General features: G+C 46.3%; 1 protein-coding gene across 1 annotated transcript; it reads left to right on the top strand.

Annotated features, from left to right (window-relative positions):
- The first annotated feature begins 7,072 nt into the window (after positions 1-7,072).
- On the top strand, positions 7,073-59,375 carry MUC4 (mucin 4, cell surface associated). The gene is made up of 25 exons (XM_019448700.2): positions 7,073-7,250; positions 24,628-36,291; positions 36,634-36,783; positions 38,038-38,171; positions 39,057-39,221; positions 39,476-39,631; positions 40,594-40,724; positions 42,332-42,420; positions 44,362-44,541; positions 44,714-44,839; positions 45,590-45,709; positions 46,090-46,298; positions 46,722-46,812; positions 47,240-47,407; positions 47,931-48,032; positions 48,430-48,660; positions 49,970-50,107; positions 51,532-51,713; positions 52,077-52,236; positions 53,012-53,191; positions 53,631-53,704; positions 55,030-55,094; positions 55,178-55,416; positions 57,332-57,494; positions 58,809-59,375. Exons 1-25 carry the CDS (start codon positions 7,169-7,171, stop codon positions 59,002-59,004), a joined length of 15,195 nt encoding a protein of 5,064 aa, XP_019304245.2. The 5' UTR covers positions 7,073-7,168; the 3' UTR covers positions 59,005-59,375.
- Positions 59,376-67,592: the final 8,217 nt, after the last annotated feature.

Below are 67,592 nucleotides of genomic sequence, written 5' to 3'. Positions count from 1 at the left end.
GGGAGTGAGGGATGGCCTCTGCATGGACATAAGGAGGCAAGGCTAGAAACGCTGCCTGTCCAGCCTCCCACCCCTGGAAAGTTTGATCAAGGGATCAAGAACAGCCATTTCCTTTGACCATCCAGACTGGCTTGGGAGCTCAGCGGTGACAGTGACAGAGGTGGGGGGGGGGGGAGGGGGGTGCGGCGTTTGGGGTTGCCAGGGCCAGCCCAGGATGAAGTGGCCTTCCCTGCTGGACTTCCCTGTAGAAGTCATCCCATACACTTACCCTTCCCAAACTTTCTTCAGAGATTATACTAGCTTGGATAAGTGCCCCCCAAAATTCATACCACCAAGAACTTCACTGTGACCTTATCTGGAGATAGAGTCTTTGCAGATATAATTAGTTACATTAAACAGAGGTCATACTGGCTTAGTGTGGGCACTACTCCAATGACTCATGTGCTTATAAGAAGAGTGAAGGCATCCTTAAGGGACTCCACCTGTTTCTTAACCCACCTGCAGAGTCCTTAATCCACCTGTTATTTTTAGGTCGCCTGAGTAATTATCTCATTCCGTTGGGTTCACCTCCACCATTAGACTGTCAGCCTTAGAGACTTAAGGGACCCCACGTCTTGTAGACATAGCTAATTCATGTTCATTGACTTCTTGCTCTAGAAGGAAGGTCAGAGCAGTCTACAAAGACATACAAGGCCTGATTCTCACCTAAGGAAATGAGCCTAAACATGCAAGGAGCTTCAGGCACAAAGACTCTCCACCCTGCATTACCTGTAATAAGTACAACTATAAATAAGCCGTGTCCAACATAATCAAATAAGATATGGTAGTGGTCCACTCAAATGAGTTTTATGAAAAATATGTGAATGAAGTGTTTATAATAATGGGAGAAAATGCCTGGGTTTAAGGTTAGTGGTAAAGTAGGAATCCAAATTTTATCTGTGATATGATAGATTAAAACTACGTGTATGAGGAAGAAGTGAGAAAACTGTCAATGTATTAAGAGAGGTTTTTCTTGGCGGTGAAACACTGATGATGTTTTTCTTCTCTCTACTTTTAAATATTTTCCATATTTGCTATAATGGGCATGTATTGCTTTTACAATGGGGAAAAAAATACTGACTAGTAAGCTTTATTTTAAAAGACAATTTTGGGCCTGGCCTGGACTCTCGGTCAGAAGGCTGAGTTGGAGATGTCTGTCGGCTGTCCTGTCTGAGAGGACAATCTGTCATTGTTCAGTTCCCATAATGACAACACGTCCTGAGTGTTTCCTGGGAACACAGGTCTACCCTAAGGGCAGGGATTCTGGTTGGGGTGCCAGGAAAGTGTGAGGACAACCAGGACAACGAATAAATGCAGGAGGCAAGACAGCAAAGCAGAAAGAGCACTGGAGACCTGGGGCCAAGGCCCACATCAGCCACTCACTGACTTCGTGAACTCGGACACTCCCTTCTCTCTAGGTCTGCACCTCTTCCCTGGTAGAATGAGGAGTGTGACTACATGGGATTTCCCAAGTCTCTTCCAGTTCTAAAGTTATGTTGAGTTATTTTTTTATTTCAGAATGTCGAAAGGGAAACCTAACTGTAGGCTGCAGAGAGCAAATTTGGGCCCCTGGGGGTTTGACTTAGCACTGTGCCTAACTTCCTGGACTTAGTGTTCTGCTCTTTAAATTTGAGTGAATGGACACAGGGCTGTGGCCGGGTGCGATCTCTGTGCCCCAGTCCCCTCACCTGCAGATAGAATAGGGCAATGACCGTGCCTACTTCATGAAATTGCTGTGGAGATGAAATGCGTTAGTACGAGCCGACCTCCTAGAACACAACATCACTATTATGATTATTATTATTTTAAATGCTTATTTATTTTGAGGGAGAAAGACAGTACAAGTGGGGGGGGGGGAGAGAGAACGAGAATTCCAAGCAGGCTCCACTTTCAATACAGAGTCCAATGAGGGGCTCAGTCTCATGAACCATGAAATCATGACCCGAGCTGAAATGAAGAGTCAGACGCTTAACTGACTGAGCTACCTAGGTGTCCCAGAACATCACTGTTATCAAAGCATGAGCCAGGGTGCCTCGGTGGCTCATTTGGTTAGGCGTCTGACTTCGGCTCAGGTCATGATTTCACTGTTTGTGGGTTCAAGCCCTGCATCAGGCTCTATGCTGACAGCTCAGAGCCTGGAGCCTGCTTCAGATTCTGTCTCTCTCTCTCTCTCTCTGCCCCTCCGCTGCTCACATTCTGTTTTTCTCTCTCTCAAAAATAAACATGAAAAAATTTTTAAAAAAAATTTTAAAGTGTGAGCCTTTCGAAGATTGTTTGTGTCACTGGGATGGTAGCCACCCTGGAAACAGGGGCAGAACTCTGAGCCACCTGCCCCTGCTCATCTCAGTAGATGGCAAGACTTTCCTTCTCTCACCATTACTCATTTAGATGGGTTGGAACTGCAAATGTTTCATGCCTTTTGCTTTTTCTGCTTTGTTACAGTTTGTAGCTTTGCTTGGAAAAGAGAATCTATTGAGTCAATGTGTTTATCTTCTTTATTTCTGATTAGTTTCTCTTTCTAGTTAAAACATACAGAAAATTTTAGGCTCATAGTACATCAGGGGGATGTTTAGATCTAAAATAAACTCGTCAAAATGAAGAAACAGGAAGGACTCATTTAATACATGCACTTTTTCCTTTAGAGATTCTAAATTTTCTTTTAGACTAAGAGCACCATTCCTTTTAATTAGTATAGGTCATCTTATTTCTGGTGACATTTTAGGTTTGGACATGTTCTAAAAGCAGAATACGTTAGTAAGATGTTTTAAACAACTGAATGGTTCTTATCAAGTCATCAGCCTAAAGCTGACATCTAAACACTCTAAAACATAAACACTCTAAAAATGACCATCTTTACTATGTTCCATCAGAAGTTGGCCTCATATTTACAATGTATTTTCCCTAAAATACAACAAAAAATTGGCTGAGAAATTTCTGCTTACGTTGTGAATCCTATTTCTCTACTGGCTTCTATTTTTTTTAGGAGTTGCCTTTTTACATCAAGTGTTTTGACAAACACAAATTAAGGACTGTGTGGCAAATATATAAATAAATCAGAGTAAATGGATAAACTTAGATTTCTGGGCCTCAAGTCGGTACTTCCCCTGGGCCTCTGCCTGCACACTCAGGATGGCTCCTCCTTCACAGAGACACCAGGCGAGAAGATGCTGCTTGTGTAGGCATTATACCCATCCCCCATCCCCCCACCCCCTAGCCCCCACCCCCAAAAGTAAAATGAGAAGGGAAATGAGCTAATTGGCGTGAAAATACTCGGCACTTTTAAAGAAATGGACTGAGAAACCCAATCTTGGGAGAATGACAGGGGCCTTTATGTGGCCCAAAAGGCCACAGCCCTTGCTTTCACCAGGGTCTGGGAGCCAAGGCCCTTGGGAGCAGAGCTGCCCTTTGTCACCTTGGTGAACCCAACACCTGTTAGAGCTGTCCTGAGTTGGTGGGGGCTGGGGTGAGGGGGAATAGCCAGGACCTTGCACCACTGCCTTGGCTTGAAAACCAAGAAGGAGCTAGCAGCTGGAGGCTGCCAACTAACCACGCCCCTTGCAGCTGGACCACAGTCCTTCCTTAAAGGCACATCTCCATGTCTGCCTGGGGGAATTAACAGCCGGTTCAGCACAAAGTAAGCACTCAGCACATGTTCAATCCCTTCTTTTCCTCTGGAGGCAGGCTGACCACAGACTGCAGCTTTGTGTTCTGTGGTCTGGGCCAAGCGGTCAGGAGAGCATTCTCCAATTTCCCTTGATCACCCAACCTGAACCAGGACTCAGCAATGATGGAGCATGTGTTCATCTCCCTGAGGCTGGGTTCTCTCCCACATGAGATAGGGGGTTGATATGCACCTCACAGGGTTATGGGGACATACATGGGGCCCAGCACTCTAGTTATAAGTCTTTACGTTCAGGACTTAATAAATCAGATTAATAAATGTCTGCCTTCCTGCACCATCTCAGTCTAGGTACCTTAAATCTGATGAGAAATAAGTTTATTAGCAGCATGAGGGTCTATTGGGGCACAAATTATAAGGATGTAAGCAATTTTAGCCACCACCCCCCCCCCAAAACCCAAAAAACTAGGACCTCCTGCTTCTGCTCCAGTTAGCTTAGAAGAGAAATCTCTCTTTAGGATCTTGACTTCACTGCCCAGAACCCAGGCTGAGTCTGTTCAAGCCAAGTCTGTAACTTTCTTTCATGTGAAAAGGTCATAACCTTGTCCTTGCTCCAATTTACTTATACCCCAAGTCCAGACTGAGCTCTCTTGGTGCTCCCCACAAAATATCAGCTTAAAGTCGGTTTCAGGTTCCTGCCCATGAATAAACCCTGCAGTCTTCTGGCCTAGGAGATCTCTACCTGACAAAACAGAGAGAACCCACTCATTGCCTCCCCTCTTACTCACCCCTTTGAGTCCCCATCAGATGCCTTGGGAGGGGAAAAGGAAGGAGAAAAGACAGAGAAGCATTTGTTACAGAGACCCAGAAACATCCCAGCTCTGGAATATGGGCGAATTAAGAAGGAGCCAGGCTAAAAGGGTAACCGAGAGGGGACCTGAGGCAGGCAGGGAAAAGATGAATGAGATTTGCATATGCCAATGTCTAAACCCCACTGGGACACAGCAAAGACCCTGAAATGCAGATGGGCCTGGAAATTCTTTTCCACACTCCTCCTTGTCACCTGGCTGCCCTTATCAGTTTCTAGCCTTAGGGATGATGTTAGGATGAAATGAGGGGTCACATGCCCTTTCCGGGTGTCTTAACATTTCTAAAGCATTTTAATATGTATGAGCTCACAATCTTTGAGGTGAGTGTTATTTGACAGAGATACTTTGCTTGACCACATCTTAGGCTCTGGAACCTTCTTCTAGGCCCATCTATGTACTTCCTTGTAAAATCCAGTTTTAGCAAGAACCCTGCGAGTTCAGTTCAACAACAGTGCTCCATACTCAATATCTGGTCGCCTCAATGTCCTATCTGGTCCCTCATCTCCCACCATCCCCCAGGTGATGTTTGATCACCCTGGCCTGTCTTTGGCAAGAGTCCAGTTAGGCTGGTTTAGCCAGAATCCCACTTACCACTGGTGTTTTCTCTTAGTAGTTTCCCATCCACTGACCACCCCCCCCAACAGCCTTCCCCCCCGCCTCCTTAACTATAAATTCCCATTTGTCCACGTTGTATCCGGAGTTGAGCTTGGTTCTATCCTGAAGTCCTTCCCCCTACTGCAAGGGTCTTGAATAAAATCTGGTTTTACCACTTTAATTACTGTCCAGCTTTGGTTTTCCCTTGACGTATTATGCCTGTTTTATAGATAAGGAAAACAAGGTTCAGGGAGGCTATGACTTACCTTGGGTGGCAGATTCAAGCCCAGGTGTCCTAATGCCCAGTGGAATCTTGGCCATCACAGTGGCCTCTGAAAAACACTATGCCTCTGGTCTTCCTTGCATTGGAAAGTGGGAGGTTATCTGTGACGTCAGGTCAACAGTATGTCCAACTCTTACTTTGGTCTAACCTGGAAAGTTTTTTTCTACTCTGTAGATGGACACTATAGTCCAGACAGTGTCACCAAACAAAACACACAGCAGGTTAATAGAGAAAACTCATGGCAGAAATATTATTAAGAAGGCCAAGTTGGGTCTTGGTGTCCATGTAAATTCTCTTTAGTGATATCCCCCTCCTATTCTGTCTAGGTACTCTATGCCTGAAATGTCCGTTTACCTTTATGGGTTTCCTGCTCCCAGGAGAGAATGGGATCAATTCATCCAAACAGAGGTACAGGGACTGGTGGGGACACCATGCTACTTTTCTGCAGTATCTACATTCTAACTGGAAGATCTGGCCTTTGTGCTCTGGCTGTAATTGGATTTTAGCTTCAGCGAGCAAGAAGCCAACAGGTGGTGGGGCCTTCATGGTCCTCTGAAGTGGCATCACAGTGTCAGCCATTTACTCCTCTTTGGATATGGCTCGCTCTGCCTGGGAATGTGGAAATGCTAAATTCCTCATCCTGGGCTGTGCAGTGTCTGAGAGCCTGAGCTCCTTGCTTTGGGACCAATCGCTCCACAGATTCCCACACTCAGGAAACCAAGTCTTGAGGAACCAGAAGCAGGGGTTTGTGCTGTGGCAAAGGATGGAGGAATATCTCCACTGTTTTCCTTTGTGGAGCTACACCAACTACCTTCCCTTCAGAACTTTGCCCAACACACCCTGTCTGGGGTTCCTGTCCCTTCTTGGTTGTAAGCAAGTCACAATAAGTAAAAACGGGGTGCCCTGAGCCTTAAGATCTCCAGAAAAATCTCAGTTTCTTGTGGGATCACTATTACTTCTCCCCTGGTTCTATCCTCAACCACCCATCCCAGATCCCTCAAGCCACTTTCCCAGGTTGCCTTGAGTTCTCTGGACACTGGCTCTGTGCTCCCTCTTCTAGAAAGAAGAAACCCACCATTTGGTGAGAGTCTACCATGTGCCTGGTGCTGAGCAGATATTCTGAGCCCAACACCTCTTTCCAAAATTTACATACAGGGTATTTCTGATTCCTACCTCTCACCCTACAATGTCCCCCCCACTTCCTGTGTTTCTTAGGGTCTCCTCAAATCTCATCCTCCAATTCATACAGCCCTAAACTCACTCCTTCTTGGCCCCTTTGTTCCCCATTCTCCTCTGCCATTTCTTCTGAAAGGCTCCCTCCCACCGACGCAGTCCAAAGCTTTGGCTGGACAAGGCAGCCCTTGAGAGGGAGAGGACGGTCCAGGATCCCAGGCAGGAGGGTGGCCCACTCATTCCCAGTGTGCCCTGGTTTCAATCCCCCACATCCTCCTCCCATCCCTCCCCCTAATTGGCTCAGGCTGACCAGGGACAGAGCAATAGGTATATCAGCGTTTTCTTTTTTTCCTGGTGGGGGAAAGAGGTGGAGATTGAGGAAAGAAAAGACGGGGCAAGGATGATTGGCATCGGGCCCCGCCTTCTTTTGTCCTCCTCCCTTGGTACTCTGGCCCCTCAGGGAAATACACCTGTTTCAGACCAGCAGCTGGTACAGACAAGTTCACCTCTGTTCCTTACCTGTTCCTCATACCCACTGCTTCTGTGCTGAAGAGCTTCCCTGGGGGAACCTGAGGGACTCTTTCTGGAGCCATGAGGGGAGCCCAGTGGAGGAGGGTTCCCTGGGTGTTCCTGAGCTGTTTATGTTCCCGTCTCCTTTGGCCAATGGTCCTGGGTAAGTGATGCACCTGGGGCAGCATTCTGGGGCAGAGAATGGCTGACTTCAGGGAGCCGGGGCTGGGGGAAGGAGAAAGAGGGAAGGAGGGAGAGAGAAGGGAGAGAAGTGATGAGACAAGAGGAGGAGAGAAGTGGGGAGAACACTAGAGAAACAGAGAAAAGAGGAGGTAGAGACAGTGAGAAGCAGAGAGGTGCTTAGCGGGCAGGAGTGGCCTGGTTTTGGGAAACCCACTGGGGGAAATATGGCTTTATTTTGTGGGGAGAGAGACAGGTAGGCGGAACTGTAGAAAGAGAGAGAGAGAGAGGGAGAGTTGAGGAGAGAGGCTGACACAGAGAAAACAGGAAAGCCGGGTGACAGAACGTGAAGGAAAACTGACATAAATATGCAGAGTCTGAGGAAAAGACAGTGAGAAGCAGATGAATGAGACAGAGAGAGAGAGAGAGAGAGAGAGAGAGAGAGAGAGGAAAACCAGAGGCAGACCTGAAAGGAAAGGGACGAGGAAAAAAAGAGGCAGACTGACTTAGAAATAGGCGGGACCAGAGAGCAGCTGAGGTGTGGGGCAGTTGGCTTCTTGCCTCTGACCTGAGGTTGAAAAACCTCCTCTTGGGATAATGCCTTCAGGGCAGGACTCATAGGCCTGGTGTTAGCATTGGCCTCCTCCACACTCCACTTCCTTTCTATGAATGGGGTGGAAGCAAGGCCTGTTGGAGAAGTTCACCCTGTATCCTGTAGTCTTCCTCCAAGCTGCTCCTGGCTCCAGGACCAGGTTTTATTCTGAATTTCTAGATGTCTGAGGCTTCTGAGAGGCTCTGGGGCTCAGAAGAGGATGAGGGGTCAAAAGCCCAGACCAAAGAAATAGTCACAGCTCTCTCCCCTCCTCAATAGGCCTGGGTAAGCTTTCACCCAAGGGATCGTTTCTTGGGAGTGGGCCAGAAAGAGTATATTCTATTACAGATATTAAGAGAGATAGTACTGGTGAAGTGGAATACTCTGCTTTCCTTGATATGTTTAAGGGCTTGGCTAAGAGCAAATGAAACAACTACCACTTCCCCAACCAACCCTCCCACCTTACCCCCCTTTACCTCTGCCCAAAGTACTCATCACATCATAAGGAAATGGAGGCTGGAAGGAGCCTGCAGTGGCCAGCCACTTAGGAGTAGAAGAGAGGGATATGGAAGGGGTGTCCATGGGGGTTAATGACCATAGGCAATGGGGAGAAGGTGGCTTGGATTTAGGGGCCCTGGGGCCCAGTGTTGGCTTTGCCATTAACTGATCTGGTTCCTATGTGTAGGTCCTATTGTCCTCTCTCTCTCCAGGCCTTGGTTCCCCTATGTAAAAAATCAGGTGGTGAATGGCATGACCTCTGAATTCCCAAGTTCTTAAGTTTTGATATTCTGTGATGTAAAGTCAACAGAAAAAGTGTTCAGTCCCAGCTCTGTACTTGGGCTTTTGGCCCCTCATCCTCTTCTGAGTCTTAGGGTCCTCCAGCTCAGGAGGAACTAGGAAATCCATGAAGAAGAGCTCAGAGGACAAGAACTGAGGTGGGAGGAAAAAGCCTTGGGGATCCATGGGGTATGAACAAGAGAAGGAGTAAAGGACCATGAAGGTGAGGACCTGAAAGAAAGGATGCCTTGGAGTGCTGGGGCCTGTATGTTGTTAAGGGGACAAGATGGAGCAGAGCCCACAAAGAAGGTGGGCATGGGGTGGGAAGAGATGCGTCAAGCATCTGGCTGAGCATTTAGAGGATGTGAGGGAAAAAACAGTCTCCATTGGACAGGTAGTTGCCACCCGCCCCCCCCCCTCCTTATGTGCTCCAAGAAGCTTCTGGGAAAGTAGAAAGTGGTCTCCCATTCCCTTGGATTGCTGAGGGTGACATATGGGTGAACTGCCTAACAGAAACTAGGACCTGTTTCCACACTTGCTGCCAGTACCCTCACCCAGGCCTGGCTCATCCCTGGAATAGGTGTCAGAGCCTCTCCACCAGAAAGAAAAACACTGTGGTTTCCACAAAGATGCTACAGTGGAAATGGCTTCTTGAAGGAAAAGCCCAGCTGTCAAATGTGAAAGGGGAAAAGGAGGGTGGACAGAGGTGGGCTGGACAGGGAGTCAATGGAAACTCAATGGCTACTAGTGGCTCCCAGCAAGAGTGACTCTGAGGAAGCCTGGCGACCCTGATTCCACAGTCTATAGCAAGGAAACTGGGTCAAAATAAAACTCAGTTGCTGGGGCACCTGGGTAGCTCAGTCAGTTAAGCCTCAAATTTCAGCTCAGGTCATGATGTCACAGTTCATGAGCTTGAGCCACACATTGGGCTCTGTGCTGACAGTACATACCCTGCTTGGGATTCTCTCTCCCCACCCCACCCTCTCTGCCCCTCCCCCATGTGCACACAGGTCTCTCTCTCTCTCTCTCTCAAAAACAAATAAATAAACTTAAAAAAAAAACCCAGTTGCCAATACTATCAGTGGCCCAGTAACTGAGGGGCTGCTGCCCTGCCCTGTGCCCCCATGGGAAGGTTACTGGGCTGCCACAAGTGTAGGACAGAGGAGATTGCTGTCACAGAGGACCCCAGAGAGAAGGGTCTCCTGCTCTCCCTCTCTCAGAGAATCTTCAGTCTATCTGTCAGTCTGGGAGAGTCCTACCCAACTTGCCACCAAAGGCACAGGACATCTGCCCCACCCCAGGAAACTCTCACTGTGCTTGGAGACACTGAAAAGGAGAGAACCCCTGAATAACAGGTCCTAATAAGAAAACAGATCAAATTTAGGCAAGTGGCTTAGCAAAATGTACAGCAAAGAGCAGGAACTTCAAATCAGAAGACACTGAGTGAATGTTGCCACTTAACCAGCCTAAGGACACATGAGAAAAGTCCCTTTAGGTTGGTGTCTTTAATGGCAAAATGAGTTAAAATGGGAAAGGACTATTTCATAAGGTTGTGGTGAGGATAAAATGAGGTAGTATATGGTATAAAGTAGAAGAGCCATAAAATCTTGTTTGAGAGAAGGGCTGCTGCTACCTTTTAGAGCTGGGGAGATTGGGGGTAAGGAGGGTGAATCCAGGAATGGAAAGGACACTTCTGTTGGCTCAGGCATTTCCATTCACCCAAGGAGCCTCTAAAAGGCCATCCCTGTCCTTCCTATGGGCTTGCAAGGGCTGGCTCGGCTTATTTAGAATGTGGCTTATCATGTGAACTGACCCTGAATGCCAGCTCTGCCATTGGGCACAGCCTCCACTAGAGCTGACACCACTGCTTCTCGGTTCCTTGCCCAGCAATGTTCTCCTGGTCCTTGATTTCTGGGCTCAGCTCTGGAGGCTGAGGTTGTCCAGGAAGTGTTTGACATGCAAGTGATTTAGGTCTTCATTCCTGAGAGAGGCCAAGAAGCAGTTGGCTTTTTATGTGTTCAAACAAGTGCTTTGCTGTCTATTCCCTGGTTTCATGGTACTGCTAAATGCTTCAGGGAGGCATGTAACTCAGCTCTCTGAGCCACTTCATCAAAGGCCAGGACTGAAAACTTTATAGGAGGTCTCCTAGTTCCAAACTTCCTCCTCAAATGTTCATCTTTCCTTCTACTAGGCTGAATTCATGGCAAGCAGACACTTAGTCATCATTGTTATGCCCATTCCCCAGCACAGAATGGATGAGTTGAGTTGAAATGAATTCAATTTGTTGGCACTTTGCAGAGGTCCAAATACTCAACATCTTGCTTGAGACTCTGAAGAGGCTCCAGGAGCTGGATGTCTGTGCTTGTGCATGAAGCCTCTACAGTCATGGCCATGGCCATACAGAGGGCACTGGCTTGTGCTGTAGGCAGCTCAGTGTGCATTTTTAAGATATCTATTCTCTACATGAATGCCCCCAGTGAAAATAGCAGTTTGAGTTCCAAAGTCCTGTTGGTGATGAGCTTTGGGAACTTCAAAGAAGGAAAAAGTTTGGAGTTATTCATTCACTTGTCAAACTTTTACTCATGCCACGTGCTCTGGACACAAAGATGAATTAACTCATGCATAGTTCCTGCCTCCAAAGCTTTTTAAAGGTCACACAACCAGTAAGTTGGGCAGCTGGGACTAGAATCCAAATTTCTGAACTCTTCGTTCACTGTGTTTGCATTGTACAACACAAACTTTTACAAACAAATCTCCAAACCAGCCCAGCCCACCAATGAGGATGAACAGAAACACAACCCCTATGAAGATAGTCATTCATTCATTCATCCATTCATCCGTTCATCCATCCATCCATCCATTCATTCATTTGTTCATACATTTGTTAATTAAACAACTATTTTAGGAGTGCCCAACATTGTTCTAGGGCAGCATTGTGTGTACATAGTGAGGGATGGAACAGACAGGGCCCAGCCTCCTGGAGCTAAGATCTAGTATGCAGAAAGACATAAAATAAGTATAGAAAAATTCCCAATAACAAATGTGGTGTTATGTTGAACAAATGTTTTGATGAGAGTAAAATAGACAGACTTCATTTAGATTAGTAAGTTCAGGAAGGTCTCTCTGACCAAGTGCTGCCCTTTGAGCTGAGATGAGAAGACTGAGTAGTAAGTAGTAAGTCAGGTGGAGTAGGAGAGGGAAGAAGCACAAGCCAGGCAGCAGAAGACATGCAGAGGCAGGAAAAAGCTTGACTTGGAAGGACCTGAAAGAGGCAGGTGCTATATCATGAAGGGCTTTGTAAGCCTTGGAATGGATTATGGGTTTTAAGGAACTAAAATGGGTAGACAGTGAGGGGTTTAGGTAGAGAAGTGACATAGTCATATTCAAACTTTGGAATGACTACTCTGGATACAGTAGGGGAAAATGGATTGGAAGTGGACAAGGGTGAAATGGGAGACCAGTTCACTGCTGACTGCAGGAGTCCAGGCAGAAGTTGTTCTGGCTTGCCTGGTGGTAGCAGCGGATATCTGGGAAGGGAACAGGCAGTTGTGAAAACAGCATCAAGTCACAAGGACTGCTGCCTTCATCAGGATCTGAGAACTTTGCAATCATCAAGGTAACAGACAGAGCAAAGTGCCATTTATTGAGCTTAGGTACTGAGCTAAGCATTTCACATGTATCACACACATTGGTATTACAATTATCTACCATCACCCCACTTTTATAGATAAGGACCTCAAACCTCAGAGAAGTCAAGTAACTTGCCCATATCACACAGGGAATGTTGATCAGTTTGACTCTAGAACATGCTTTTGGCCACCCTATGGCCTTGTCAGATTCTGCCATTAATTGTCCATGTCAGGCTCAGAAAGGTCCTAGTTAGGTGGTTCCAGAAGCACCATGTCTGTCAAGAATCACAGATAAAACAACCAAGCAAACACCAAATCACAGTAGTTACTACAATCTTGTTTTCTCAGTTCATTTCTTTCTTCCCTGAGTCAAAGACCAGCTAACCTGTGTTCTGAGGGAACTGGGGTGTTGAAAAAGTCACTGACATCATTATAGCTTCTTCAAGCATCTCTTTCCTATTCCTTCTCAGTAAACGGAGCCACCTCCTTTGAGTTGGTCTGAAATATTTAGGTCAATAACACCATGGGGAAAAAAATTAGAATCTGACCTTCACAGTTGCCTCCAAGGCAAGAAATTTATCCCTCCTTTCCAACTACACCTACTTAAGTCACGCCCCAAACAATGCCAAGGTGTTTCTTCACCTTGGATACCGTCACAGGTCATTTGACCAAACTTCTGCCAGCATCTGTGTAGTGGCACCAAGGTTGCCCTAGTGAAAACCCCAGAAGCTCCAGAACCAAGCAAAGAGATGTCAAGACCCAGCTTTGAACAGATGTTCACAAGCACAGTTCCAACTTTCTTCTTCCCCACCCCTTCCTCTCCTCAGAAGTTCTATCTCTAGGCTCCACCATCTTGGTTTTGGATTTCATCTCTCCCTGGCTCCCATCTGAGGCAGGCACAACCTCATAGCCTAGGGTTGACCTCAGAAGTTTAGCTACAGTGGCCTGAAGTCTGATACAGTGGTGGTCACACCTCCCAGGCTGCAACCATGGTGTTGGCCTCCTCCTGGCCCCAGGACCACTGTGACAGTGACAGGAGAAAAAGTGCAGCCTCACCCTCTCTCAGAAATCTCAGTTGGAGCAACCAAAGACCAGGGGACAGAGACACCTGAATTCATTTATTCAACAGATGTCCATGAAGTAATCCCTGTATGCCAGCCACATTCTAGGTGCTGAAAATATCATGAGATCAGTAACCCTAAGGACATTCTGAGTTAGCGTCTTTCCTCATCTTGAATTCTAGGAACAATGGAGGAAACATACCCAACAGACAGAATGCTGGTCACAGTTTCTGTTTCCTCTAAGATAAAAATAGAAACAGAAACCATAGCCACAACCTCCATTGTCACCTATTTCAGTTGCTACAGCCATGGCTCTAACAGCCATTGTATATATCATCTCACACTAACACAAGGTCCCTGAGGGGCAGCTCTTGGAGCTCTCCAGCTCCCAAACCCTGACCACAGAGAGACAGAAGCCTGAAATCACCCACAGTCCAGGAACAGCTCAGAAATTTCATTATTTGGTTACCAAGAATTTCCAAGGGAATGACAGTCTTCAACCCTGAGAAACACAGACCCAGATGTGTGTGAGCAACAGTTTCCATGACCTGGTTCTTCCTCTGAGGCTGCACAAGTTACCATGATGAGGGTGAGAGCTGTGCTGGTTCTGAGGCTGACACACACACAAATGGCCCTTGGCTCCCTACATGGGGTGGCAAGGCAGGGGGTCCTGCCTCCCTCTGCCGATCTCTTTATACTTTTCAGGGCACCTGCCACCCATCCATGAGTTCATTTTCTCTTCAAGGCTATCCTCACAGTTGGATGCTTCCTTAGCTCTAGACTGCCCCAGGCACAGCCTGGCAAAGAGCCCCACCAATCAGGAAATAACAGCAGAAAAGTGAAACTTTGGGGGTAATATGGCTCATGGGTTCCTCACCTCCAATTTCAGGAATGACTCAAGACAAACAGACTAAAAATAAACCTACACTAATAAACAAACACTAAGAATAAACCTCTGCTCACAACACAGGCTCGTAAGACATAAGCTTTGTTTCCCTTAAAGGAGTGATTCATCGCACTGTGGGAATGTTATCTTCTACCAGGATCACCACTACGGCCACCACTCCTTCCCCTAAGTCAACAACACACCCATCGCCTCCTCATACCTGTGGAGTCACTAGAGGGCCACACAGGAGAAACAATGTCTATCAATACCATCAACCTCTGCCATCCCTGAAGCCCTGAGAGGACTCAGAAAACTGCTAGACACCTCTCCTAGACACAGTTTAATAACTGTCTTGCTGAGAGCTCTCTCATTATAGTAGTAGCCAAGAAACCCATGGAGGGTTCCAGGACTCAGAGAAATGCCCCACCTCAGTGCCAGCCCTGGTGCCCTCACTAGTCCTTGATACAGGCTCCTCCTCTGAGATAACTTCTTTTAAACTATCTGTTTTAGGCAATATCACACATGTGTCTTCTGACAGTAGTTTCATCACCCCAAGGGGTCAACAACCATCATAACTCACTGTGACATCCTCATGGAAAAGGAGACACCAGGAAAATTGGCGGAAATAGCCCGGAGTCATATCATTTGCCCCTGAAAATGTGCCAAACTGTCCCCAGGGCTCAGACCACTCAGCTTGTGGGAGACCAAGAACTCAGGGCAGGTTAGTCACCTTTTCTCCATCCCTCTACTTCATCTCTCCTGAGGAAGGGTTAGAAGAGCCCAAACTGTGGAGAGACTATACCCTCAGTGACCTCTCACAGCTAAACAATAGCTCACAATTTCCAAGTCTTGATGCTTACCTTTGAGCCTCTGCCCTGTCATTTACAAGGCATGCAATGTTGAGCAAGCTACTCAGGCTCTCCAAATCTCAGTTTCCCCATCTGTGAAATGGGAGCACTATTAACTAAGAGAAGCTATAAAACACTATGCAAATATGTGGTATCAACATTTGCATTATTTATAGAGTCAAAATGTACCTAGTGAGAGCAGTACAAAAGAAATCCCTATTCCCAACTGTATGGATCAATTAACCACAAGTCAGTTGACACTCAAGAACTCAAAGAGGAGACAATGTCTCCCACAGAAACGCCTTGGTAATGGGTATTCCTTACAGAAACCACGCTGCAGTATAGACAGGCCTACAGACAAAACAATTAAACACTCTTCTCAGCCACAACCAGAGGAAGGTCAGTCAGAATCAAATGGCCTCTCTCTAAGGATACATGCTTCAGGACTCTGATTTCCTTATCACAGTTGTGACAGGATGACAGGAACAATTCCAGTCACCAGTCTCTGTGGCCCTGATAAGACAACCAGACCCATGCCCTTAGGATCCAAGCAGCTACCTTCCAAGGAAGGGCAGTACAGGCATTTTCTAAAGAGGTCCCTGCTAAGGAGGTGATGAGAGACTCTCCTTTATGGTTCTTATTGCTGAATGTCAAGCTGGCAGTGGGTCAAGGTGGGGTGTGGAGCAATCAGGAGGAGCAGTTAGAGGCTGCGGCATTTGTCAGGGTAATAAGGATAACACAACAAAGTGAACAAGAGACCATGGTGGGAGAAATAATTTGGAGGAATAATAGTTGGTACCAAACTATGACGCTGGAGACAAGGAAGAGGAAAGAATCAAAGATGACTCAGGTATTTCTGTCCTGAGCATCTGGGGGACGTGATGTTACAATTAACATAAGGAAGGAAGATGGAAGAAACAGTTTGAGGAAAAGTTTGGCTTGGTCGTGTTGCATTTGACAGGCCGACAGGAAATCATTGGAAAGGCGAATCTGGAAAAATGGGTGTGAAGTCAGGGTAGAATCACAGATTTGTAAGGTGTAAAAATAGATGTAGTCTAGCCAGAAAGAAAGTGTATAAAGAAAGGGAAGGGCTGGAGATGACACTCAGAAAGCTGACTTCATCTGGGGGCTGGGAAGAGAAGAGAAATGGCCCAGGGAGCAGAAAGAATGGGGAGAGTGCTGGACGAGCAGAATTGTTCAGCTTCCAGGAGGGCAATGGGTGCGAATAGTAAGGGGACACTGGCTGAGGAGAAGATTGAGGTGGATGCTCAATAAACACTTGTCGACCAGATGAATGGACGGTGCCAGACTTTACAGAGACTAACGAGGACTGAAAAGAAAATTGTTTTTGGTGATTACCAAAACAGGAGTTGTTTTTTTGTTTTTTGTTTTTTGTTTTTTTGGGTTTTTTTTGGGTAACTTTTCAGGAAAGTGTTTTTGCTGAGATGACTGAGGTGGAGGGCCGAGTGTAAGGAGAAGATAGGTGATAAAAAAGAGGTAGAGAGTGTAGAACCATCTTTCAGGATGCCTGTGGGTGAAACAAAAGATAGGGATAAGGAGGACACAAGATGGATGAAAGACTTATTTTACATCAAGAGAGACATAGATCTCTCTCGGATGAAAGACTTATTTTACATCAAGAGAGACATGTCTCTCTTGATGTAAAATAAGTCTTTCATCCATCTTGTGGATTGTTTGTCAATGTGTTTGTCAACAGAAGAGAAGGAGACTCTCAGAGAAGCGATGGACTAAGCTACCTGAGGAGAGAGGTAGGGAGCAGAAAGGGCACTGGGTGTGTCTCTGTGTGTCTCTGTGTGTGTATCCTTTTGGTAGAGATTGAGCTAGTCTTCTGGGGTGAGATGAGGGACCGGGTGAGGGCAAAGATGTTTCCTGGTGGAGAGGGTTCTGGGACATAGGAGATCAAGTTAGATGGTCTTTTCGGTGAAGTAGAAGATGGACTGTCATAGAGAAAGGAGGGAGAGGAGAGGGAAAATCTGTTTCTCTCAAATATCAGCTCTTCGCACTCAAATCCCTAGCTCTCAGCCCTGCAAATATGCTATGTATTTGGGCAGGGCGAGAAAGACAGGCTTCGGCTGTCTAATAATCTGATGGGAGCTGAAGAGCCGGGCTTGCATGCTGGTAAAAAACGAGGTCTGTTAATTCCAGCAAAACTTGAGCACCAAGAATAAGGCTGAAAATATTCTTGAGAACCAAGCTTGATCAAGAATCCAAATTCCCAGTGCCTTACAACTTCAGTAAGGTGGTTTTAGCTTACAAAAAAAATCTTAAGAGCAGATGCTATCATTTTCTTTCAAGGTCCTCAAAATGTGGTCCATTGATCACCGGTATCAAAATCACCCTGGGCATAGGTTAAACGCAGATTCCTGGACCCCACCCAATGCATAGGGATCAGATTCTGGTGGTGGGCCCCAGAGGTTCCCCCAGGGATTTGGATGCATCCTATCTTTTGAGAACCACTTTATTTTTTTAATGTTTTATTTATTTTTGAGAGAGTGCAAGTGGGGGAGGGGGAGAGAGAGAGAGGGACAGAGGACCTGAAGTGGGCTCTGTGTTGACAGCAGAGACCTCAGTGTGGGGCTTGAACTCAAAAACTGTGAGATCATGACCCAAGCTGAAGTCAGTGGCTCAATCAACCGAGCCACCCAGGAGCCCCTTGAGAACCACTTTCTTACCAAAAAGAGTTCTTCTACGGCTCTCCCCGCTACCAGGATTTCTTGCACAAGAATAACCCACTCAAGTTTAGTAGATTGGGTTATTTGCAAACTGTTTTCCTAAGTTGCTGACTAATCTGTTAAAGGAGTGGTTTAAGATTTTTTGTTTAAATGGTGGAGAAAGAAAAATAGAGTACTGTAGTTTTTATGCAACTAACGCTAATCTCTTCCTTCTAAGACAAGCCCAACAGATTTAGAGATTTGTTAAGACTGTGCCTACTCCCCTACAGGATAAAACTGAGTTCCTAGCATGAAGAGACTCACTTGCTTTCCTATTTACTGGAGCAGGAGATTCTAATCAACGCAGCCCAGGACTGGAAAGTCTTTTAAACAAAGATTAAAAGGAGGACATAGTCCTGTTTGACAAGATTTAAAATTGATACTACCAAGTACAGATTTTTTCCAAAGGGAGAGAATATTGGGAATCAGGTACTGTTTCATATACTGCTAATGGAACTGTAAATTAGCATGACTTCCCTGCCAAGAAATTGGGCAGGATGTATTAATGACACAAAAGTTTCTATAATAGCATTAACCCGGGCACCTGGGTGGTTCATTTGGTTAAACCTCTGACTCTTGACTTCAGCTCAGGTCAGGCTCTGACCTGACAGCACAGAGCCTGTTTAGGTTTCTCTCTCTCTCTCTCTCTCTCTCTCTCTCTCTCTCTCTTTCTCTCTCTCTCTTTCCACCCCCCCTCCTCCTTGCAGGCACACATGTGTTCTCTCCCTCAAATAAATAAACATTAAAAAAATAACAGCATTAACCAGTAAGTCCACTTACAGAAATCTATGTTAAGGAAATGAGCTGAAATAATGAAAACAAAACAAAATATTATACACAAAGATAGTCATCAAAGCTTTATTCATAATATCGACACATTGGAAAGCCTACCTGTTCAATAGTAAGTTAGTTAATTAGGGGCTGTCTCTATGATGGAATATTATTTAATGTATAAAGGCAACATCCAATGTCCTATAAGGGCATGGACACACACACACACACACACACTATCACACATACATAATAGCAACACATGGAACAGGCATTAAGTAAGGTTTATTAGGGAAAAATTTACAAGCATAGAACCAGTAGAGTGTACAGGATCCTTGAGTTCTCATTATCTCAAGACGGGTGGCTAGAGCTAAGCCCACTGAAGTGAGTGCTCCAGGAGGACTGCCCCTGTGCCACAGCCATTTACAGGGAAATGAGAATGGTGATAATGATGTTTTCGTTGAGGGTGGCTCAGTCTGTTAAGCATTAGACTCTTGATTTCAGCTCAGGCCATGATACCCAGGTCATGAGACCGAGCCCCACGTTGGTCTCTGTGCTGGGCATGCAACCTGCTTGAGACTCTCTCTTTCTCTCTCTCTAAAAAAAAAAAAAGAAGTTTTCAGTTGAGGGAATGGCTTTGTTGGGAAAAGGGGCCTCTAGAGCTCAGCAAGGACAGTTAATATACAACACCCAAGACCTTGCCGTTGGGCTTAGCTGGCCCAGTCCTCCTGGGCCAACACAGCTTGCTGTGCCTCCAAATGGGAGAAGAGAAAGAACTACCACCCCAGATTTGTCTCTCCTCAGGCTGTGTTTACAAAGAATAAATACACAAAGAGATGCTCATAATATTAGGTAAAGTTTTAAAAAACGGATGCAAAGTTATATATACTGGGTAAGTTAAACTATATATATTTTTAAAGCATAGAAAAGAATGCTGGAAGGACACATAATAATATGGTTGTCTGGATAATGAGATTATGGAGTTTGATCTTTCAATTATCTGTATTTTTGCAATTTTAAAATAATGAGTAGATCTTCCTCAACATATTTCGATGAAGTGGTACAACTTTGTCCACAAAGATAAAGCACATTTTTTGTTAGATTTAGTCTTAGGTATTTTATATTTGTCACTATCATAAACACTATTATTTAAAAAATATTTTCTTTCGTTGATGTATGGGAATACAGTTATTTTCACATTTTTTATTGTATATGTAGAGCCTTGCTAAGAATTTAAAATTTGGGGGACTTTATACATAAACAATTATATAATCTGCAAATGATCACAGTGTGTTTCTTCCTTTTCATACCAAAAACAACTTCTCTATACCTTCATATTCTTGTTTATTTTTATTTTTTGTCTTATTGCACTGGCTAGACCTCCAGCATAATGTCAAGTGGAAGTAGTTGTCACTGTCATCCTGGTCTCATTCCAAATTTTAAAGAAAATGTTTCTGATATTTTAAGTATGACATTTATTAATGTTTTTTATTGACATTGTTTGACAGGTTATGAGAGTTACCTTTTATTTTTAGTTTGCTAGGAGTTTTAACAGGAATGAGTGTTGAATTTTTTCATATGCTTTTCCTGCATCTGTTGTGATGATTGTGTTTTCCTTTCCATTCTGTTTATACGGTGATTTACATTAATAAAGTTTTATATTCTTGTATTTCTGGCTTAAACTCAGCTTAATCATGATGAATTTTTGACACAAATCCAATATTGTATTTGGCTTACTAATATTTTTGTTAGGACATTTCTATCTATATTATTATTGAGATTTATTGACCTATAGTTTTCCTTTCTTATACTATCTTTGGTTTGGGTATTAAAAGTTACAACAGCCATACACAATTAGTTGCAAGGCATTCCCTCTTCTACTAAGCTCTGGAAGAGTTTGAATAAAATTGGAATTATCCAGGGGAGCCTGGGTGGCTCAGTGGGTTAGCGTTTGACTTTGGCTCAGGTCATGATCTCACGGTTCGTGGGTTTGAGCCCTGCGTCAGACTCTGTGTTGACAGCTCAGAGCCTGTAGCCTGCTTTGGATTCCCTCTCTCTCTGCCCCTTCCCTGCTTACTCTCTCTCAAAAATAAACAAAAACATTAAAAAAATTAAAAAGCCTTCTGATTTGTGAATATGGGATGTGTTTTCATTTATTTATGTCTTCTTTAATTTTTTCAGCAATATTTTGTAATTTTTATTGTACAAGTTTTTTTTTTTTAGTTAACTCCTAAGTATTTTTTTCTTTTTGATGGCATTATAAACAGAATTGATTTTTTAACTTCCTTTTTGGATTGTTCATTATTAGTATATAGAAACAAAACTGATTTTTGTGTGTGGACTCTGTATCCTACTACTTGGATGAATTCACTTATTAGTTTTACATTTTTTTTGTGTGTGGAACACTTACAGTTTTGTACATATAGGCTTTTGTACGTATATACATGTAACCTAGAGTTTTGTACATATCATCTGCAAACAGAGATAATTTTACTTTTTCCTTTGTAATTTGGATGCCTTTTATTTCTCTTTTTCTTTTCCTTTTTCTTCTTCCTCTTCTTACTTTTACTCCTTCTCCACTTCCTCCTCCTCTTCCTCTTCCTCTTCCTCTCCTTCTCCTCTTTTCCTTCCCCTTCCTTCTTCTTCTTCTTCTTCTTCTTCTTCTTCTTCTTCTTCTTCTTCTTCTTCTTCTTCCTCTTCTTCCTCTTCCTCTTCCTCTTCTTCTTTTTCCCATAATTGATCTGGTTAGAATTTCTGGCACCTATGTTGAATAGAAGTGGTGAAAGCAAGAATCCTTGCCTTGTTCCTGATCTTATAGAAATAGCTTTCAGTCTTTCACCATTGAATATGAAGTCCACTGTGGGATTTTCATATATGACTTGTATTATATTGAGGTCGTTTCCTTCTACTCCTCATTTGTTAAGTGGTTTTTATCACGAAACAGTGTTGAATTTTGTCAAATGCTTTTTCCACATCAGTTGAGATGATCATGTTGCTTTTTTCACTTCCTTCTGTTGATGTGGTGTATTGCATTGATCAAGTTTTGTATGTTGAATCATCCTTGAATTCCAGGAATAAATCACAGTTGGCCATGGTGTATAATCCTGAATGAAGCTTGCTACTATTTTGTTGAGGACTTTTGTATCAATGTTCATACGAAATATCGGTCATAAGGGACCAATTTGTCTAGTGATTTGTAGTGATTTGTCTAGTGAACTCTGAATGAGTTAGGAAGTGTTCCTTCCTCTTCAATTTGTTGGAACAGCTTGAAAAGGATTGGTGTTAGTTCTTCTTTAAATGTTTGGTAGAATTCACCAGAAGCCATCAGGTCCGGGGCTTTTCTTAGCTGGGAGATTTTTGATTGTTGATTCAATCTCCTTACAAGTTATAGGTCTATTCATTTTTTATTTCTTTATGATTTAGTCTTGACAGGTTCTGTGTTTCCAGAAAACACATTGACCATTTCATCGAGGTTATCTAATTTGTTGGTGTATAGCTATTCACAGTGCTCACTTATAATCCTTCTATTTCTGTATGATTGGCAGCAAAGTCCCCATTTTCATGTCTGGTGTCAGTAATTTGAGTATTCCCTCTTTTTTATCTTAGTCCACCTAGCTACAAGTATATCAATTCTGCTGGTTTTTCTCAAAGAATCAACTTTTGGTTTTACTGATTTTCTCTACTGTTTTATTCTCTATTTCATGTATCTCTGCCCTAATTTTTATTATTTCCTTCCTTCTGCTAGCTTTGGGTTTAGTTTGTTCTTCTTTTTTCTAGTTCCTTAAGTTGCAAAGTTAAGTTCATTCCTAATGCTCTTCCTTTTTGTTATCTACTTTTCTTTCTTTTTCTTAATTCACCTTGCTGGAAGTTTGCCTAGTTTATCTTCATTTCTATTCTTAATTATATCCTCTATTCAGCTTTCTTTTTCCTTTTTCTTTCTGATTCTTCTAGTTCACCTTTCCTCTGAGAGTCCTAGATTTATGCAGAAAATATTCAACTTACAGTGTCCTGATCTAAGACTGTGTCTCCTTTTCTTATGGAGCCCTTAACTCTCAACACTTTAGAGCTCAGAAATCTGTAGGTTCCTTAAGAGCACTGACTTAACATCTTAGATTTTGACCCTTTCACTCTTGAGTGTTTACCTTTCTATCTTCTGATCTCAGCTCTGCATTCAGAAAATATTTTCTACACATTATCTAACATTCGTAGGTTTTGTAGTTAAAGACTTATCTCTTTTGCCATATTGCTGGAAATGGAGTTGTATCACTGTGACAAACAAAAATATTTGCTTAAAAATTGGACTATGCTATTGTGAAACTTTTGCTGCTGATATTGATTTTAATAGAGATGATGCAGGCTCTGAAAATATATTAATTGCCAAGAATCTATAATAAATTTAGTAAGTTTGGCATGTGTATGGCTTCTGTGTGGTAACTCAAAGCCAGATAATAGAGCAATGCTTAGGAAAATGAAATAAGGTTAATAATAATGTTTTCTAATCTAAACCTTATCTGGATAAACCAAACTTTGGAACTTTATTGAAGAGAGTTTATATAAGAATTGAAAGCCCTGTAAGCAAATCTACTAATAATTCTGAATAAAGGTGGTCTCCTTTCAAAGTTGAAGCAGACTTGGAGTACCTGGGCGGCTCAATCACTTAAGCATCTAACTCTTGATTTTGGCTCAGATCATGATTTCACAGCTTCTGAGATTAAGAGCTGCTTTGGTCTCTATGTGACAGTGTGGATCCTGCTTAGGATTCTCTCTCTCCTTCTCTCTATCTCAAAATAAATAAACTTAAAAAAAGTAAGGTTGAAGCAGACTCATTTTGGGGTTAAATAGGGAACGAAGGACCTTCTAGCTCAATCCATGCATTTGTCCACACCAGCTTAGAAACATGTCATGTGTCATTAATTACTATTAACAAAGCATAGAAGGAGGCAAGTGAGTTACTTATATTTCAATAAATTAGAGCTGACTCATAATCATTCTCACTAACCTGAAAGTCTAAATTGCTTTCGTAAGATGAGAAAAGTGGTGGAATTATAGTCAACTCTAGGAACTACACTCAAAACTTCTTTGCTGGAAGTTTGTCCCTCTGTGAACTTCATCTGTTGGTTCACAACCCTCCTTGGAGCTTCCTAGATATAATTTGAAACTGTACTCAGAGCACAGGGAGAGACTCATGAAAGAGACAGGCCACTCCAGCTTGGTAGGTGGCAGTTTTAATAATAGCAAAGGGAACTGACATTCAGGCTTGGGTGGCAGCAAGATGAATAAATCCCTGCACCTGCCCACCAAATCCCAAAAGTTTATGAAGAGGCCCTATCTGGGCTCAGTCTATGCAGGTGCTTTTGACACCACATCACTATCTCAAGGCTATGTCCTTGAGTGGATAGCCTCCAGAAGTGGAAAAGGCAAGCAGAACCCACATTCCAAGAATAAGGAAAGGGGTGAGAAGCCTGCAAGTGCCTAGGCCCAGCTCAGTGAGCAATGGGGGTGCAGGACAGGTCACGTTTTTTTCACTATATTCATCAATATCAACCCTTCAACTAGTTATGAGCACTGAGGTTTAAAAAAAAGTTTGAGAACAGCTAGGGAACTAATGAAAACCCAAAAGAATAAGTATCTAAAAGAAAAAAAAAAGACTGAATGTTTCTTAAGTTCTTTTGTTTAAAAGAATCAAGGCCTTTAAAATAAAATTCAGGAGGATGGTCTGCTGTACTGATTGAGGATTTGTCTACAACGACTGGGAGTGCAGTCAAATATTTTAAACAAACCAGATTAGTATGTAAATATTCGGCATAGCAAGTAAATTGAAAAAAAATATAGGCATGATCAATTAAATTACAATTATGTTATAACATGACCAGGGATAGAATATGTACTCTCACTCTTTGGTATCTGTAAGATAGGAAGAAATGTTAAATGAGGAGGAAAAGCAGACATTTAATTGGCTTTGAAAAAAAAAACAAAACTCAGTCAGCTCAATAGCCTGCCTAGATGTACACTAGAGGTACAATCAACAACATGCTAATTTGTTATTTCTACTCTGATATATCAGCACCTTCCACGAATGGACAGGCTCAGACAACACAGACCACTGGAATACCTCAAACCAGCATCATGAAGGAGACCATGAGAGACTCTCAAACCAGCACTAACTTGGCTATGAGCAGACCAAATACTTCATCACACCAAAGTACACAAACTCTTAGACAACACAATTCCCAGGACACAGCCACCTATGGCAAAACAGTAACTTCATCTGCTTCCACTGTCAGCAACAAATCTTCCATGATGTCAGATATGTCCAAGTCACTGAACTCCACAGAGAACATTTCAGTCTTTTCTAGTGCAAGCAAAACACATGTCGTGACATCAGAGTTCCGCCAAACACCAATCTCCACAGACACCACTGTGGGAAACACACAACACACATCATACCCTGAAACAGCAAGTTTCACTTCAGTCACCTCAACACTCTCAGAGTCAACTGGATTAGAGGAACAGTCCATGGCACCCTCTTCCATCACTTCTGCTTCAGAGACCACAGCGTCTTCTCAAAGTCACAGGACTCAGACCATGGACAGCATCAGGGAATCTCAAACCAGCACTATCTCAGCAGTGATCACATCAACTCCTTCATCGTCCCTAAGTGGACACACCCTTACAGAGAGCATCTCACAGGAGACATCCACCTCTGGGGAAGCAAGGACTTCATCTCATTCCAGCATCAGCCACAAACCTTCTGCAACCTCAGAAATGTCCCCTTCAACATCCTCCACAGATGATACTTCAGCCTCTTCCCGTGCAAGAAACAGACATCAAATGACATCAGAGTTCCCCCAAACGCCTGTTTCCACAGACACCACTGAAGGAAACACAAAACACATATCCTACACTGAAACTGGAAGTTTGACCCCAGTCACCTCAATACGCTCAGTGTCAACTGGACGAAGAGAACACTCCACGGCACGCTCTTCCATCACTTCTGCTTCAGAGACAGCAACGTCTTCTCAAAGCCACGGGACTCAGACCATGGACAGCATCAGGGAATCTGAAACCAGCACTATCTCAGCAGTGATCACATCAACTCCTTCATCGTCCCTAAGTGGACACACCCTTACAGAGGGCATCTCACAGGAGACTCCCACCTCTGGGGAAGCAAGGACTTCATCTCATTCCAGCATCAGCCACAAACCTTCTGCAACCTCAGAAATGCCCCCGTCAACATCCTCCACAGATGACACTTCAGCCTCTTCCCGTGCAAGCAACAGACATCAAAAGACATCAGAGTTCCGCAAAACACCAATCTCCACAGACACCACTGTAGGAAACACAAAACACTCGTCATACCCTGAAACAGCAAGTTTTACTGTAGTCACCTCAATACTCTCAAGGACAACTGGAGTGGAGGAACAGTCCACGGCACCCACTTCCATCACTTCTGCTTCAGAGACCACAGCGTCTTCTCAAAGCCACAGGACTCAGACCATGGACACCATCAGGGAATCTCAAACCAGCACTATCTCAGCAGTGATCACAACAACCCCTTCATCCTCCCTAAATGGACACACCCTTACAGAGAGCACCTCACAGGAGACATCCACCTCTGGGGAAGCAAGGACTTCATCTCCTTCCAGCATCAGCCACAAACCTTCCACAATGTCAGAAATGCCCACGTCAACAATCTCCACAGATGACACTTCAGCCTCTTCCAGTACAAGCAACAGACATCAAACGACATCAGAGTTCCGCCAAACACCAATCTCCACAGACACCACTGTAGGAAACACAAAACACTCGTCATACCCTGAAACGCCAAGTTTTACTGTAGTCACCTCAATACTTTCAAGGACAACTGGAGTAGAGGAACAGTCCACGGCACCCACTTCCATCACTTCTGCTTCAGAGACCACAGCGTCTTCTCAAAGCCACAAGACTCAGACCATGGACACCATCAGGGAATCTCAAACCAGCACTATCTCAGCAGTGATCACATCAACTCTTTCATCGTCCCTAAGTGGACACACCCTTACAGAGGGCATCTCACAGGAATCTCCCACCTCTGGGGAAGCAAGGACTTCATCTCATTCCAGCATCAGCCACAAACCTTCTACAACCTCAGAAATGCCCCCGTCAACATCCTCCACAGATGACACTTCAGCCTCTTCCCGTGCAAGCAACAGACATCAAATGACATCAGAGTTCCCCCAAACGCCTGTTTCCACAGACACCACTGAAGGAAACACAAAACACATATCATACCCTGAAACTGGAAGCTTGACCCCAGTCACCTCAATACGCTCAGTGTCAACTGGACGAAGAGAACACTCCACGGCACGCTCTTGCATCACTTCTGCTTCAGAGACAACAGCGTCCTCTCAAAGCCACAGGACACAGACCAAGGACAGCACCAGAGAATCTCAAAGCAGCACGAGATTGGCAGTGATCACAACAACCCCTTCATCCTCCCTAAATGGACACACCCTTACAGAGAGCACCTCACAGGAGCCATCCACCTCTGGGGAAGCAAGGACTTCATCTCCTTCCAGCATCAGCCACAAACCTTCCACAATGTCAGAAATGCCCACGACAACAACCTCCATAAATGACACTTCAGTCTCCTTCACTACAAGCAACAGACATCAAATGACATCACAGGTTCCCCAAACGCCTATTCCCACAGACACCACTGAAGGAAACACAAAACACTCGTCATACCCTGAAACAGCAAGTTTTACTGCAGTCACCTCAACACTCTCAAAGTCAACTGGGGTAGAGGAACAGTCCACGGCACCCTCTTCCATCACTTCTGCTTCAGAGACCACAGCGTCTTCTCAAAGCCACAGGACTCAGACCATGGACACCATCAGGGAATCTCAAACCAGCACTATCTCAGCAGTGATCACATCAACTCCTTCATCGTCCCTAAGTGGACACATCCTTACAGAGAGCATCTCACAGGAGACTCCCACCTCTGGGGAAGCAAGGACTTCATCTCATTCCAGCATCAGCCACAAACCTTCTGCAACCTCAGAAATGTCCCCGTCAACATCCTCCACAGATGATACTTCAGCCTCTTCCCGTGCAAGCAACAGACATCAAATGACATCAGAGTTCCGCAAAACACCAATCTCCACAGACACCACTGTAGGAAACACAAAACACTCGTCATACCCTGAAACACCAAGTTTTACTGTAGTCACCTCAATACTCTCAAGGACAACTGGAGTGGAGGAACAGTCCACGGCACCCACTTCCATCACTTCTGCTTCAGAGACCACAGCGTCTTCTCAAAGCCACAGGACTCAGACCATGGACACCATCAGGGAATCTCAAACCAGCACTATCTCAGCAGTGATCACAACAACCCCTTCATCCTCCCTAAATGGACACACCCTTACAGAGAGCACCTCACAGGAGCCATCCACCTCTGGGGAAGCAAGGACTTCATCTCCTTCCAGCATCAGCCACAAACCTTCCACAATGTCAGAAATGCCCACGTCAACAATCTCCACAGATGACACTTCAGCCTCTTCCAGTACAAGCAACAGACATCAAACGACATCAGAGTTCCGCCAAACACCAATCTCCACAGACACCACTGTAGGAAACACAAAACACTCGTCATACCCTGAAACAGCAAGTTTTACTGTAGTCACCTCAATACTCTCAAGGACAACTGGAGTGGAGGAACAGTCCACGGCACCCACTTCCATCACTTCTGCTTCAGAGACCACAGCGTCTTCTCAAAGCCACAGGACTCAGACCATGGACACCATCAGGGAATCTCAAACCAGCACTATCTCAGCAGTGATCACATCAACTCTTTCATCGTCCCTAAGTGGACACACCCTTACAGAGGGCATCTCACAGGAAACTCCCACCTCTGGGGAAGCAAGGACTTCATCTCATTCCAGCATCAGCCACAAACCTTCTGCAACCTCAGAAATGCCCCTGTCAACATCCTCCACAGATGACACTTCAGCCTCTTCCCGTGCAAGCAACAGACATCAAATGACATCAGAGTTCCCCCAAACGCCTGTTTCCACAGACACCACTGAAGGAAACACAAAACACATATCATACCCTGAAACTGGAAGCTTGACCCCAGTCACCTCAATACGCTCAGTGTCAACTGGACGAAGAGAACACTCCACGGCACGCTCTTCCATCACTTCTGCTTCAGAGACAACAGCGTCCTCTCAAAGCCACAGGACACAGACCAAGGACAGCACCAGAGAATCTCAAAGCAGCACGAGATTGGCAGTGATCACAACAACCCCTTCATCCTCCCTAAATGGACACACCCTTACAGAGAGCACCTCACAGGAGTCATCCACCTCTGGGGAAGCAAGAACTTCATCTCCTTCCAACATCAGCCACAAACCTTCCACAATGTCAGAAATGCCCACGACAACAACCTCCATAAATGACACTTCAGTCTCCTCCACTACAAGCAACAGACATCAAATGACATCACAGGTTCCCCAAACGCCTATTCCCACAGACACCACTGAAGGAAACACAAAACACTCGTCATACCCTGAAACAGCAAGTTTTACTGCAGTCACCTCAACACTCTCAAAGTCAACTGGAGTAGAGGAACAGTCCACGGCACCCTCTTCCATCACTTCTGCTTCAGAGACCACAGCGTCTTCTCAAAGCCACAGGACTCAGACCATGGACACCATCAGGGAATCTCAAACCAGCACTATCTCAGCAGTGATCACATCAACTCCTTCATCGTCCCTAAGTGGACACATCCTTACAGAGAGCATCTCACAGGAGACTTCCACCTCTGGGGAAGCGCACACTTCATCTCCTTCTGGTGTCAGCCACAAACCTTCCACAGTGTCAGAAATGCCCACATCAACAATCTCCACAGATGACACTTCAGTCTCTTCCCGTGCAAGCAACTCACATGCAGTGACATCAGAGGTTTCCATAACACCAGTATCAACAGTCACCACTGGAGGAAACACAAAACACACATCACATTCTGAAACAGCAAGTTTTACCCCAGTCACCTCAACACTCTCAATGTCAACTGGACTAAGAGAACACTCCATGGCACGCTCTTCAGTCACTTCTGCTTCAGAGACAACAGCGTCTTCTCAAAGCCTCAGGAAACAGACCAAGGACAGCACCAGAGAATCTCAAAGCAGCACGAGATTGGCAGTGATCACAACAACCCCTTCATCCTCCCTAAATGGACACACCCTTGCAGAGAGCACCTCACAGGAGACATCCACCTCTGGGGAAGCAAGGACTTCATCTCCTTCCAGCATCAGCCACAAACTTTCCACAATGTCAGAAATGCCCATGTCAACAATCTCCACAGATGACACTTCAGCCTCTTTCAGTACAAGCAACAGACATCAAATGACATCAGAGTTCCGCAAAACACCAATCTCCACAGACACCACTGTAGGAAACACAAAACACTCGTCATACCCTGAAACAGCAAGTTTTACTGTAGTCACCTCAATACTCTCAAGGACAACTGGAGTGGAGGAACAGTCCATGGCACCCTCTTCCATCACTTCTGCTTCAGAGACCACAGCGTCTTCTCAAAGCCACAGGACACAGACCAAGGACAGCACCAGAGAATCTCAAAGCAGCACGAGATTGACAGTGATCACAACAACCCCTTCATCCTCCCTAAATGGACACACCCTTACAGAGAGCACCTCACAGGAGCCATCCACCTCTGGGGAAGCAAGGACTTCATCTCCTTCCAGCATCAGCCACAAACCTTCCACAATGTCAGAAATGCCCACGACAACAACCTCCATAAATGACACTTCAGTCTCCTCCACTACAAGCAACAGACATCAAATGACATCACAGGTTCCCCAAACGCCTATTCCCACAGACACCACTGAAGGAAACACAAAACACTCGTCATACCCTGAAACAGCAAGTTTTACTGCAGTCACCTCAACACTCTCAAAGTCAACTGGAGTAGAGGAACAGTCCATGGCACCCTCTTCCATCACTTCTGCTTCAGAGACCACAGCGTCTTCTCAAAGCCACAGGACTCAGACCATGGACACCATCAGGGAATCTCAAACCAGCACTATCTCAGCAGTGATCACATCAACTCCTTCATCGTCCCTAAGTGGACACATCCTTACAGAGAGCATCTCACAGGAGACTTCCACCTCTGGGGAAGCACGTACTTCATCTCCTTCTGGTGTCAGCCACAAACCTTCCACAGTGTCAGAAATGCCCACATCAACAATCTCCACAGATGACACTTCAGTCTCTTCCCGTGCAAGCAACTCACATGCAGTGACATCAGAGGTTTCCATAACACCAGTATCAACAGTCACCACTGGAGGAAACACAAAACACACATCACACTCTGAAACAGCAAGTTTTACCCCAGTCACCTCAACACTCTCAATGTTAACTGGACTAAGAGAACACTCCATGGCACGCTCTTCAGTCACTTCTGCTTCAGAGACAACAGCATCTTCTCAAAGTCACAGGACTCAGACCATGGACACCATCAGGGAATCTGAAACCAGCACTATCTCAGCAGTGATCACATCAACTCCTTCATCGTCCCTAAGTGGACACACCCTTACAGAGGGCATCTCACAGGAGACTCCCACCTCTGGGGAAGCAAGGACTTCATCTCATTCCAGCATCAGCCACAAACCTTCTGCAACCTCAGAAATGTCCCCGTCAACATCCTCCACAGATGATACTTCAGCCTCTTCCCGTGCAAGCAACAGACATCAAATGACATCAGAGTTCCGCAAAACACCAATCTCCACAGACACCACTGTAGGAAACACAAAACACACATCATACCCTGAAACAGCAAATTTTACTGCAGTCACCTCAATACCCTCAAGGACAACTGGAGTAGACGAACAGTCCACGGCACCCTCTTCCATCACTTCTGCTTCAGAGACCACAGCATCTTCTCAAAGCCATGGAACTCAGACCATAGACACCATCAGGGAATCTCAAACCAGCACTATCTCAGCAGTGATCACATCAACTCCTTCATCATCCCTAAGTGGACACACCCTTATAGAGAGCATCTCACAGGAGACTTCCACCTCTGGGGAAGCGGGGACTTCATCTTCTTCTAGTGTCAGCCACAAACCTTCCACAGTGTCAGAAATGCCCACGTCAACAATCTCCACAGATGACACTTTAGTCTCTTCCCATACAAGCAACTCACATGCCGTGACGTCAGAGTTTTCCAGAACACAATTATCAATAGACACCACTGTAGGATTCACAAAACACACAATGCACCCTGAAACAGGAAATTTTACTCCAGTCACCTCAACACTCTCAAGGACAACTGGATTACAGGACCTCTCCACAACATCCTCTTCCATCACTTCTACCCCAGAGACAACAGCATCTTCTCAAAGCCACAAGACTCAGACCATGGACACCATCAGGGAATCTCAAACCAGCACTATCTCAGCAGTGATCACATCAACTCTTTCATCGTCCCTAAGTGGACACACCCTTACAGAGGGCATCTCACAGGAATCTCCCACCTCTGGGGAAGCAAGGACTTCATCTCATTCCAGCATCAGCCACAAACCTTCTGCAACCTCAGAAATGCCCCCGTCAACATCCTCCACAGATGACACTTCAGCCTCTTCCCGTGCAAGCAACAGACATCAAATGACATCAGAGTTCCCCCAAACGCCTGTTTCCACAGACACCACTGAAGGAAACACAAAACACATATCATACCCTGAAACTGGAAGCTTGACCCCAGTCACCTCAATACGCTCAGTGTCAACTGGACGAAGAGAACACTCCACGGCACGCTCTTCCATCACTTCTGCTTCAGAGACAACAGTGTCTTCTCAAAGCCACAGGACACAGACCAAGGACAGCACCAGAGAATCTCAAAGCAGCACGAGATTGGCAGTGATCACAACAACCCCTTCATCCTCTCTAAATGGACACACCCTTACAGAGAGCACCTCACAGGAGATATCCGTCTCTGGGGAAGGAAGGACTTCATCTCCTTCTAGCGTCAGCCACAAACCTTCCACAGTGTCAGAAATGCCCATGTCAACAACGTCTACAGATGACACTTCAGCCTCCTCCAGTACAAGCAACAGACATCAAATGATATCAGAGTTCCACCAAACACCAACCTCCACAGACACCACCATAGGAAACACAAAATACGCATCATACCCTGAAACAGCAAGTTTTACTGCAGTCACCTCAACACTCTCAGTGTCATCTGGACTAGAGGAACAGTCCACGGCACCCTGTTCCATCACTTCTACCCCAGAGACATCAGCATCTTCTCAAAGTTACAGGACTCAAACCATGGAGACCATCAGGGAATCTCAAACCAGCACTATCTCAGCAGTGATCACATCAACTCTTTCACTGTCCTTAAGTGGACACACCCTTACAGAAAGCATCTCACAGGAGACACCCACCCCTGAGAATGCAAGCACTTCATCTCCTTCCAGCATCAGCCAGAAACCTTCGGCAACCTCAGAAATGCCCCTGTCAACATCCTCCACAGATGACACTTCAGCCTCTTCCCATGCAAGCAACTCACATGCAGTGACATCAGAGGTTTCCATAACACCAGCATCAACAGACACCACTGTAGGATACACAAAACATACAACACACCCTGAAATAGGAAGTTTTACTCCAGTCACCTCAACACTCTCAAGGACAAATGGAGTAGATGGACACACAACAGCCTCCTCTTCCATTACTTCTACTGCAGAGATGACAGCATTTTCTCATGACTACAGGAGTCAGAGCATGGAGACCAGCAGAGAATCTCAAACCGACACTACGTCAGTCTTCATCACCTCAACTCCTTCATCTTCCTTAAATGGACACACTCTTACAGAGATCGTCTCACAGGAGATATCTACCTCTAGGAAAGCAAGCACCCTATCCTCTTCTAGTGTCAGCATTGCACCTCTAACAACATCAGTTTTATTGACAGTACCAACCTCAACAGATACCACTGTAGGTAATGGAAAGGACACATCAACTCCTATTACTAGAACTGTTATTCCAGTCCCTTCAACAGTACCCATGAAAAGTGGACTAGAAGTACAATCAATTGCAATCTTTTCCAGCACATCTACTCCAGGAACATCAGCATCTACCCAGAATTACCAGACTCCAAGCATAGAGACCACTAGAGAATCTGAATTCAGTGAAATTACATCAGCAACCACATCAGCTCTTTTATCTTTACCCAGTGGACATACTCTTTCAGGGAGAATTCCTCCGGCAATATCTCCTTCAGGTGAAGCAATCACTTCACCTACTTCCAGTGACAGTAAAACACCTTTGACAACATCAGAGACATTGACAGCCTCAACTTCAATAGACACTACTGTAGAAAATACAGGAGATACATCCCTACCTGTAACTAGTAGTTTTCCTCCATTCATTCCTAGTGTCTCTACAACATGGCAGTCAGCAATACAACCAACACCACTGTCTATCAGTACTCCAGCTCCAAAAACATCTACAGTTTTCCATACCCACCCAGACACAGAGACAGCAGGATGGCCTCATTCCAACAGCTCAATGTCATTCATTCCAGATAAAACAACATTCACTTCCTCATCCTTCAGTGATAGCAGTCACACAACTCAGTCACAAAAAGAACTGTTTTCAACACCAATGGTTTCCACTATACTGGTTACAGAAAGTTCATCTTCTTCAATAGCTAGCAGTATTTCTGGGGTTACCTCTACAGTCTCAACAGTAGATGAAGAAGTGCCAACCCCACACTCCTATCTAAGCACATCTCCTCAGGAAACAACAGTGGCAATTTCCAAGACTCACTGGACACAAGGCATAGGGACCACTGGAGATATTCATGTCAGCAGAAGCTCCAATGTAACCCAAACCGTCAAAACAGTTACATCTGCATCTCCTTCATCCTTACTAAGTGAACACACATCTCAACAAACTATAACATCAAGCCCAGCGAGGCAGTCAACACCACTCTCTAGCAGCACCTCTTCTCAAGAATCATCAGTTGTTTCCCAGATAGGTCATACTCAAGGTCCACGGACCACACAAGAATCCCAAACCACAAGTTTAATCTTCCCCATGACAGACACAATCAAGACAGTCACATCTGCAACTTCTCCTTTCAAATCAAGTGGACATTTGCCCTCAGAAAATGTTCCTCAGGATACACCCACCACAGGTGAAGTTACAACCTTCACACCAGCACCCTCAAGGGACAGCCACACAACTCAGGTCTCTACCACTACCACAGAACTATGGACATCACCAACCAGTGCTGACACCAGCCCGGGAACATTAAGAGGCACATCACTTTCCATTAAAAGCACCACTTTTCAGAGCTCTGTCGTTTCAACAACACTAGGCCCAAGAGGACAATCAACATCCCCTGCTTCTAGTGCCTCACCTGACACATCAGCCATTTCCCAAACCCACCAGACACAAAGCACAGTGACCACTGGAGAACCACATACCAACACACCAGCCTCCTTGGTAACAGATACCACCTTTTTGGCAGACACCATCTTGGTGGGCACAGCTACAGCTTCTTCATCTACAGCAAGCAGCCAAACAACTTTAGGAAGTGCTTTCCTGGGAATATCCACCTCAGATAAGATCAAGGGTTTCTCACCAACTTTCTCCAGGGAAAACCACATAACTCAATCTAAAACTGAGTTGTTGTCCTCTGCAGCAAGTCATGACACTACTCCAGGAACCATGGAATTGGTGTCCATTATTGTCCCCAACACCTCTCAAGAAATATCAGCTGTTTCCCAGAAGGCTCAGACTCAAATTATAGGAAGCACCAGAGGATCTGAAGCCATAAGCTCAGTCTCCCAGGTGACTGACACCTTCTCAACAGTTACACCTCCACCTCCTTCATCTACACCAAATGTGCGCATGTTACCAAAAACCACTGCCCACACTCTGTCATCTTCAGACACCAGCACAACACTAATCTCCAACCCAGTCAGAGATAGCCACAGAACCCAAACAGCAATGCCAACTTTGTTATCTGGGGCAACTGAAGAGCCGACTACTGTTGTCTCTACCACCCTGAGTGATGTAGCCTCTCATTCTCCTTCTACAGTTTTGGTCACAAGTGAAGTCCAGAGAACAGCTCCAAGCTCAGCCCTCCATAAAAACATGACTGCAGTGACCATTTCCCCTATGGGTTCTGTCAGTAACTCCATGACAAATACCATGCAAGTCCCAACTTCCTCAGTGGGTGAGTCAAGCTCACCCATTTCTGAACATCCTGCAACTGTTCAAACAGTAGCTTCTACTACTAACCCTACTACAAGGCCAATGTATATGAGTTCTAAGAGTAATCATAACAGTGTTGCTGGATCCATACCAACTTTGTCATTTCAACCTACAACATATTCTTCAATCAAGACCACTCCTGATACTTCTTCAGTGTCTAAGTATTCTAAGAGTCCATTGCCTACTCTTCAGCCATCCACAGACTATGCTTTCTCTGACTTTACTTCCTCTGGTAATATGGGCACAGCTCAGACCATATCAAGTTTCTATACTTCAACCAGTGACTCTTCATTCTCTCAATCAGCCCCTGGCCCTGCAGTCACCTGGAGCTCCACCACTCTATTCACAGGGCACTCTGCTCCTCTGTCTGTTACCAGCACTTTCCCACCATCCACTGCATCCTCAAGCTCCATTGTGAAGACTCAGACACCAGGTAGGTGGGGATTCCAATATCTCGGTCTCTTACAGTGGCCCCATTGGCTCAATTCAGCCTAGAGTGCTTGAGAGAGATGGTGAGTTGACACTACCAGGCTGGCATTGAGGACAGGTCCACAAGAAGATGAGATGAGTGGGGGGTGTGGTGAGTGACAGGCTCACCATTCCCTCTGTCCCAGTAGACAATTGTTTATGTTCATGGAGTGATTTGGTTATGACCAAAAGACAGACAAGAGACTTTCTAGCTGTCTCTTCCAGCTCCTGAAGTCTGTGACTCTCTTTGACTCTGCTACTTTCAGACTATAAGACCCACTCCAGTTTTCTCTCCCTGCATGCCCAGGAACAATCACAACTTCACTGAGGACAGGCAGCCAGAGAAGCACAACATCACTACCACCAACAACCTCCCAGACCCTTACAACGTCCACTCCCAGCACATCTACAAGCAAACAATCAACTGCTGTCCCAGTCCCTATCAAGCCCAAAAAAGGTAAGTGATTCTGTAGACCTGGGGCCCCTCTACCTTGGGTTGGAGAGGATTGAGTTAGATGTAGATGCTGTAGTTGTGGCAGCCTGATTGGATCTACCAGTGAGGACCCTTGTGGGTAGCTGGGGGAGCCAGTTCTGTGGATACCTCTACTGTCTCATCTGGGCCATGGGAAGTCCAGCTGTTCCCCGTCTCCACTTTAGAAGGGTGATGTAACTGAATACTCAGTCTCAGCCTGCTTGCTCATGGACTACCCTCTCAGGTTGTGAGCTCTCACAGGGGACAATGAGACAGCATCAGAGCTGGGTGTTGAGGGCTGGCTTTGTACATAGCACTGGGCGAGGAGGTGGAAATAGAGAAATGATTAAGGTGCTGTTCAGTAAGAGATAGATCTGATGCCTGGACAGGTGCAATTAGAGGAATAAATGCAGGGTATTAGACACACAATGGAAGACCTCTAGGGGGCATTCGGGTGTGCTTAAGGTGAAGAGGAGGGTTCCTAGAAAGAATGAATAGGAGTTGGGGAAGGGGAAGTGTCCCAAGCAGACAGGAGGCTTGAACAGCTTGAATAAAGGTGTAAACATGAAAAGTAGTCACAGTGTCGCACAGGGAGGAGATCCCAAAGCACTTGGGGATGCTGGAAGCAAAGTGAAGAGTGTTGAGAAATGGGGCTTCCATGTGAGGGACCAAGGAAGACATGGCTAGATTTGTATTTCTGAATGATACTATGTTGGTTGGAGCATTGAATGAATTTGGAGGAGGCCAGGAAAGATGTATACAGACTGTTGTGGTATTCCAAGCAAACCAGGGGAGAACTGCCAGGAAAGAAAGGAGGAGAGCCATTTGAGAAATAGGGCAAGGTTTCTGAAACTAGAGCCCAAGTACTTCTAAGGGGTCCAAGGACAAATTCTGGGGGGTCTTCCAGTTTATCTAGAGAAATACCATCTTGGGAAATAAGTCTTATTCTACAAAATGGTATTTCAATTATTCATCTTCACAACATTGGAGGAGTTTTATCTTTGAATCCTTGAAGGAATAATTTGTTGGTATTCTGATAGCAGGACCTGTTTGGAAATGGATGAGAGTACCCACCGAAGGGGTAAAATGAAGAGATGGGTTAAATGCAAGTGGAGACGGGGAGAGAGGAGTCTTTGATGGCTCCCAGTTGGGTGGAGGAGAAGCTTGGGGAAGCTCTCTGTCAGCCCTAAAGAAGTCAAGGCCCATGAGAACTTCCTGCTCTTCTTTGTACTGGCCCAGGTGTTTCCCTCTTTCCCTATGGACCAAGCGTTGGAGATCAGGAGTTTGTCAGGAGGACTGTGGACTTCACCTCACCACTCTTCAAGCCCCAGATTGGCTTCCCTCTTGGCTCCTCTCTCCGGGATTACCTCTATGTGAGTCTGCAGCTGCAGCCCAAAGGGCAGGACATGTGATCTGCTTTTCTCTCTAGGGCTAGGAGATGGCCTGTGACAACGACCATGGCAGAAAGGAAGGGAGAATGCAACACCTACTAGGCACCTACTGTGTCCCTGCCACTGGCTCAGTTTGCATTCACATTCTTTAATGTCACAGTGCCAGCTGAGGAAGACTGGGAACTAGGCGAGGCTCCCGCTACCCTCATGGACAAAAGTGTCTTCACATCAGTATAGAGATCTTGGGGTCCAATAAGCTCTCCACTATTTTCAGGGGACCTTTTTATGAGTAGGAAGCTCTACTTGGGAAACAACATTTGATGCTGTTTACATTTTCTATAATTATTTCCTGGTTCCTCAGTCCAAGTTCCCCATAGCTTCTGGAAGAGAGTTGGAATGCTAGTCATGGCCCCTGCAGCTCTCAGGGGTGGGTGTGGGGAGCTGAGGCAGGACATGCTAAGATAGGGCAACACAGCGATGGGAGTGAAAGTAGCAATCCTCTTGGCCCCATCTGATGTGGATGGAGCTTCATGATGGGGCTGAGGAGATTCACCCAGAGGTCTCTATTCTCTGATGGGCCCATGTATAGGTGGGGTCGGCCACTGAAGCAGGGCAAAACATATCATGTCAGGAAGGACTTAGAACAGAGGAGTATCCTGCAGGTTATGAGCATATGAGTGTGAACTATGTAAAGTGGGCTCTCCCAGCAGGTGGGGAGATGAATGTATGACCTTGTAGAGGTTGTTGACATCTCTAAAGTTCTACCCAGAACTTGGAGGTCACACTTCTGAGGAGCTTGCCCAAGGCTGGGACATTTCCTTCCTGACTCCCTCCTTGAATACTAATCAGAAGAGCCTTTGTGTCCAGTTCACAGATAATGGCCAAATCATTTTCCCGGAGTCAGAGTACCAGATTTTCTCCTACCCCAATCCTCCCCTTAGAGGCTTCACAGGCTGGGACCCTGTGGCCCTGGTGGCTCCATTCTGGGATGATGCTGATTTTTCCGGCAGCCATGGAACCATATTTTACCAGGTAAGCCTTTCAGACTCCAGCATTTGGGATCCCTCAGCAGCCAGCAAGGATAGACAAAGGGCTATGTTGAGGGTGTGCAAGTGTTACTGCTGTCAGAGCCTGGGCTCAGTGTGGGCAGAGAGTGATGCTTAAATATGAGGGTGGAGAGGAAACAGCAGGACTATTACACAGACTCAGGAATACCCTGTCACAACCATGAGAAGACCTGCAGTTGGTATCCTCATTTCCTTGTCTTTTCTGCCTTCCTTTCCTAGGAATATGAGACACTCTATAATGAACACAACCTGCTAGTCTGGCAGGTGGAGTCTTGGATTAAAAAGTTCGCACACATCCGGAACTACAAAGCCAGGTGGACCCTAAAAGTCACATGGGTCAGTGCCCCTGCCTATCCTGCCCAGTGGACCTTTGGGGTGAGTGGACCAATGAATAGCTCCCTGAGAACCATTTGGAAGCCAGATATCCTAGAGTGCTAGGCAGGGGACATTCTTCTAACTTCCTCTCTGATTCAAGGACACATTGCTGATTATAGCACCATTTCACACCCACCCTGTTTGCTGAGCACTCACCTAATACTCCTTGGGTTGAAACATTGGAAATGGAATTTTTGCCAGCTGTTGGCAATTTATATGGCTCAACCTGATATTATTATCCACATTTTAGAGATGAGGAAGATGATGGTTAGAGAGGTTAAGCAACCTGCTCAAGGTCACCCAGCTGGCAAATGACAAAGCCAGGCTTGGAACTGAGGTTTTTCTGGACTTCCAACTCTGGCTTTCAGCTGCAAGGCCATCCTATGGAAATGGTTGCACCACACAGTGTCCTTGCTTTTCCTTCTGGGGACTCAGCTCTTATAGTCCTTGTGTGTGATCTAAAGTCACTCATTTCTTCATTGGTTCAACAAGTTCATTGGTTACCTACTTTGTACAAGCAGAGTGCTTGGCATCTGCCTTCAGAGAACCTCCAGTCTCACCTGCTGTCATCCGTCTACAATATTTAGGTTAAGGGGACATTTGGACAATGTCCTTAAAAATATCCCAGGGAAACTAAATAGGCCTCTCTCAGCTCTCTGGGGTCATGGCTACTCTTTCTGAGGCCTGAGGCTTTCTCACACAGTCTTCTAACTGGATCCTAAACCAGAGCCCTTTATTGCCCCTCCCTGGACAGAAGTCACAAAGCAGGCAAATCCACCATGGAAGGGGCTTTGACAACCAGGGTGAAAGCTGCCCTACACCATCCCTAACTTGCTCTGGGTAGGCCAGGTAAAGATGATGTGGGTGCCTGGGCAGGGGTGTGGGGAGTGAGATGGGACATCAGGAAGGAGACCCCAGATCTCTCACAGGCATCCCTATGTTTATCTCCAATCAACCTCCAGACCAACACCTACCAGGCCATCCTCTCCACAGACGGGAGCAGGTCCTACGCCCTGTTTCTCTACCAAAGTGGTGGTATGCAGTGGGATGTGACCCAGCGCCCAGGCAACCCAGTCCTCATGGGCTTCTCCAGGTAGGACACAGACAGACAGTCAGCACTGAGTAGAAAATAGGAAGTAGTGCAGGGCAGGGATTTTGCTGTGCACCCACCCCCATCCCCCAGGACAGGCATGAAGCCTCCTTACTGTTGCTTCTGACTCACCTACTCTGCCTCCTGCTTCTTGCTATTTCAAATTAAAAGATACCCATTCACTTGGCCATTCTCTTTCCCATCCCAGTCCCCACACATTGTAATAATTCCCAGAGCTTTGACTTCTCTGATATCTATGGACATTAGCCAACCTCTCTTGACTTCTCAAATATCCCAATAGTAACAGCCAACATTCATTACACTATTCATTTGATTATCACAAAAACCGCATGAAGGAGATACTCTTTGTTACCCATTCCGCAAGTAAGAAAACTGAGGTAAAAATAGATCAGTAATTGCCCAAAGTCACAGAGCTGGGAAGCAGCAAAGCAGGAACTGGAACCCAGACATTTGAAGCTGAAATCTGCCTTCCTGACTTCTGGTGGGCTGAGAATTAGCCCCTCACCCAAGGCACCAACAGTTTGTGTGGGGTCAGTGGGAAAGACAGAGAGTGGGGGCATGGGGCTGTGGATTCCTCTGTATGAAGGTGACTCCATCTCTGGCAACAGTTCTCAATCACAGCATTTCCAGATGCTGGTGTGTGCAATCAATTGTGAAGGTCACATGTAATTTGTTACTGGTAATTGCTGCAAATTCTCTGAGATCGTGTTCAGGGTTGCCCCTATAATTACATTGCTTTCACTTGCTTTCTGATGTGCTGTAAAAGAGAAAAGAGTGGAATTATCCAAGTAGCTAGGGATTTCACACCCTCCTGAGTAGCCCGTAGTATGTGTCACACCTGCGTGCCTCACCTCACCTGTGTCAGAGAGGAAGCAAGGTGAGGAGTCACTGCTCTGAGGCATGCACCCAGAGTGAGGCTACAAACTCCACTCTAGGATTTCCCTTTTCCTGGAGCAGTGCTGTGAGCCTCAACACCAAGGGTGGAACACCCATTGCATCAGGTCCTCACTCAGTTCTGAGGGATCTACAGATGTTACAGCACTTAATCCTCACAATACTGTGAGGTGGATGCTACTGTTGTCTCTTTCCTACCAATGTAAAACCTACAGATCCAAGAGGTTAAGTAACTTGCTCATGGCTACCATGTTACTAAGGGCTGGAATCGGGCATTGAATCCATGCTTGTCTAAATGCAGAGACTGGCTTTTAGCCCTCACCATGTACCGTCCCCTACACAGCCCTCTGTCCCATCCCCAGTTGAAGGGAAACTAATCGAAGGAGGCCTGAACTCTGTTGTTTTCACACCCCTGTCTCATAACCAACTTCTTAGAGTTAGCAACCAGATGTAGAATAGATTAGGGTCATCCCACCCTTCACCCCCCATCTCTGCCCTCTCCTGCCTGCTGCTGGGAGTCAGTGATGCTGGCTGGCTGATGAACTGACTTCATAACTGACTGACAAGCTGATATCTAATAATTAGCTGGACCGAGTGACTGTCTTTCCAACTGACTGGATGAATGTATAACTTGCCAACTGAGAGGAAAGACCCTGGGAGTGACAGAGACCTGAAATTCTTTCCTTTGCCTGCAGTGGAGATGGGTATTTTGAAAACAGCCCACTGACATTCCAGCCAGTGTGGGAGAAGTATCATCCAGACCAATTCCTGAATTCCAACTCAGGTAAAAGCACCACCTCTCCACACATGAGCTGGACTCAAGTCCTTCTGTCCTCAACTCCAGGTGTCATGACAGTCCTAGAGAGACAGCTCTGTAGTGTCTCTACCATCCCAAAGGGTGTCCCCGGCATCATCTGACCCCCAAGTGTAATCAGGACTTGGCACTATCCAAGGCACAGCTGGTACCTTCTGCACCCTCATGTAGTACAGTCTCAATTGGAGCTATACGTCTTTTCCCTGGGATGAGGCAAACCCAGGTCTCTCAGTGGGGCCCAGAGCCTGGGAGTGAGGACAGGGTCATGGCAGGAGGTGGGGATGTGAATGGGCACTGAGGACGATACTCCAAGTGTCCTGTCCCAGAGCTGGAATGAGAATCCCGATGAGATCCCTTGAGGGAATCTACCAAGAGGAGTTCTAGAGGTCTGACATTCTTTCAGTCATCATTTGTTGAGCACCCACTGTGTGCTGAATGCTGTGCTAAGAGTCAGGAATATGAAGGGGGAAAAAAAAGGAAAAAGACTATGTTTGCTCTTTTTAAAAAAATTTTTTTAACGTTTATTTATTTTTGACATAGAGAGAGACAGAGCATGAACGGGGGAGGGGCAGAGAGAGAGGGAGACACAGAATCGGAAGCAGGTTCCAGGCTCTGAGCCATCAGCCCAGAGCCCGAAGCGGGGCTCGAACTAACGGACCACGAGATCCTGACCTGAGCCAAAGTCGGACGCTTAACCGACTGAACCACCCAGGCACCCCCATGTTTGCTCTTAAATAGCTCTCACTCTAGTAAGAGAGCCAGTACTTCAGCATCAGGAGTCCCCATGGGACATGAATCGATATACTGTCCAGCGACCCCAAAGGGAAAGAAATTATAGTTTCCAAAATGTGAGTAGAATGAAGGACATTTTAGCATTAGAAATCAGCCATGTAGATTATGAAGTATAAATCTACTTCCATTTGTTCTGTGGCAAACTTGTGGTAAACAGAAGCTAAGTGGAATCATGGGTGCCATCTTGTGGAGATTTGGGCCCTCCTATCAAGATGCATCCACTTGAGACCTTGTGTGTGTGTGTGTGTGTGTGTGTGTGTTGGGAGTATCTGATTTGTTTCCCATGATATCAGGCCATCGTGGAGAAGATCCATGAATAGAAAATCATAAACAATAATTATTTTCTTCAAAACCTTAACAAATTGTAGTTATCTTGATAATTTCTTCTTTTATGTGGGAACAGGGTCAAAATCTAATACATTATGTCCTGTTGTGTCTTACTGGATCCTGGAGCCCCCTTCTCACTCATGGCTATTGCAGTGGACAGTATGTAGCTTACAGTTAAAGGTCAACTTAAATTCAAACCCCTGTCAAGGTTTCTTCTCCCAGCTACTTCTCCTTTCCGAGGATGGCATCTGGGCACAGTGGAAGCCTCCTCAGCCTCATGTGCTGGAGTAAGACCCTGCTTTGCATATCAACTTCTCTGTGGCTCCCCAGCTGCCTTCTGTCCTGGCTATTTTGGCCACTGACATGTCTGCGCAGGGGGAGAGGGAGGGTCTGGGAAAGCCAGGTGTCTGAGCTGGTGGCTGGTGGCGTCACTTAGTGAGGTAGAGGATGCATGAGGAGGAACTGGTCTGGGGAGATTGGAAGGTGTTGGAGCTTAGAGTGGCAGGTGGGAGGGTAGAGGATCAGTGGACTGAAGGTCAGGGCTAGGGTCTGGCTCTGAGTGGGTGTGGGCCTCCCTGCCCAGCACTTGTCCTAGGGTTTCTCCCCTAACATTCAAGCTTTAATGATTTTTGGAGGTCACATGAAAGAGGCCAATCTGAACTGGGTCCCGTCCCTGGAAGAGCCATCCAGAGTGGGGGAGGGGCATACAAGGTGCAGTTATGAGTTGGGTTGCTAAAGCAGAGCTCGTGGCCCTAGGTGCTGGGATAACCCCTTTTTCCTGTACTTCTCTAGGTCTCCAGGGCCTGCAGGTCTATAGGCTACACAGGGGAGAAAGGCCCAACTACCGTCTCAGGTGCCTGCAGTGGTTGAATAGACAGCCCCAGTGGCCCCAATGGGGCTGGAACCAGGTGTCCTGCCCTTGCTCCTGGCAGCAGGGACTGTGGGACTTACGATTCCAGCCCATCAGCATAGGTAATACCTCCTTCCTGTCTTTTGGGGCATACCCACTGTCTCCCATAAGCCCACCCACCAACCTTCTGGTCATACCTGACCTGTCCCTTCCAGGGTCCCTCCCCGAGCCTCCCCCCTGCATCCCTGCCCCCACCACAGGCACTGGGCCTGAGTATGTCTGCATTTGTCACAGGCTGGTGGGGCCTCGGCAGCAGGCAGCTGTGCCGTGTTTCCTCCTGGCGTGGAGGCGTGTGCTGCAGCTACGGGCCCTGGGGAGAGCTTCTCCAGGGCTGGACAGTGAGCACTCCTTGGCAGTTTGGTACGTGTGTCCCACAGAGATCTTACCCCCACCTTCTCTGGAGCTCTCTCCTCTTCTCTGTCAGAGACCAGGCCTGGGCACCAAGCCAAGCAGTGGGACCCAGAGAAAGAAGTCCCCCTTCCCTCCCAGCTCCTTCCCCTCTCTGGCCATTGATTTCCTGATCTTGTAATGTTGGGAAGCTTCCAACATCCCTTCCAGCTGACATCCTAGGGATTTATAATTGAGTGCCTCTTGTCCCATCTTCACTTGGCCCCATTGCCCCAGACAAGAATGGGGGCATCTTTCTAGGGAAGGGGAGGGGATCAAGTCTGGCCCTGTCCCTCTGGGCCCAGATTAGCTGGCAGTCTTGGGGAAGACATGGAGTCATCTCCTGCAGAGACCCTCCAAAGGAGCTAGAGAACACAGGGTTGGAGGACCAGGGTATTGTGCATCCTCCCCCTTCCACCCCCCTGCCCCTGACAACACAGCAGCCTCCATGACCCCCAGACCATCAGCCACATGATCCCACTCTTGCGCTTTCTGAGCCCGGGGACTCAGAAAGAAAGCTCGTTAGCACAGTTCCAGCAAGCCTGCAAGGGAGACGGTAACTGGTCAATGACCTGAGGCTACTGAGTGGGGCAGGATCTGACCTGAGGTGTGCCTGATTCCCAAACCATGCCCTTGCTGCCCATGTCATCCTGCCCTACCAAACCTTCCGGCTGGGCTCTGCAGGTCCCCTGTCTGTCAGCAATATGCTGCTCTTCTCCCCAGACCAAGAACTGGAGCCATGGGACTGGTGCTGCCGTGGGACCGACAAGCCCTCCTTCTGTGCCCTGTACCAGCAGAGGCGGCCCCGCATCGGCTGTGCTGGGTACCGTCCCCCAAGGCCTGGTGAGGCTGCTGGGGCCTGCCTTGGGGCAGGGCTGAGGCAGAGGATCTGGGAAGGCATAGCTTCTTGGGGCCTGGACCAGGGCAGTGCTAGCTTCCCAGAGATGGGTTGTGGCCACAAGGGAAGATGCAGATGGTTCAAGTGTGTGGCGAATGGCAAAGAGAGGAGCTTTGTATCTGGCATTGGGGAAGGGGTGAGAAGGTAGGGGGCGGAGGTAATGGGTCTATGTGAATTTGGGTAGGGGCACAAAAGTGTAAGAGGGCTTCCGGGAATGGTTCTACACTCAGTGAACCCCTCCCAGGCTTGAGTCTGCCTGGAGGCGGTGGGGATCTCAGACCCTTCCCTGGTCTGCCATGTCAGTGTGGTCTCTCCTTTTATTCAGCCTGGATGTTTGGGGATCCCCATATCACCACCTTGGATGGTGCCAACTACACCTTCAATGGACTGGGGGACTTCCTGCTGGTCCGGGCCTGGGACAGAAACTCCTCCTTCCTGCTGCAGGGCCGCACTGCCCAGACCAGCTCAGCCCAGGCCACCAACTTCATTGCCTTTGCAGCTAAATACAACACCAGCAGCCTGAACCCCATCACAGTGAGTGAGGCAGGGGTGCCAAGGAGAAGAGAAAGAAGGAAGAAGGGAACAGGGCAGCAGGGAGGGAGGATGCATCCTGCCAGGGTAGTGGTTCGAGACTCAACCCCAGAGACAGTGGGATTCGGGTCCTGGCTCCACCAGCCATGTGATTCTGAAGAAACAATTGAACTTCCAGTGCCTTGGTTTTATTGTAGTAAAATGAGGATAATACTACCTACCCTGCAGGGCTGTTGTGCGATTTAAATGAGATAATCTGGCCTCAGAGGCTGGCCTGGGCTAAGCACTCCCAAGATGTTAGCTACATAACCTCACCATCACACCCACCTACATGTTCCTCTGGGGCTCAGGTCCGGATTCTCTGAAGCCTCTTTTCTCAGCCTCTTGGCCCACCTCAGGCTTAGGCCTCCTCCAATTTCCTTCCAGGTTCGATGGCTCCTCAAGCCGAATGACACAATCCATGTGCAGGTCAATAACCAGACTGTGACATTTGAGACTAACCATGAAGACCCAGAAGGTAGGCTGGGGACAGCTGTCAGCCATCTGGTCCTGCTTCCCTGGGTCAGGCTTTAGCAGGGCACCCAGGGCCTGGACGCCATGTAGAGACAGCAGCACTGGGGCAGTGGAGACGGGTTGGCACCCCTGCTTCACCCCCTGTTCTTTCAGCAGCTGTGCCTGAACAGCTTCTTCACCGCTTTCTCTTCTCACTTCTCTCCCTCCTCTGCAGTGATGGCTTGTCTGTAGTAGTCCCTGTCTCCAGGCTCCAGGAAGAAGGGGGTGTCCTGTGAGTGTGGCTTTCAGCCCCTGGAAAAGGCACTCCCAGGACACCCCAGAGCTGCTCTCAGAGTCTCCCCCTCAACATCTTGACCCTTCACTACTGCCAAGTCTTGGGTCTGCAGGGTTTGAAAGCCGGTTTCTTTCTCATCTGTCTCTCAACATCCCAGGCCAGGAGATATTCAACACCACCGGCATTGTAATGACCCGCAATGGCTCCCTCGTGTCAGCCAGCTTCGATGGGACCGTGACCATCTCCGTGACCGCCCTTTCCAACATCCTCCATGCCTCCTGCAGCCTCCCAGAGGAGTATCGAAACAGCACAGAGGGCCTCCTGGGTGAGAAGCAGACAGGACTCTGCCTTTGAGGCAGCGGCAGCAGCAGTAGCATCAAGAGCACGGGCCCCAGCCCACAGGCAGCTCCCCGTCCAGCTGGCCTGTGGACACCCCAGGCTGAGCTTCCCTTTCTCAGCCTCCTTGGAACAGAACCCTGAGGGCACAGAGAGGTGGGGAGGAGCAAGGGACCTCTTCAGCTTCCTTTGAGGCTCATTTCTTGTTCTCCCAAAGCTCTCGTTCTAGGGCAGCCAAGGGGGCTTTGAGGATGCCCTTTCTCTCCCTCCAGCCCCTACTTCCTCTCCCTTCTTCCTCCATTTTCTCCTCCTCTATCCCTGAGACTGAGGGGTGGGCTATGAGGTCTGGTCCTCTTCCCTCCTCTGGAAGGACTGAACCGAAAACAGACAACTGGAAGGGGCTTCCCAGGCCCCTACTCCCCCTCACACCTTGAATGTGACCTGTTGGATGCTCCTCAGGGAAGGGGAGAGCCACAGTTCCAGGGTGGCCAATCTCCTACTCTGTCCCTCAGGAGTCTGGAACGACAATCCAGATGATGACTTCAGGATGCCCAATGGCTCCACCATTCTCAACAAAAGCGATGAGTGGCAGCTTTATCAATTTGGAATGACCTGTGAGTCTGGGCCTGAGTCCTCGGGGTAGATGTGGCTGGGGTGGGATGAAGGAAGCATTGTCTCCCTCGGGCCTGGGGGAGACAGACCTCCATCCTTTGTGAGGGAGAGGTGGAAAGGCCAGGAGGAAATGCTGAGGATTCTGGGGTCACCCCGGATTTGTCCCCTCCACCCCCATCCCTCCCTGCATTTCTCTACCTGGAAGAGAAGGCGAGGGAAGTGGTGGCCCTTACTCACTAGAGCAGGGATTTCCAGCCTCAAAAGCTGAAGTCACTTTGTCCCTTCACACCCCTTCCCTCACCCCAAGGCATATAAAGTGAGGATAAGGGGTGGACACAGCAGAAGTATAGCTGGAATCCCATCCCTGGTACCACTACCATTGTACTTCATATGTTCTAGGGAAAATCAATGATACGAGACTCCTTGGCAAGAGAGACAACCCTCTGCCTTCCAACTTCACCCCTGTCTTCCTTTTCCAACTGAAGAACAACAGCTCGGGTGAAAATCTGGTCTCTGAGTGTAATGGAGATGAGCAGTGCATTTATGACAGCCTGGCCACAGGAAACACAAGCACCGGCCTGAACACTAAGATGCTCTTTAGCAGATACCAGCTGATGAATGCCACCCTCAGTAAGTGGCATGAGGCCCAGGTGGCATTTGCAGACTTGGGTGGCAGATGTGGAGCACCCCCCTTTCATGATATTCCTTTAGGCTACGCGTTTTTCAAATGTAACAGATTCTCTTGTTCATGTTATTCCTCTGCTCAGCCTCCCGTGACTCCCCAGCTCACTCCGTGATGGCCTTCACAGCCCTTTCCTACCCGACCCTCGGGCCTCTCAAACTCTTCCTCTGTTCCTCCCCACCCTGCACTCTCCACTCCAGACACACTGGCTTCTCTGTCTTCTTCAAACACACCAGGCTCACCGCCAGCTCCAGACTCCACACCTACTGTTCTCTGCCTGGACTCCCTGCCCTTCCTCCGGACAGCCTCTCACCTCCTTCAAGGCTCTGTGCAAATAGAGTCGCCTTCTCAGCAGTGCCTTTCTTGGCTAGCCTGTCTAAAATTTCACATTTACCCATACTTCCCATTCACCTTTCCTGCTTTTTCTTTTTTTTCACCCTAGCATTTATAACTATCTAGCATATTTTATAATTTGCATAGATATCTTTTTGATTATTTGTTTATTGCTGTGTCCTCACTACATGGAATAGTGTCAGTCATAGGTTAGGCACTCAATAAATATGTGTTAAATGACTGAATGAGTGAATGAATGAGTGAATGAACAATAAAAGGAAACAGCAGGGTTCCAAAAGACAGGTATCAGTGAAAAGGTTTTTTTTTAAGTTTATTTACTTTAAGAGAGAGAGAGAGAGAGAGTAGGACAGAGGCAGAGAGAGAGGGAGAGAGAGAAATCCAAGCAGGCTCTACACTGTCAGTGTAGAGCCCAACGTGGGGCTCAAACTCATGAACTTCGAGATCATAACCTGAGCAGAAATCGAGTTGGATGCTTAACTGACTGAGCCACCCGGCACTCCATCCAGTGAGAAAGCATTTTCCTCTATTTCCTGACAAATGCAATGCCCATCTAGAGATTACCCTCTTGGTTTTCAGCCCTCTTCCAAAGGTAAAACTCTGTGATGATCTGAACAACCCTGTTCTCTGATTCATTGTGTACCATGCCCAGCATAGCATTCTGATCAGGAAAGAACTTGACCTGAATCCTGTGTGGGGAGAAGATAAAGAGAAAATAAGGATTTGGCCAGGTGGGCAGTACAACCCCAACCTGCTCTAGATAGACCTGAAAGCAGGTACACAGAATCATTCCTGCTTCCAGAGGTGGGTCACAGCCCTGGGAATGCTTCACACAAGCCAGAGGACTTGCCCATGAGGCAAGAAAGTGTCCTGCCCCAAACCATGAATTCCCTCTTTGTGTTTCAGGTAAGTACCCACCTTCTATCGAGGGAGAGCATGTGGTGGAAGCCTATCTGGGGCAGACCAAGCTGACTCAGTACACCAGCGGTTCTGAGAACGTCATATTCACCCTAAGAAACAGCAACACTGACTTCAAGCTCTTTGGTAAGAACGGTTGGCTGCAGGTGTAAGGGATGAGAGCAGAGTCAAGCTTTAGGTAATTTTGCATTATTATACCCTGTGCAACTTTATTCCACTTTTCCATCAGAATATCCAGGACTAGCATTTCTTGGAGTGATCCCTAAGATTCAGATAGTGTCCCCAGTGAAGAGCAGTGATGGGCTTTTGGCAATCTGGCCAGCTAGCTGCACTAACTCGGGGTACATCCAAGTGACTCAAAAGTCATGTCACCTCAAATCCAAGAACATGCAATCATCTTTAACCATCTTTATAAAATCACCAAATTATTAGAAAAAAAGTATAACCATTAAAAAATACTAATTTAAAATATTTCAAATCTATTAAAAGAATGATATAATGTGGAACATGATTTAAAGATACAAATATCTTCTTTTGGTATGTTTCTCACTTATTTTTATGTTTGTCAACCACATTTACCTAACTTTGTCTCTGCTTGTGGCTTTTCTCTGCTGGGAGCAAGCAAAGCCACATCTCTGTCAGTAATGGTGTGGAGATGCCCAGTCCTGCAACCATGATCTGGGTCAAAAAGTCAAAGCCCACAGGATGCAACTGCCTTCTGTTGCCAGTACCAGTGATGCTAGTGACTGTTCTTTGCTAAACCAAATCTATTAGGGGCCTTATTTTGAGCTCAGAGCACCTCTCTGCCTTGTTTTCTTTCTCTGTGCATAAGAAGGGACTTCTTTGTCTACACCCTTTGGCTCCATGAGGCATTCTGTCGGGTGCTAGCCAATGGCATCAGGAGATTTTCTCCTCCACTGGGCTCCTCTCCTGAGGAGTGAAAACCTGCAAGTTACTCTCATCTGCTCCCTACTATCAATAACTCTCAACCTACTACTTTATGAAGACTTTCTTATTTTCTTGGAAAACATAAGACAGGTTTTGATCAGAAGAGTCCTTGTTGACAATGTTTCACTGTTGTCTGGTGTCCAAGACACTGGTGTCCTTGACACTTCTTGTCAAGGTCCAAGAAGTGAGGGAGTGGGCAAGAAATCAGGGCAAGGGATGTGAAGGGGCAGCCAGTTTAGTCTGCAGTATAGCCTGGGGAATTCCTGGTCTTATTCTCTTCCCTCCTAGATGTCCCATCCTCCTGCAGGCCCAGGCAGGGGTTGCCCTTTGGGGTCTCTTCAGGGATCAGCTGCCTTCCCTTCTGTGGAGTTCCACCCAACAGTCAGTTAGCGGGGCTCATGCTACCTCCAGCTTGGGGTGTGACCAGGATCACCGTAAGAAACCAGCCTTGTTCAAAGAAATGCCTGATGACATTTGAGGGGTGATCTGAGAGAGGTGGGGGAAGGCTAGCATCAGCACTCAGGGTATTAGATTCCAGGATGTGTCAGTCGGCACAGCAATCAAGGCCCCCAGCTCTCATGGTCTTGTTTTTCCTGGGGCAGAGAATGGGACATTGCTATGGACACCAAAGTTGTTGGAACCATTCACTCTGGAGATTCTAGCAAGAAATGCCAAAGTCAACTTGTCATCTGTACTCCAGCCAAAGACAGTGGTCTGTGCCTGCAGGGAAGAGAGCCAGTGTTTATACAACCAGACCAGCTGGGTGGGCAATTCCTCCCTGGAGGTGAGTATTGGGAGGAGGATGGGAGGGAGGTTTCCTTATTGAGGGGAAAGGCAGTGGGAACTGAAGGGATGTCATACTTCAGTCCCTGTGTGGTAATGTGTGTGTGTTGGGAGCTGTGGTAGGTGAGTAGAGCCAACACCAATCTCAAGCCAGGGGAAAGAATGCTCCAGGGAGGCCCAGCGGGCTTGGCAAGGATGTACAGAACCACGACCTAGTCACAAAGATGCTCGGTAGATGCTGGTAGAGTTAAGACAAGGACTCAAGGTCCACAGGTTCTCAGACCAGAGAGGTCAGTACAGAAACACCCAAAAGCCTTTAATCGTTCAGCCTCCTGGCTCCCTGGTGATCAGCAACCCATTACAGGTGGCCGGCTGCAAGTGTGATGGGAACAGCTTTGGCCCCTACTGCAAACGCTCCAGGGACCCCTGTGAGGAGCCATGCTTCCCGAATGTAAAGTGCATTCCTGGGGAGGGCTGCGAGGCCTGCCCCCAAAACCTGACTGGGGATGGGCGTCATTGTGCAGGTGAGCCGGGAGCAGGGCCCTGGCAGGAGGAGGGCCTGGGCACAGTTGACACCTTGAGGGCCTAGGGCAAACCATTTCTCCCCCTTTTCCAGCAAGTCTTTAGAATGCTCACTATAAGTGGGTACAGTAAGGAAGTGAAGACATATGGTGAGGTGTGAAGCTGCAGGAGAAGAGACTGTGCAGGCAGGGGGAAGGATGGCCAGGGCAGAGCAGACCTGAGGCCCTGATGCGGGAAACCCAGGGCAAAAGACTGAAGAAGGCCTGGGGAAGGGAGGAGATGTCCAGCAGCAGCCCGCAAGCCAAGGCTCCAGTGAAGTCATGATGAGGGAGATCACAGTGAGGCCTTCACTAAGTCCCTACAGCACCCAAATGAAATGTAGAGGCCACTGTGTCTTCTGAGGAATGGCCAGAGCAGGCAGAGCCACAGCTTTATAAGGCAGACAAAGGGATGGAAGTAAGGAAACCAGGCTGGCGTGCTCTTCTCTTGCCAGCCTTCTGGGTCCTTTCCTGATGCAGGGGGTCTGACAAACATGCCATTCCCTCAGCAGAAGTGGGAGAACACCTACCTGGCAAAGGAAAAAGGGTTGCCCAGCAGAGAAATATCTGGAAAAGGGAGAAGGATAGTTTGAGGCTCAGAGTGACTCATAAGCAAAATGCAGACTGAATGGGCTTTGGGGGAAAGAAAGCAAGCCTGTCCTAGGAGCAGCTTTCTGTGGGCCGGGGCTCCCCACGGCTGCCCAGCCTGACGCTGCTGTCCTCCCTCCTTCTTCTGCAGCTCTGGAGAACTCTCCCCTCTGTCAGAACGTGTCCTGCCCTGTGAATTACTGCTACAACCAGGGCCACTGCTACATCTCCCAGACGCCAGACTGCCATCCCACTTGCACCTGTCCCCCAGCCTTCACTGACACCCGCTGCTTTGTGGCTGGGAACAATTTCACTCCAACCATCCATCAAGGTACCAACAGCTGCCCTCTGCCTTCACATTTCTCTCATCTTGGGGGAAGATGGGGAACTCGGGGGACCAGAGCTTCATTCCTCAAACTCAACAGGGCAGAACTCCAATCTATCTCAGGTAGTGGTAGGTTGGTGGCTATGGGAGCTGCGGGGGGAGCGGGACAAGGGGTAGCTGCCACAGCATGAACCCCAGGCCTGAGCAGTCTGCTGAGGAAAGACTGGAGGTGACTTCATGGCCCAGAGAGATGAGAGTCAGGAAGCCCTGACCATAGTGGAATGGGCACTAGGGTGAGGCTCAGCAGAATCAGTCCCTTCTGACTCCTCTGGTGACCTTCTGTCACTGTCGAATGGGGCAGTCTCCCTGAGCTGGCCCAAAAAACTTCTTGGGTAAGTCTGTGTAAACTGTGATGTGATTGTGAATCTGCTTCTCCCATCTCCAGATCTTCCCGTAAGAATCATCCAGCTCTCACTCAGGGAAGGAGAAAATGCCACCATGACAGATGTCAATGCCTCGGTCAGTGCTGCAGGCCAGCTCTGGGTGGGGAGGTGGGTCTTGGCAGGTTTAGGGTAGGGTCTTGGCCATCACTTATATGTTCTACATCTCATCATCCATCTAGATTCAGTTGCCAGAAGAGGCTGGAGCCTCCTGCCCCAGGGAAAGCAGCGAATGAGGAAGGCAGGAATCCCCCAGACAGAGACCTCCAAGGGGACTGGAATAACCAGACCACAATGAACATTGTCTAGGGTGGTCAAGTCACCCCAGCCCCTCCTTCTGAGTATCCCTAAAGACCTGCACTTGGTCTGGCATTTCACCTCCAGGAAGCCTTCCCTGACTTCCCAGAGGGAACTGGCAGCTCCCTCGTCTTCGTTCCTATGCCCTTGTCCATTCCTCAACCACAGACAGAGTACCACAGTAGTTGAATTACTGAGGCTCTATAATCCTACATACCCAGGTTAAAATCCTGGCTCTACCATTCCCTCAAGCATGTGTAACAATTAGACAAATTATTTGATGTCTCATCTGTAACACAGAAATAATAATGGTACCTATGTCAATGGGTTGTGTCAAGTTTTAAATGATAATGTATGTAAAGCACTTACTGCAGTGCCTAAAACACAAGTGTTCAAAAAATTATAATAATTATTATTATGATTGCTACTACTACAGCATTCCACACTCTGAATGGTAAAATCTGTTCATGCTTATTCACTTCACCAGACTATGGGTCTCTGTTCCTGAGTCAGCTTGAAGTCCCCAGCACCTGACCATCCCCTAGGTCTGGCTAAACATAATCAATGTTCAATATACATGTGGGGAGAGAATGATTGGGTGAGTCATGGAAGAGAGGCAAGGCATGAGTCATTCATTCCAGATTCTCCCCTTGTTGGAGGCAGGGAGGTATGCCTTCACTCACCAACAAACTTTTAATATTTACTTGTTTATTTTTGAGAGAGAGCAAGCACAAGTGGATGTGCAAGAGAGCAGAGGTGGGGCAGAGATGGAGAGAGAGAATCCCAAGCAGGCTCCGCACTGTCAGTGCAGGGCCCAAGGTGGGGCTTGAACTCATGAACCATAAGATCATGACCTGAGCTGAGATCAAGAGTCAGATGCTTAACTGATTGAGCCACGCAGGTGCCCTTCACAAACAAAATTTTATTAAGCAGGGACCCATGCCAGTTACCAGGCTAGGCTGGGGTTTAGGGATGTAGAAATGGATGAGAAACATTCTGTAGGTCCTGGCACTCATGTGCAAAGAAAGAGCCAGATATGGATAAACAAGTGGGAAGGGTCTCCTCTTTGGACAGGGCCTCATTCCCACTCCCCCATCCACTCCCTAGGTGGCCTACAGACTGGGGAAGCTGGATGTGCGGGCTTTTCTCCAGAACAGCCAAGTGGTACCAATGTAAGTGGGACTGTCCCCGCCTGCTCCCCAGGTCCTCCCTTCCCCTTCCACCTTTAGTTCCTCACTGTACCCCTCCCACACAGCAATTCTGGGGCAACACAGGCCTCAGGAAGAAACCTTCAACGCTGGAGTGTCATCTCGGAGTTCCAGTACCTCCCTCGGGGTCCTGTTATCGACTTCCTAAACACCAAGCTGCTGGATGCAGTGGTAGAGGCATTCTTACCCCAGGCCTCATGGAGGAGATGGAACAGAAGTGAGGGGCCCAGGACCAACGTGAACTTCCATTCCATCTCCAGGGAAGATGTGTACAGTGTGAAGGCTTGTGAGTCACTTTCCTGGGGATAGTCACAGGGATAGCTGAGGGAGGAGGTAAATGGAGGGGACCTATCACAGATCTTCAGCCCACAAAAACCCATGGTGGAAAAGTTTTCTATGGAGAGCCACAGATAAGCAAGAAGCAAGTAACTTAGTTTTTTGTTTGTGATTTAAAAAAAATGTTTTTTAATGTTTATTTATTTTTGAGGGACAGAGAGACAGAGCACAAGTAGGGGAGGGGCAGAGAGCGAGGGAGACACAGAATCCAAAGCAGGCTCCAGGCTCTGAGGTGTCAGCACAGAGCCCACTGCGGGGCTTGGACCCAAGAACTGTGAGATCATGACCTGAGCTGAAGTCGGACGCCTAACTGAGCCACCCAGGTGCCCTTTTGAGGGAAATTATAAACATTTTACCTACCAGCTTTCTAGATACAAGAGCAGAGCACAAAATACTGCTTGATGAATCCGCAGGGATACAGTTTCATGGAGCATTTACTCTAATTGCCAATTTCCGACCATGACCACTAACGGTTTCCTTTTTTTTAATAAAATTGTTAATGATTTTGTTAAAATAACATTGCACTTTATAAACATAAGCAGGGACATCCCTTTTACCTTTGCCCTCCAGCTAAAGGATATTAAGCTGAAGCCTGGAGACCTGGCTCGGGGGCAGAAATATCCCCTCCTTGAGAGGTGTGACCCTAGGCAAAAGCCATCCCCAATCCAAGCCTTAACACCCCAACCTGGAAAATGAGACAGGATTTCTGAGGTCCCTTTCAGCTGTGATAGCCCCTTGTTATCCTGGAACAAGAATGAGATGAGTTGGTAAGCTTACCAAGGAAGGAAAGGATTGGCCTACGCTACTTTGGGAGTGTAGCAGAGAACAGGGCAGTAACCACACCGAACCCAACAGAAGCCAGCGTGTTACTGGAGGGTGGGACCAAGCAAGAGCTTCTTCTGGGGTCCAGTCTGGGTCTCCTCCCTCCTGGGAGCGACAGTGTGAAATCCTCTGAACTACTTTGTGTATGTGCGGTAGGGGGTTAGGGGTAGGTGGTAAGAGAACAATTGTCCTAGACCTGACTATAACTTTTATTAAAGAAACCAAACCCCCCCCCAAAATTTTATTATACAAGTACAATATGTTTATCGTAGAAACTTTAGGAAACACAAATTAACAAAAAGAGAAAAAAAATCACCGTAACTCCAATCCCCAAAGACAAGTCCATTTCGCACACATCCTTCTGAATTTTCTTTTACACACAGGGATCTTCACAAATATAAATATTGTTTATAATAAAGGATAAAGTCGTGCCTAATGTTTTGATAACCTCATTACTTAAACAACTGTGAACATATTACTTTGTGTATTATGTATGTATTCCCATTTGATATTTTATCACACATTTTAGCATAGTGTGCTATATTTTATTTAAACAGAATGTTATACCAATAGTGACCATTTACTGAGTGCTTACTATGTTAGGCAACGTACTGAATATTCTGTATATATTATCTCCTTTAACTTTCACAACGTGGTAGGTACTATTATTATCGTTTCCTTATAAAAGATAAGGAAATCGAGGCTGAAAGAGTTAAGAAATTTCCCCCAAATCACACAACTAGTTAGTAGTAGAGTTTGAATTTTAACGTAGGTCTGGTTTCCTTCAAAGCATCTGCCCTTAACCAATGCACTTTCCCTGTCATGGTGGTTACCGGTTGCACAATATTCATTAACAAAATCCCTCTTATTAAACACTGTTGCTGTTATAAACCATGCTGCTCTAGACTTCCGTGAACATAGGTATTTGTGCACTTTTCCAAATATTTCTCAGGAAAAATGCTCGAAAACGGCATTCTTGATCGAAACGGTATAGATTTGGTGTTACTGATTGCTTTCATGTTCATCTGCGTCCTACCTGACAGTGAACGTGAGCATGCTGAAGACTTACTTCAAATGCAATGGCTACAAGGGTTACCACCTGGTCTACAGCCCCCACAGTGGCCTGACCTGTGTGTCCCCGTGCAGTGAGGGCTACTGTGAGCACGGAGGCCAGTGCCAGCACCTGCCCCAAGGGCCCCGTTGCAGGTGAGTCGCAGAGAGGGCAGGAAGGGCAGTGCTGGGGAATCCGAGCTGGGCAAAGATGCTGCAAGGGGCCCAGAAACCCCATGGTATTTTGTGGTGTCTGAAAGTTAGGATGTATCTTCTGTAACTGAGCAAACGGGGATCAGAGAAAAAGCGACCAGGGAAAAGATGTGTGAGTGCCTACCCTGTGTGGAGAATAAAGATGTTATATCACCTCTAAAACTCAAACTAGCTACTGGGTAGGTATTATGAACATTTTTTTTTTTAGTTTATTTCTTTATTTTGAGAGAGAGAGAGAGAGAGAGAGAGAGAGAGAGAGAGAGAAAGTGAGCATGAGCAGAGGAGGGGTAGAGAGAAGGAGAAACAGAATCCCAAGCAGGCCCCATGCTGTCAGTGTGGAAATCATGACCAGAGCCGAGATCAAAAGTCAGTTGGATGTTCAACTGACTGGGCCACCAAGGCGCCCTGGTATTATGAGCACTTTTTTTTAATAATTAAAAAAAATTTTTTTAATGTTTATTTTTGAGAGAGAGAGAGAGTCAGTGGGGAAGGGGCAGAGAGCAAGGGAGACACAGAATCCAAAGCAGGTTCAAGGCTCTGAGCTGTCAGCACAGAGCCTGACACAGGGCTCGAACCCACGAACCATGAGATCATGACCTGAGCCAAAGTCAGATGCTTAACCAACTGAGCCACCCAGGTGCCCTGGTATTATGAGCATTTTAAGGAAGAGATAGGTAAAGAACCTGCCCAGGGTACCCAGTAAGTTAAGCAGCAGGATGTGGGTTCCAAAGGCAACCTCTTCCACCTGATTTTGCTTCTGGGGTGGACGTTCTGCTGTCTCTTTGTGGAGAGGCACCCACTGCCTTGTGTCTAGGTCCATCCCTGCCCCTCCTTAAGAGTACCAGTCAGGGGAGGCCCTCTGCAACTGGTGTCCTAAGTCCCCTCAGTTCATCAGCAGTCTAAGGGTCTCCCATGAGGGGAGTGCACTAAGCCTACAGGCCTGCTAGGGAAGAGAAGGGCAGTGCCACCCAGGGCCCTCATGTCACATCAGTGCATCTACCCTCGTGCCCATTGCAATCCCAGATCCACCCAGCCCTCTCCCCTCCAAGGAGGGCTGGGAGAAGCCAGGGCTGTGCCTGCACGTGCTCACCTGCAGCCAGGTGGAGCTGACTCCAGGTGAATTCACCCCTCCAGCCTCCGCTAGCCAGTGGGCATGGCTTCAGCTCGGCCTCCTTCCCCAGAGGGGATCCCAGCCTGTTGTGGAAAACCTCCTGGGGCCTCCCCGCTGCTGACCATGTTTTCTCTCTCTGTCCCCAGCTGTGTGCCCTTCTCCATCTACACGCCCTGGGGCGAACGCTGTGAGCACCTGAGCATGAAGCTTGGCGCCTTCTTCGGGATCCTCTTTGGAGCGCTGGGAGCCCTCTTGCTGCTGGGGGCGGTGGTGTTTGTGGTCCTGCGCTTCTGGTGCTACCCCAGGAACCAGTACTCCTACCCTCTGGACACAGAAAGCTGAGGCCTCACCCCAAAGGGGTAGCTGGGGCCTAAGATACTTCAGGACCCACCCCAGCCTCACCCACGTATTGACCAGTACCTTGGCTTTGAGGAGACTGGGAAAAGGAAGGTGCCTGAAGGTGATTCAGGATTCTTCAAGGGAATGAGTAATAATAAAGACAATAGCACACCTTTTCAGTAGACACAGAGGCAGACAGAAAGGGCCATAAAGACCACCTACTTAAAGGATGGATTCTTACACATACATACCTGCAAGAAGGACACTGACTTACATACACACACATCAGAGTTAATAATGTCTCAGTTAAAATCCAAAATGCATTTGTATACAAAACTCCAATTTACTTCTAATTAAAGTCTATTTAAGTAAAATCCTTCTGACTTTTTTGTTTCCCAAGCCATGGATTCCACTTGTGGTTTTTCTCAGGGGTCTGAAGGGTGAGGCACAGGGAGTGGAGGAGAAGAGGTGGATTGGACCCAGTCCTGCTTCAGCCCTCAGCTACTCTGTTGGGAAGCTTGTTGCTCCACCCAGGTGAATCCTTGCTTCAGCCCCCACATCACTTTCTTCCCCTGAGGAAAAGAACACAAGCCAAAGCCTGGTTTTCGGAGGAGGATGGTTGAGATACCCCATATGGAGTAGCCCGGACTCACCTATGAACCCTCCCTGCCTTGCTAGTCTCTGTCCATCAGTTCTGAGAGGATAAATACACTCTGTGCCTTTACCTGTCTGGTTCCTGTCCCCCACTGCCTGTGTTCCCTGCAGGAGGGATTAAACTGTTCCAGCTCCCCTCCTTGAGAAGCAGGCCACCAACCCCCTCCTTAGACCTGAAGCACCCAATCCCTCATATACGATCTCTGTCCTTTCCTGAGCCCCAATGAGTCTTCTGAGCCTCTCCACCCCACAGTCCCTTGGCCCCACTCTGCTTGCTCCCAGCAACCTGACCAGTTTTGACCTCACACTTCTCTCCTAGCAGGCAGAATTTCATACCTATCTGGTGTAACACGTCCAACAATAAATGGGTCCACAATTCCCGTGTCTCAAATACCTCAATTCCAACTCTATTGTAGAAACTGGACCTCTTGGTCCTAAATCCCAAATCTCTGAAGGGAGAATCTGATTAGTCCAGTTTATGTCAATTGTCCATCAGTGGTCCAAACTAGTGTGGCCAAAGGGTAGGAAAGGAGGTCACATGACACAAACCTGGTGCTCAGGCTCACCTTTGTTGGTAAGGAAGTGGTGTTGCAGGAAGTTCAGGAGAAACATGATCTTTGATCTGAACAGAGACTCCGCACTGTCTGCTTTTCACAGAGAATGACTACTCCCAGTAGGCAAGGCCTCTCCCATATGTACAAAGTTGTGGCTTTATCCTCAAGCACCCCAAAGTGTAATCAAAGCTCCTTATGAAACCACTTTTATTTGGGGTGCCTGTATGGCTCAGTCAGTAGAGCATAAGACTCTTGGTCTTGGGGCTGTGAGTTCAAGCCCCACATTGGGCATAGAGCCTACTTAAAAAAAAAAACAAAAAACTTATTTAATCCTAGCATTAATTTATCAAGAATTAAGCATATAGCTAAACAGATTCACTGGTGAATTCTACCAAACATTTCAGGAAGAAATTCTACCAGTTCTCTATAATCTCTTTCAAAAGATTGAAGTGGAGGGAATACTTCCTAAGTCATTCTATGAAGCCAGCATTACCTTAATACCAAACCCAGAAAAAAATCATAGAAAAAAAAAAAACTATACAGCAATATCTCTCATGAACATAGATGTAAAAAACTTCAACAAAACATTAACAAATAAAATCCAACAATGAATAAAAAGAATCATATGCCATGACCAAGTGGGATTTATTCCAGGTGTGCAAGGCTGATTCAATATTCAAAAATCAATTAAGGGGTACTTGGGTGGTTCAGTGGTTAAGCATCCAACTCGATTTTGGCTCAGATCATGAAATCATGGTTCATGAGATTGAGCCCCATGTCAGGATCTGTGCTGATGGCATAGACACTGCTTGAGATTCTCTCTCTCCCTCTCTCTCTGCCCCTCCTCTGCTTGAGCCCTCTCTTACTGTCTCTCAAAATAAATAAATAAACATTTTTAAAAAATCAATTGGTGTAATCTATCACATCAACAGAAGAAAAAAAATCGTGTGATTATACCAATAGTTGTAGAAAAAAACATTTGACAAACTCAAACACCAAAATTCTTGGCAGCTGGAAATAGAGGGGAACTTCCTCAGCTTGATTTTAAAAACCCTATAGCCAAAATCACACACCAGAGGAGAGGGGCTCTGAAGGGTGGGCAAAATGGGTGAAGAGGATCAAGAGGTAGAAACTTCCAGTTATAAAATAAATAACTCGTGTGGAGGTTCCTCAGAAAATTAAAAATAGACCTATCCTATGACCCAGCAATAGCACTGCTAGGAATTTTTCCAAGGGATACAGGAGTACTGATGCATAGGGGCACTTGTACCCCAATGTTTATAGCAGCACTCTCAACAATAGCCAAATTATGGAAAGAGCCTAAATGTCCATCAACTGATGAATGGATAAAGAAATTGTGGTTTATATACACAATGGAATACTACGTGGCAATGAGAAAGAATGAAATATGGCCCTTTGTAGCAACGTGGATGGAACTGGAGAGTATTATGCTAAGTGAAATAAGCCATACAGAGAAAGACATACCATATGGTTTCACTCTTATGTGGATCCTGAGAAACTTAACAGAAACCCATGGGGGAGGGGAAGGAAAAAAAAAAGAAAAAGAGGTTAGAGTGGGAGAGAGCCAAAGCATAAGAGACTGTTAAAAACTGAGAACAAACTGAGGGTTGATGGGGGGTGGGAGGGAGGGGAAGGTTGGTGATGGGTATTGAGGAGGGCACCTTTTGGGATGAGCACTGGGTGTTGTATGGAAACCAATTTGACAATAAATTTCATATATTAAAAAAAATAAAAAATAATAAATAAATAAATAAATAAATAACTCATGGGAATGTAATGTACAGCACAGGAAATATAGACAATAATATTGTATTAAGTCTGTTATTAGACTTATTATGGTGATCATTTCATAGTATGTAAAAATGTCAAATCCCAAACTTGTATGCTTGAAAATAATATCATATTGTATGCCAATTATACTTCAGTTTTAAAAAAAGGATGAACCCTAATGTAAACTGTGGACTCCGGACGATAATGACATTTCAGTGTAAGTTCATTGATTGTAACAATGCTCTCTGGTGGGGCATGTTAATAGTAGGGGAGGTTGTAAGTGTGCTGGGGGAAAAGGGATATATGGAAACTTTGTACTTTTAGTTCAGTTTGCTATGAACATAAAACTATGTCAAAAAATTGAGTTTATTAATTTAAGCAATTGTACAAATTTAAACAAAAAGAATTAAGCACATATGTCACTACAGGGAGACAGGGTGGGCTGGGGGTGGTGCCCAGCAATTAGAAAGAAAGGGATGTAAAACAAGGAGGGAGGGAGAGGGGTAACACAAACATGGTGGACTGATGAGATGGCCCTTGCCCTGACCATTCCAACCCAAAAACTAAGTTATATGATGAAGACTTTATAATGTGACCCAAGATCAGAGAGGGTATGCTTGCTTTGAGCATAAGGTCCAAAAATTACATCTCATCCTAAACCCAGTCAGGACTCTTGGCAAGGGATTGACCCACACTGTGCAAGACGTGGTTGTTACAGATACTGTGTGTCATCAAGCAGGGGAAGAGGAAACCTGAAAGAACAAAAGCAAGGTGGCAAATGGGGGGCAAACCCACTCAAACCCAAAGTCCTTCCTCCCCTCATCCCATCTTCAGACATTAAACTTCTTCTGCTCTCACTGGGCAACAGCGGACGGGTGGGGGCTGGAGGACAGAATAAGTGTTGCAGACAATCCTGCCAAAGGTTGTGGAGATATCCAAGGCCTAAGAGAAGCTCCAGGGCTTGCTACAGAGAAGGAAACCTGCAGACTGGGAAAAAAGAAGAGGTGGGGACACTGGTTGAAGAGGAGGCATTCAAAGTAAGGTTGTCAGATTCAGAGAATGAAAATACAGGAAGCCCAGTTAAATTTGAGTTTCAGAAAAACCACAAATAAGTTTTTTAGTATAAGATGTCCCATGAAATGTTTGGGACACACATGTTTTAAAAAGCATTCATTGCTTATCTGAAATTCTTATGTAACTGGGTGTCCTATATTTTACCTGCAACCTGGCCAAAATGGCTGAGGCACTGGGGATGTAGAGAAAGGTTGTCATGAAAAAAGAAGGAGGTGTCTGTGTGGGAAGGAAAGGTCTCTTGGGGCATCTGACTGGCTCTGTCAGAAGAACTTGTGACTCTTGATCTCGGGGTTGTGAGTTTGAGCCCCATGCTGGGTATAGATACTATTTAAAAATAAAATCTTAAAAATAACAATTCAAAATTAAAAAGAAAAAAGAATTCTTGGTAAGTGGTGCCATTCAGATCAAGGACACAACTGCAAATTTTCATCAGCCCACTCTCCAGATCTGTGATTTAGATTCTGTCACTCATGCACCTGGAATAAAGAACTGAAGGGCCCTTCTTCAGGGTTCCAGGCATACGTTAGTTTGGCAGAGGGGAGGAAGCCTCCACCCTCATTCCCAGTGGGCGGCAGGCACTGGAACATCCTCAGTGGGCACTGGGCAACCTTAAAGGGCTTATAGCCAGACACACAGATCCCCTTGCCCATCCTTCCCTGCTCTCAAAGGAGCCTTCCAGAAACTCCTCATGGGCTTAAGGCAGGCAGCATCTAAAGACCAGCACAGGGGCACCTAGGTGGCTTAGTTGGTTAAGTGACCAACTTTGACTCAGGTCATGATCTCACAGTTCGTGGGTTCGAGCCCTTGTCAGGCTCTGTGCTGACAGCTTGGAGCCTGGAGCCTGCTTCAGATTCTGTGTCTCCCTCTCTCTTTGCCCCTTCCCTGCTCTCTCTCTCTCTCTCAAAAACAAATAAAACATTACAGCAAAAAAAAAAAAAAAAAAAAAAAAGAGACCAGGATGGCAAATAATAGATAACAGGCATAATATACCAGTGTAAATATTTACCAAAAAATGATGCCCACTGATTTGAATTTGGGGCACACCCATGGGATCAGTTACCATTCACTGCTTTCCACTAACTGGTGGCCAGTCCCCCTTAACAGAGGTTGAAGGAAGGACTGGCTGTGGCAGGAGCTTCAGCTGAAGTCTCTCGTCAGAAGAGTCCCACCTCATGTTCTCACCATGGCCTTCTGATTTTGCTTTCTGAATTTGTGCTGAGCCACAGATGACTTCAAACAGGCTATCTTGTTTAGGTACACACCTACCTTTGTCTTCATGAAATATGTGGCCTTTTCACCTCATATACACACACCTTTGAGTCTTAAATAACTGGAGAATTTTCTCCAGGCTTTCTGGTTCTTGCTGGTTGGTAACATTACTTCTGCTAGTTCTGGTCAATACCAGTAATTCTCTCTCTCTCTCATGTGCGCGCGCGCGCGCACACACACACACACACACACAAGCACAATTACACACTTTAATTCCCAAATGCTTCTAATTGGTATAGCCTATATTTTACAAAATTTTTGATTTCCAATAACAGTAATCAGCACTGTATGTACATGTATGTCCTTATATGTGGATAGTTAAGATGAAATTATCCACTTTATCAGGTATCCCCAATTCAAATAACTCCACGGGTGCTTAGGTGGCTCAGTTGGTTAAGTATCCACCTTCAGCTCAGGTCATGATCTCACAGTTTGTGAGTTCAAGCCCCATGTCGGGCTCTGTGCTGACAGCTCAGAGCCTGGAACCTACTTCAGACTCTGTGTGCCTCTCTCTGCCCCTTGTGCTCAGTCTCTCTCTCTCTCTCTGTCTCTCTCTCTCTCTCGCAAGTATAAATAAACATTAAAAAAAATAAGTGCAAAGCAAGAAAAGAAAAACTAAGAATTTGGTGTAGAGAGGAGCCAAGATGACGGAACAGCATGGAAGTTTTTTGTGTGTCTCGCGTCCATGAAACACAGCCAGACCAACACTAAACCATCCTACACACCTAGAAAACTGATTGGAGGATTAACATAACAATCTGCACAACCTGAACCACAGAATTCAGCAGGTATGTGGTCCGGAGAGGTGAACTTGGGGAGAGAGAAGCCGGCGGCGGGCAGGGAGCAGCCTTTGCAGGCGGAGAGAGGACGGAGACTGGGGTGGGGGAGAATATGGGAAAAGCACCCCTCCCCAAAAGCAGCTGGAGAGAAAGTGGAAAATTGGAAACAGCCACAGGGACTAAACTAAAAAGGGAGAAAGGAGAAAGGAGAGGGTTTAAATTCCATTAAGACTGTAAACAAGGGTAGCGCAAAGGCTGCAACTCCGCAGCTCGATACCTGGCAGTGCTCTGGTGGGAAGGGTGAATCCCCAGGAACAGAGTGGGGTCCGGGAGGTTCTCAGCCACATGGGGAAAAACGGTTCCACTGCTGGAAGGACATTTGGTAGAGACTGTTGAAGCCACATGGTCCCAGCAGACCCCAGAAAACAGCCACATTTGCTGGTGCTGGAACAAGGTCGTTAGATGTGAAGGCTCGTGCCAGATGTGTGTTGTGATTTTCCATAATCCCTGAAAGGCTGCTGCTACGCTAGCTCGCAAACTTTTTCCGGGGCGGCTAGCACCTGGCCGCAGTCTCTGGGCTTCAGCAGCAGCACGGTTTGGCGAACTTTCCTGGGTGCGGCCGGCGTTCGGCCGTTGCCTGGGGAGACCTTCCCGCAGAGGGGCGGAACGGGTCGAAGCCGCAGTCCTTCAGAATTAAGGGGCTGGGGAAAACAGCCTCATTTGAGACAAAACTCGGGAGAGAGGTACTGCCTGGGGCTTGGTCACGGACAGTGAAGAAGCGGGTAGTGGACAAAAGCTGAAGACAGAGGACGGGTGCGAGATTGCTGATCAGAGAGAACAGTTTCCATACTAGAGACTGATAGCTGAGTGACGCCATTTTCGCCACTCCCGCGCATGCGCGTACGCACCTATGAGCGCTGCAACAATCCACCCCAGTAGGCTAGCAGCACCATCTAGTGGAGAGCAGAGCTGTTACACTGAGCCCCGCCCAACTGGGCCAACCTGGCTCTTCAAGAACACTACACCGTGTAGTCTCACCGCCTACTTAGTTTATGGACTATAAAGCACTACATAGTCTGACTTCTAAGGGAAAATGAAGTAATTTCAGTCCTATTTCAATCTGTTAGCAGGTCCATCTATTCAATTTTCTTTCTTTTTTTCTCTTTTGCACTATTCTTTTTCTTGAATACAGAAAGAGAAAAAAATTCACTTTTATTTTCAATTTTTATTAAAAATTTTTTATTTAAATTTTCTACTATATTTTTTACTTTTGTGTAAATTTTTTCAAATTCTATCTTACTTCCATCATTCTATTTTAGTCTACTTCAGTGTATTCACCTTTTCACATTTTCAAATGATTTCCTTATTTTTATTTTCTTTTTCTTTTTTCTCTTTTTTTCTTTTCTTTTTCTTGAATGCAGAAAGTGAAAAACTTCATTTTTACTTTCAATTTCTATTAAAAATATTTTTCTCTAATTTTTTTTACTATATTTTTTGCTTTTCTGTAAATTTTTTCAAATTCTATCTTACTCTCATCATCTCATTTTAGTCTACTTCAGTGTATTCATTTTTTAAAATTCTCAAATGATTTCCTTTTTTTTTCTCCCCCCCTCTTTTTTTTCCCTAATCTGTCAAACCACTTTCAACACCCAGACCAAAACACACATAGGATCTAGCATCATTTATTAGATTTGTGTGTGTGTGTGTGTGTGTGTGTGTGTGTTTAATTTTCATATTTTTTTAACTTTAATTTTTTTTAATTTTAATTTTTCCTCATTAATTCCTTTTCTTCCTTCAAAATTACAAAACGAAGGAATTCACCCCAAAAGAAAGAGCACAAAGAAACGACAGGCAGGGATTTAACCAACACAGATATAAGCAAGATGTCTGAACCAGAATTTAGAATCACGATAATAATAATACTAGCTGGAGTCAAAAATAGATTAGAATCCCTCTCTGCAGAGATAAAAGAAGTAAAAAATAGAATGAAATTAAAAATGCTATAACTGAGCTGCAATCACGGATGGATGCAGTGGCAGCAAGGATGGACAAGGCAGAACAGAGAATCAGCGATATAGAGGACAAACTTATAGAGAATAATGAAGCAGGAAAAAAAAGAGGGAGATTAAGGCAAAAGAGCACGATTTAAGAATTAGAGAAATCAGTGATCCATTAAAAAGGAACAACATCAGAATCATAGGGGTCCCAGAAGAGAGAGAAATAGGGGTAGAAGGGTTATGTGAGCAAATCATAGCCAAAAACTTTCCTAACCTGGGTAAAGACACAGACATCAAAATCCAGGAAGGACAGAGAACCCCCATTAGATTCAACAAAAACCGACCATCAACAAGCATGTCATAGTCAAATTCACAAAATACTCAGGCAAGGAGAGAATCATGAAAGAAGCAATGGAAAAAAAAGTCCTTAACTTACAAGGGAAGACAGATCAGGTTTGCAGCAGACCTATCCA

The sequence above is a fragment of the Panthera pardus genome, unplaced genomic scaffold, assembly GCF_024362965.1.
Source record: "Panthera pardus isolate Hobbes unplaced genomic scaffold, ASM2436296v1 HiC_scaffold_16, whole genome shotgun sequence".
In the NCBI taxonomy this organism is placed as follows: domain Eukaryota; kingdom Metazoa; phylum Chordata; class Mammalia; order Carnivora; family Felidae; genus Panthera; species Panthera pardus.
The sequence above is the reverse complement of the archived record's forward strand: the minus strand, read 5'-3'. Positions and strand labels throughout refer to the sequence as shown.

Bases quoted from the DNA above. Each gene is read 5' to 3' on its own strand.
- MUC4 (XM_019448700.2), top strand. From the start codon at position 7,169: ATGAGGGGAGCCCAGTGGAGGAGGGTTCCCTGGGTGTTCCTGAGCTGT. The intron at 44,840-45,589 runs GTACGTGTGTCC...TCTTCTCCCCAG, and splicing joins GAGCACTCCTTGGCAGTTTG to ACCAAGAACTGGAGCCATGG. The intron at 46,299-46,721 runs GTGAGTGAGGCA...ATTTCCTTCCAG, and splicing joins GCAGCCTGAACCCCATCACA to GTTCGATGGCTCCTCAAGCC.